Source organism: Gopherus flavomarginatus, chromosome 21, assembly GCF_025201925.1.
Source record: "Gopherus flavomarginatus isolate rGopFla2 chromosome 21, rGopFla2.mat.asm, whole genome shotgun sequence".
Taxonomy (NCBI): domain Eukaryota; kingdom Metazoa; phylum Chordata; order Testudines; family Testudinidae; genus Gopherus; species Gopherus flavomarginatus.
The window spans coordinates 21,239,659-21,310,446 of record NC_066637.1 but is presented as its reverse complement, the minus strand read 5'-3'; the positions used below and the strand labels follow the sequence as shown (position 1 = coordinate 21,310,446).

The window sequence follows — 70,788 nt, the reverse complement described above, 5'->3', positions numbered from 1 at the left end:
AAGGCACTGTTGCTAGGCAGACTTCAGGAGGCAACAGAGAACCTGCAGTTCAGAAGATAAACACCGGAGGGGAGTATATGTAAAGGTGTATGTGTTGTATTAATCTGTTTATTTTCAAGTTCTAGAAGGAAAGCGCCGCCAGTGAGCTTCCCCACTGTCTGCAATTTGGGGGGCGTGTCATAAACAGATAGCTAAGGGTTAATGTCTCTTTCACCTGAAGCACCTGACCAGAGGACCAATCAGGAAACCGGATTTTTTCAACTTTGGGTGGAGGGAATTGAGTGTCTTTGTCTTTGTTTTCTGGCTGCCTGCTTTCTCTGAGCTTTGGAGAAGTAGTTTTTTTTTTTCTAGTCTTCTGTTTCCAAGTGTAAGGACAAAGAGATCAGATAGTAAGTTATATGGTTTCTTTTCTTTGGTATTTGCATGAATATAAGTGCTGGAGTGCTTTGATTTGTATTCTTTTTGAATAAGGCTGTTTATTCAATATTCTTTTAAGCAATTGACCCTGTGTTGTATCATCTTAATACAGAGAGAACATTTGTACTTATTTTTCTTTCTTTTTATATAAAGCTTTCTTTTAAGACCTGTTGGAGTTTTTCTTTACTTCAGGGAAATTGAGTCTGTACTCACCAGGGAATTGGTGGGAGGAAGAAATCAAGGGGAGATTTGTGTGTTGGATCGCTAGCCTGATTTTGCATTCCCTCTGGGGGAATAGGAAAGTACTTTTGTTTCCAGGATTGGGAACGGAGAGGGGGAGTCCCTCTGTGTAGTTTCACAGAGCTTGTGTCTGTGTATCTCTCCAGGAGCACCTGGAGGGGGGAAGGGAAAAAGGATTATTTCCCTTGGTTGTGAGACTCAAGGGATTTGGGTCTTGGGGTCCCCAGGGAAGGTTTTTCAGAGGGACCAGAGTGCCCCAAAACACTCTAATTTTTTGGGTGGTGGCAGCAGGTACCAGGTCCAAGCTGGTAACTAAGCTTGGAGGTTTTCATGCTAACCCCCATATTTTGGACGCTAAGGTCCAAATCTGGGACTAAGGTTATGACAGCCCCCCCCCCACAGCATGAACCCCTCATCCTCAGCCCCAACCCTCATCCCCCTGCACCCTAATCCTCTGCCCCAGCCCTGACCCTGCCCACCTGCCGCAGGAACCCCTCAAATCCAGCCACACCCTCATCCCTTCACACCCTGATCCTCTGCCCCAGCTCTGAGCCCCCCCCCGCAGCATGAACCCCTCATCCTCAGCCCCAACCCTCATCCCCCTGCACCCTAATCCTCTGCCCCAGCCCCCCTGCCGCAGGAACCCCTCAAACCCAGCCACACCCTCATCCCTTCACACCCTGATCCTCTGCCCCAGCTCTGAGCCCCCCCCAGCATGAACCCCTCATCCTCAGCCCCAACCCTCATCCCCCTGCACCCTAATCCTCTGCCCCAGCCCCCCTGCCGCAGGAACCCCTCAAACCCAGCCACACCCTCATCCCTTCACACTCTGATCCTCTGCCCCAGCTCTGAGCCCCCCCCCGCAGCATGAACCCCTCATCCTCAGCCCCAACCCTCATCCCTCTGCACCCTGATCCTCTGCCCCAGCTGTGAGCCCCCCTGCAGCATGAACCCCTCAAACCCAGCCACAGCCCTCATCCCTCTGCACCCTGATCCTCTGACCCAGCTGTGAGCCCCCCTGCAGCATGAACCCCTCAAACCCAGCCACAGCCCTCATCCCTCCACACCCTAATCCTCTGCCCCAGCCCTGAGCCCCTCCGCATCATGAACCCCTCATCCTCAGCCCCAACCCTCATTCCCCTGCACCCTGATCCTCTGCCCCAGCTCTGAGCCCCCCTCCGCAGCATGAATCCCTCATCCTCAACCCCACAGCCCAACCCTCTTCCCTAGCCCTGAGCCCCCCACATCATGAAACCCTCATCCTCAGCCCCACAACCTTCACCCCTGCACTCCCTCCTATCCCCAAACTCCCTCCAGAGCATGCACCACCTCCCCCTTCCTACACCCCCACCCCCAGCCCAGAGCCTGCACCCAAACTCTGTCCCAAAGCCTGCACCTCTCACCCCCTCCTGCACACCCACCCCCTGCCCCAGCCCGGAGCCTGCACCCAGCACCCAAACTCCATCCCAAAGCCTGCACCCCTCCTGCACCTTAATCCCCAGCCCAGGACCTGCACCCCAGACCTCCTCCCCAAAACCCCGCCCAGAGCCTGAGGCAAGGGGGGGCGGAGTTGAGGGCTGGTTCTCAGCACCACCAAAATTTCTACAAACTTGCCACCCATGCCTGCAGAGATCGCTTGGGGCTCAGGCAGCTTCTCCACTCTCTTGCCGTAGCTCATGGCACACAGGGCAGGTAATATGCTTATAGCCACCGGGCAAGTGCATTGCCATGCTGCCTGGGAACCGACCTCAAGTGGGGTTGTGACCTGGACTACCAGTGACCATCAGACTCACTGAACTTCGCGTAGATCAGGGACTGAATGCAGCTCTCCAGGGATGGGAAGCTCTTGCCCAAACCCACTTGCCTTTGTCCCTCTGCCCCCAGATTCTGTGTCTCTGGAATTTACTGAGCCAGTGTAGAACAGGCCTGGCCTGGGAGGGCCCCGATGGGAGCTGTAGTTACTACGGTGATACATGCAATACACAGACCACGTGGGTCTTGACTTGTCTGCTCTCCATGTCTCATCTCTAAGAATCTCTGTTCTCCCTGCCTTATAATTATGGTGCCAGATTTAGCCCTGGAACAATTTGACTGACTTAACAGAATTACACCAGCTATGAATTTGGCGCAGTAACTCTATTTTTTAGGTGTAAACCTGGAAAAAACCCCAACTTGTGTAAATAAATTCCCACGTGGCAGACACCAGCCTTCTGGGGCACTTTGCCTGTCTGCTTGAGTGCCCTGGCTGTGTGATCTAACAATAACCCAGCAGACAAACTCACTGTCTCACCGTATGGACTCCCCATCAAGCTACGCCTGTCTCCCTCGTGCACCTGGGACTTTCTGCTGGGCTCCCTCCAGGAGGTGAGAGCTGCTGCTAAAGTCTGCTCAGGTGTGTCTCTTTCAGCACTGATCTACATCCTCAGTTACCTGAATTTCTTGGGGGCAGGACCTGAATTTCACCCATAGCTCTTGGCTCCAAAGGGTTATTATTATTTCTGTGGTGTATGGTTGTGCACAGGCACCCAGCCATAGACCCATTGCACTTGTGCTGTGCAGACACAGAACAAAAAGATGGCCCCTCCCCCAGCGAGCTGACCAACCCTCCGCTGGGGAAATGTGGCCAGAGGGTTTGATCTGGGAAGCCAGAACTCCCAAACTCTTCCCAGCTAGTGCCCTAAGGGCCGGCTTCACACACAACCGTAGGCATGGCAGCACGCAGCCTTTCCGGTGCCTAGAAAATTGCTGGGACTTACATAGCCGGAGTTAAGTGCCCAGGCGCCCTGTGCTGTGAATTGGGAGAGACTGATGCCTCTGAGTGGGACTCACAAGGACCAGCATGGTAGGCAGGGCCTGACCTAAGCAGGAAGTGGCAAGCTGAGGGGGTCTGTGCTAACTGCTAAGCCCTGTTCCCTTCCTGGAGCCATGCACCTTAAAGTCCAGGCTGCAGGAAGTCACCAACTGCCTCAGCTGAACCCTCTCTCGGCGTTAGGCAGGGGGACAGGGAGCTCCTCTGCCCATAGCTATTAGCCCCATGGTTAGGGCACACACCTGGGGCACAGGAAGCCCCTGTTCAAGATCCCCCAGCCAAGGAGGGGAGAAGATTTGAACAGGGAGCTGCCAGCTGTCAGGAGGGTGCTCCAACCACTGGGCTGCAGGTATTCTGCTGGGGCGCTCCCTCAGTCCCTCCTGGTAAGCTGGTCCCTGTGGAGAAATAATGGAAAAGGAACTGGAGCAGAGGATTGGATCCAGGGCCTCCCAGCAGAGTGCTCCAGCCACCTGGCTGCAGAGCCATTCTCATGCTTGTGTGCGTGTGCTCTCGCTTGCTCTGAAATGGTTCTGTCATTATTTATCCACAGGGGAACGGCTTCAGCAGGAGGGACTGGGGGAGCCCCACAGCCGAATATCTCTTAGCTCCATGCCTGAGGTGGCAGATCCCTGTTCAGATTGCATCTCCCCCACAGGTGGCAGGGGTTGGAGCCAGGATCTGCCACGTCCCTGAGGAATACCCTAACCGTTGGGGTAAACATCATGTAGGAGGCCCTCCTCAGCCATTGGTGAACTCACCTATAGGAGCCCAATCCAGTAGGTGCCGTCTGAGCGCGCTTACCCTGCAGGCGAGGTAGGTGGAGGAACGTCCATCTTCATCGGGTTCATGCATTGCTCTGGGGCTCAGCTGTCTGTGGGACTGGGGCACGTGTCCAAAGGCAGAAACACAGGTGCCTAGAGAGCTCCTATTGCAAGATTTAGGCTCTGAGTGATTTTTAGGCACCTACAGGATTCAGGTGAAGCTGGGCAGGGGTCGTGTGAATCCCCAGGGGGCCTGATTCTGGAATTTAGGGAACATCTACACTGCGATAAAATCCCTGCAGCGCTCAGTCTCAGAGCTGGCTCAGGCTGCAGGGCTATAATATTGCAGTGTAGACATTCGGGCTGGGACTGAAGCCTGGGCTCTGAGACCCTCCCTCCTCGTGGGGCCTCAGAACCTGGGTTCCAGCCAGAGCCTGAACGTCTACATGGCAATTTTATAGGGAGCCTGAGTCAGCTGAACAGGCCAGCCGCAGCCATGCTGCGGGTCTTGGATTGCAGTGTAGACGTACTCTTAGGCGCCGTAGTCCTTTTGTGAGTCTAGCCTGAGGGCCACATCTGGGTATGGAAATCGTATGGTGGGCCATGAATGCTCACGAAACCGGGCATTGTGGTGTGGGCTCTGGGGTGGGGCTGGGGATGCGGGGTTGGGGGTGCAGGAGGGTGCTCCGGGCTGGGACTGAGGGGTTTGGAGGGTGGGAGGGGGATCAGGGCTGAGGCAGGGGGTTGGGGCATGGGAGGGGTTCGGGGTGCAGGCTCTGGGTGGTGCTTACCTCAAGCAGCTCCCAGAAGCAGCGGCATGTCCCCCTTTTGGCTCCTGCATGGAGGCTCACAGCCAGGCGGCTCTGCATGCTCCCCTGTCTGCAGGCGCTTGGGGTGGTGGCAGCATGCGAAGCCCCCTGGCTGCCCCTACACGTAGGAGCTGGAGAGAGGGCATGCTGCTGCTTCCAGGAGCCACGGGGAGATGGGCAAACCCCTGCCCCTGCTCCCTGGTGGGAGCTCGAGGGCTGGATTAAAATATCTTGAGGGCTGGACGCAGCCCCAGGGCCATAGTTTGCCCACCCCTGATCCAGCTTGAAGTTCAGGGAGGAGGGCTAGCTCAGTGATTTGAGCATTGGCCTGCTAAACCTAGGGTTGTGAGTTCAGTCCTTGTGGAGGCCACCTAGGGAACTGGGGTAAAAATCTGTCTGGGGATTGGCCCTGCTTTGAGCAGGGGGTTGGACTAGATACCTCCTGAGGCCCCTTCCCACCCTGATATTCTATGATTCTTTTCCTAAGAGTTAATGCATAGGATGGTTTTGAACCAAACTGATCTTTTGTATCGGACACCTACCAATGAAGCAATTCTTCTTAAGTGTGCACTGAAATGATTAACCTTGAACAAATTTGCAATAAAAGAGGCCTCAGGTTCCTCTTGAGAAACAGCAAGGCAACATAACAATTTCCTGACGAACGAAGCATGTGTTTTATTGAGCTTTCTTCCAAAAAGAAAATGGTTTCAACAAGGACTGTAAGTACAACCGGTGAGAAATGATTTATCTCAAAGAAGGCTGGGTTGCAACCTGAAATGAACTGGGGTTGATTTTATTGATAAACAGATTATTGAATGTATATCTCCTGTGAGTTTGGAGAAATTACTCTGAATCCGTTTACAATGGAATGATTTATTTTCATGGAGCTTACAATGAAATGAGCTTAGTGGGAATAAATGTCAAACTAAATATTGCCGAACGACTGTGGCAAATCCAGACCAACAACATATTTGTTTTTTTCAGAAAGACTGCAGTACTCTGTGCCTTTGGGCTGCCAGCATGATTTATGTCACCTGGCTGAGAGAACAGAGCGGCAGGTGTACAATTGTCCTTGCTTCTCACAGACAAAGTAAAAACACAGTTTGACCTTGAAACTTTGGGTGTCATCACTACTTACCTAGCAAATGAATCTGTTTGTTCACCAGGAGCAATGTGCTTGTAGTGATGTTGTCATGATCATAGTATTTAAAAAAACAATTCCTAGACTAAATCTTTGTTAGCTTCCACGTTGTATTGCGAAGTTATTTCCTACCTTGCCCTGCCCCCAAAACTTTTAATAGCAAATGGGCTTTATGAACAGAAAAGGCAAAAGCCCCATGCAAGTCAGGTAAAGCAGCCACTTCGCCCTCTCGTATAGTACAGCTTTTCCCCTGCTTCTATTGAGCTCCTTAGTTACACCCAGGCTTCTTTTGGGATGTTCTGCTCCTACCAAAACCAGCCAAAACTAAACCCAGACTGCAGGGAGGGCTAGCTAAGCTGAGCCATAGAGCCTGGGGAGGAATGTCACCTGGGGAGCACAAGACTTCATCAAATGGTCAAGAACTGTGAGACGTCTCATCAGAAAGCAATGGCAACAGACCGGGCCCCACTCTGGCACCGGGCGGAGGAGAGACAATATTGTGTTATGCAGCAGCCTCCCTGCCATGGATGGGTGGGGCTCATTACAGGAATAAGTGGGTTAGTTCCCTGGCCTGTGTTAAGCAGATGGTCAGATTAGATGAGTTAATGGTCCCTTCTGGCCTTAAGTGCTTGGACTCAGGAATGGATCTTAGTGACAAATGGGCCCAGGGGAGGGATGAACCCCCAAGTCCCCGGCAGCCCTCTCCCTGGCAGATCTTACCTGCCTTGGGGAGCGAGTACTGATGGGTCTGACTCTGTTTGTTATACCTTGCCCAGACTTGTGCAGCTTGTCATGCCAATTAGGTCTGGTTGAGTTGAACAAGGTGTGACGATGCGGTTCTGGCGGGACCCAACTGAGAGTGCCAATTGCTTGAACAGGGCAGTTACATCCCTAGGCAAGCCAAACCAGCCAGACAAAGAGGACTTTGGTTTCACCCAAGTGGCTAACCACAAGTCACACAAGCAATTCTCTTAGACACTCTAGTTTTCCAGTATCACCACCAGTGCCACTCGTCATGGGGATGAATGGGGATGAAAACCAACACTCCAATAAAAGAAAATGGTTCTCTCGATCCCAAAGAATCAAGCCCCAGACCCAGGTCAATATACACATCAGATCTTACCCACAAATCATGCCGTTGCCAGTCTTTTAGAATCTAAAATCTAAAGGTTTATTCATAAAAGGAAAAAGATATAGATGAGAGCTAGAATTGCTTAAATTTAATCAATTACATACAGTAATGGCAAAGTTCTTAGTTCAGGCTTGTAGCAGTGATGGAGTAAACTGCAGGTTCAAATCAAGTCTCTGGAGTACATCCCCTGCTGGGATGGGTCATTCAGTCCTTTGTTCAGAGCTTCAGTTTGTAGCAAAGTCCCTCCAGAGGTAAAAGCAGAATTGAAGACCAGATGGAGATGAGGCATCAGCCTTTTATTGACTTTTCCAGGTGTAAGAACCTCTCTGATCTTACTATGGAAAATTACAGCAAAATGGAGCCTGGAGTCACATAGGCAAGTCCCTGCATACTTTGCTGAGTTACAGGGCGTATCTGTCTTCTCTCCATGGGTCAATTGTGTAGCTGATGGTCCTTAATGGGCTATCAAGCAGGTTAGGCAGAGCTAACACCAACTTGTCTGGGATGTCTCCCAGAAGCACAGCACAAATTTGAAATACAGACAGAATAGAGCCAATACTCATAACTTCAACTACAAAATGATCCATACATATAGAAGGCATAATTATAACCAGCAACCCATAACCTGGTCTTAGACACCTTATATGACCCCCTTTACATAAGATTTGGACCTTGGTTGCAAACCATGTTCTATATGGTTCCAGACTGTATCCATAACATCACACAAGGAAACCCCCAAGGTTTTGCTGACATGTCTGTTGAGAAGGTTCCTTGGGTACGGGATGGGATTTCTGGTCAAAATGAGAGAGAGAGAGTGCCAGGTTCAAGTCCCTTCTCTACCTGCTTCAAAACTGGGACCTGAACCTCAGTTTCCCACAGGTGCCCTAACTTCTGTGGGATTGGCTGGTTTGGGCAGGGACTCTTTCTCCCAGGTGTTTTAAAGGTCTCACTTTTTTTCTGGTGAGGAACAAAAATAAAGTTTGGAACCTCAACATTGTTTGCAAACTGGAAACTTGTTTTCCAGTCAGTATGGCAGAGTGACACATTGTCTTTCTGTGGGACCCCGAGAGCCATTTTACTAGAACCGAAGCATTGATGTCCCCAGTTAATGCCGCTCATGAATACAGATCTCCATTAGCGTAGTCAGTTTTCAGTGTCATTGATGATCTGTGCTGTGTGAACGCCGAGGAACAGGTCATGGCCCCGGGTCCCGTTAGCCAGGTGCTGCAGACACTGAAGTGAAGGCGGTCCCTGCCCCAGGGAACTGATCATCCACGTGTAAGAGAAGAATGGGAGGGGGGCAACAAAGTGGCGTGTGTGCTCTTCCTGTTCATCTGCCTGGAGCTCTCTGAAGGGAAGGCAGCACGGATGGGGAGAGTACAGGATGCAAGGGAGACTAGGCTTGTCTCTGGAATGGGATGGTGAATGGAATCGGCACCATCTGGCTTCCAGCCAATGGGAGAGTTGAGGAGGCAGCTGGAGCTCCCCAGCTCATGGCAAGATGGTGGGTTGAAGGGAGTGTCTGGAGCACATGGTGTGATCTCAGGTCGCTAATGACAGAGTTTCTGGGGAGCGGGTTGAGTTTCTGGCTCTATGCGGGTTTGGTGGGCACTGGCCAGTTGGCATCAGATGGTGGTGACCTTGTGGCCTGAGAAATGAAGATGAGGTGGAGGAGGGCATTGATCTGAAGATGAGTGGGAAACAGAGTAAAGGAGGGTGAGCTCTGGGGAACAAGGTAGCCCCTTTCAGCTCCCCTTCTAGCACTGTGCATGGGAGGATATTGCTGGGTTACCTGCACTAGCAGGGGCCTTGGTTCGAAGAGCTGGGGGGGTCCCCTCCAGCCCTACATCTTTGCTGCCTTCCCAGGGCTGATGTCCTCTGAAGGAAGCATGTGATTTTTGTGTCTTGTTTATCACTGGGCATGGCATTGACAGGCCTCCGCCCTTTATCTCCTCGCCAGTGATGTGTCCATCTGGCCCCTGGTTCCGCAGGGGGAAACCACCCAGGGGGCCAGACCAAGCTGTGCTGAATAGGAGACACTGACCCATACCCATGCACGAGAGCATGTTGGGAAGCCAGGAAAGCCCAGCCCCCTTCCCCTCACCCCCCCACAGACCCTGCTGAGCTTTGGCTAGTGAGTCAGGTGCAATAAAGACCCACCTGGGGGTGAGGGGGAGGAGCTGCATCAGTTGAACTTTCGGTGTGACTTTAAGTGGGTTTAACTGCACTGGTGCAACCCCCCATGTGGACGTACTGAATTTGGTTTCAAGCGAGGCTTATTTTGGTTTAGTTTACGTCAATGTAGGAGCAGTGTTAAGCTAAAGGGCGATAAGCTGCTCTCAACTAGAGAGGGTTGGAAAACTTCCCACACCAGGTTCCCTCACGGTCGTCTCAAGTTCCCATTCCTGTCCAGGGGTGCCAGGCTTGTCTTAGCGTTACCCCACTCAGATGCAGAGAAGAGAGTGTTCTGGCCTGTTCAAAAGACACCAGTCAGCCCAGCCCTTGGATTAGGCAGGACACTGTGCTCTATTATGCAAGTGAAGCTGGCAAATTCTGAGCCATATTTCAAGTCTGAGTCACCTTTATATACCTCTGTCATATCCCCCCTTAGTCTTCTCTTTTCCAAGCTGAAAAGTCCTAGCCTCTTTAATTTCTCCTCAGATGGGACCCGTTCCAAACCCCTAATCATTTTAGTTGCCCTTTTCTGAACCTTTTCTAATGCCAGTATATCTTTTTTGAGATGAGGAGACCACATCTGTACACAGTATTTGAGATGTGGGTGTACCATGGATTTATACAAGGGTAATAAGACATTCTCCATCTTATTCTCTATCCCGTTTTTAATGATTCCTAACATCCTGTTTGCTTTTTTGACTGCACACTGCACGGACATCTTCAGAGAACTATCCATGTTGACTCCAAGATCTTTTTCCTGATTAGTTGTAGCTAAATTAGCCCCCATCATATTGTATGTATAGTTGGGGTCATTTTTTCCAGTGTGAATTACTTTACATTTATCCACATTAAATTTCATTTTCCATTTTGTTGCCCAATCACTTAGTTTTGTGAGATCTTTTTGAAGTTCTTCACAGTCTGCTTTGGTCTTAACTATCTTGAGTAGTTTAGTATCATCTGTGAACTTTGCACCTCACTGTTTACCCCTTTCTCCAGATCTTTTATGAATAAGTTGAATAGGATTGGTCCTAGGACTGACCCTTGGGGAACACCACTAGTTACCCCTCTCCATTCTGAAAATTTAGCATTTATTCCTACCCTTTGTTCCCTGTCTTGTAACCAGTTCCAACTTAATTTACGTAAGAGCCTTTGGTGAGGGACCTTGTCAAAGACTTTCTGGAAATCTAAATACACTATGTCCACTGGATCCCCCTTGTCCACATGTTGGTTTACCCCTTCAAAGAACTCTAATAGGTCAGTAAGGCACAATTTCCCTTTATAGAAACCATGTTGACTTTTGCCCAACAATTTATGTTCTTCTATGTGGCTGACAATTTTATTTTTTACAATTGTTTCAACCAATTTGCCCGGTACCGACGTTAGACTTACCGGTCTGTAATTGCCAGGATCATCTCTAGCGCCCTTTTAAAATATTGGTGTTACATTAGCTAACTTCCAGTCATTGGGTGCAGAAGCAGATTTAAAGGACAGGTTTCAAACCATAGTTCTGTAATTTCACATTTGAGTTCTTTCAGAACTCTTGGGTGAATGCCAGGTCTGGTCCTGGTGACTTGTTACTGTTAAGTTTATCAAGTAATTCCAAAACCTCCTCTAGTGAACCTCCAACCTGTGATGATTCCTCAGCCAGGAAGACTGAAGCAAGGAATTCATTTAGTTTCTCTGCAATGACTTTATCATCTTTAAGCGCTCCTTTTGTATTTCGATCGTCAAAGGGCTCCACTGGTTGTTTAACAGGCTTCCTGCTTCTGATGTACTTAAAAAACATTTTGTTATTACTTTTGGAGTTTTTGGCTAGCTGTTCTTCAAACTCCTTTTTGGCTTTTCTTATTACATTTTTACACTTAATTTGGCAGTGTTTATGCTCCTTTCTATTTATGTCACTAGGATTTGACTTTCACTTTTTAAAAGTTGCCTTTTTATCTCTCACTGCTTCTTTTACATGGTTATTAAGCCACGGTGGCTACTTTTTAACTCTTTTACTGTGTTTTTTTTAAATTTGGGATATACATTTCAGTTGGGCGTCTAGTATTACTTTAACCAATAGAATTGAGGCATGCAAATTAACTGATGAGGCATGGTGATTATTGGTTGAATTATCTCTGTCAGAAGAATGTTATTTAAGAATGTCTGATTATAGAATGGGCCAGGTAGCCTTTCGTGAAAGACAAAGGAATGGACCGTGCACGGTTCCGCTATAGTCCCCAAATTTGACATTCCTGCATGTACCCCAGAATTTTACAGTACTGCAGCCAGCCTTCAACAAAGCAACACTCTGGCACCCCATATTTACCGTGGTGATATGATTATGATTTGTTTTGTACAAAGTATACCTTGTGAGGTATTATTTTAAAAGTCTTGATCTGTTGGATTGTATATGCTGTCATTTTATGGGAAGTTACAATGTTTTGCTATGTGTGTGATACTGAAATATGTTGTAAGGTTGGGAACACCCACAACCAGCTTTTCAGGTACAACAATGGGGCAGGCAAACACTGATGATGGCCCATTAAGGGGACTACACACTCACAAGGACTATCCCGGAAACTGGATACAATGGAGACCTCTCAGAGACAGCACATAGACAATGGAGACTGCTTGACTCATGTCATAGCAAAGGATCTTTCCAGCGAGCTGGAAGAAGCTATAAAAGGGGCAAGTGACATCGTTGCTTGTCCTCGCTCCCCTCACAACTCAACACCTGAAAACATGTCTGGAGAACAAAGACTTTGAATGGGGGAGATGGTCCCAGGCTGAAAAGAGGAATCCCAGCCTGTGCTTGAAGGAGCTACACCATCAGGGTGAGACACTGCTTGATTCAAATCCTGGCTAGTTATAGAACTCAGATTGAGATTTTACTTTTATTTCTTAGGTAACCAACTTTGATCTGTGTGATTATTACTTATAATCACTTAAAATCTCTCTGGCTGTAGTTAATAAATCTGTTTTATATTTTCCCTTAAACCGTGTGTTTTGCTTGAAGTGATTGGGGAATCTGCTCAGGAACAAAAGCTGGTGCATTGTCCTCTGCACATTGAGGGAAGGGCAGACTAGGTAATAAATTTACAGTTGTCAGGCTTTTGACCAGGGCAAGACGATACAGTTCTGGGGTCCTAGGCTGGGGAGCTGGGGGAATTGGCTGGAGCCTCTCTACTGTTGTTTCATGAGAAGCATTCATGTAACTCAGGTATGTGTGTCCCTGCCTGTGGATGTCTGTACAAGTGCAGTACCTGGAAAGGTTTGTAGTTTGTCACAGCATCACAGTGTGAGAGGGAGCCCAAGATGGTGAGCCAAAGGGCTCAGCAGTACCCCAGTTCCAGGTTGCACCCTGGGGAACCCCTCACAGTATGTTCAACCACTGCCAGATGAAACCCAAACATTGCATGGCTAGAACTAGTTTTAGGCCCCTGAGAGGCAAGGCCATGCAGCTGCACGTTTGCAGCACTGCCCATCAGACTGGGAGGTTGGGACAGGGAGTTATGGTTCCGTGAAAACAGAAGGAATGTTTGGACAGCTGGCCTTGGTTTTAGGTGCCTCTGACATGTAAGGTTTAGTGCTGTTATGATTAGAAATGTTTTGTTGCTAAGGAGAAAAGACGGTTACTCACCTTTGTAACTGTTGTTCTTCGAGATGTGTTGCTCACATCCATTCCAGTTAGGTGTGCGCGCCGCGCGTGCACGTTCGTCGGAAACTTTTTTACCCTAGCAACTCCAGTGGGCCGGCAGGTCGCCCCCTGGAGTGGCGCCGCCATGGCGCCCAATATATATCCCTGCCGGCCCACCCGCTCCTCAGTTCCTTCTTGCCGGCGACTCCGACAGTGGGGAAGGAGGGCGGGTGTGGAATGGATGTGAGCAACACATCTCGAAGAACAACAGTTACAAAGGTGAGTAACCGTCTTTTCTTCTTCGAGTGATTGCTCACATCCATTCCAGTTAGGTGAATCCCAAGCCATACCTAGGCGGTGGGGTCGGAGTGAGAAGTCGCGGCATGGAGCACAGCAGATCCGAAGGCCGCATCCTCTCTAGACTGCTGGACCAGGGCGTAGTGGGACGCGAAGGTGTGGACCGATGACCAGGTCGCTGCCCGACAGATTTCCTGGATGGGCACACGGGCGAGGAAAGCCAGCGACGACGCCTGCGCCCTGGTAGAATGCGCAGTCACACGGCCCGTAGGGACGTGGGCCAAGTCATAGCAGGTCCTGATGCAGGACGTTACCCAAGAGGATAACCTCTGGGAGGAGATAGGAAGCCCTTTCATGCGGTCCGCTACTGCCACGAAAAGCTGGGGGGATTTGCGGAAGGGCTTGGTCCTCTCCACGTAGAACGCGAGAGCCCTACGGACATCAAGCGAGTGGAGCTGCTGCTCCCTGCCTGAGGAGTGAGGTTTCGGGAAAAAAACCGGGAGGAATATCTCTTGGTTGACGTGGAAGGCTGAGACCACCTTGGGGAGAAAAGCAGGGTGTGGTCTCAGCTGCACCTTGTCCTTGTGGAAGACCGTGTATGGGGGGTCTACCACAAGAGCCCGGAGTTCCGACACCCGTCTAGCTGAGGTGATAGCTACTAGAAAGGCCGTCTTCCAAGAGAGATAAAGCAGGGAGCAAGTAGCTAACGGCTCAAAGGGGGCCCCCATGAGTCGGGACAACACCAGGTTAAGATCCCAGGTTGGAGCAGGGGGACGGACGTTAGGGTATAAACGTTCCAGCCCCTTAAGGAATCTAGACACCGTCGGGTGGGAAAAAACAGAGTGACCATCCGCACCCGGGTGAAAGGTGGAGATAGCCGCTAGGTGGACTCGTAACGACGATATGGCCAGACCTTGCCCTTTGAGGGACCAAATGTAGTCTAAGATGTTGGCTACTGAAACTTCCATAGGGCGGAGATTTCTCTCCACGCACCAATAGGAGAATCGCTTCCATTTGGCCAAATATGTCGCCCTTGTGGACGGCTTTCTGCTGCCCAAGAGCACCTCCCTCACCGGCGTGGAACAGCGCAGCTCAGAGCCAGTCAGCCACGCAGGAGCCACGCCGCTAGGTGCAGCGACTGCAGGTCCGGGTGACAGAGGGTCCCGTGCTCCTGGGTGATCAGGTCCGGATGAAGGGGCAGGGGAACTGGGTCGGCTATGGCCAGGTCCAGCAGCATGGGGTACCAGTGCTGTCTGGGCCACGCCGGGGCTACCATGATCACATGAGCCCTGTCCCTGCGCACCTTCAGAAGGACCCTGTGGACCAACGGGAATGGGGGAAATGCATAGTACAGGTGGGTCGACCACTGGATGAGGAAGGCATCCGCTATCGACCCGGGTTCCCTGCCCTGAAAGGAGCAGAACGCTTGGCACTTCCTGTTCCCCTTGGCCGCGAAGAGGTCCACCCGGGGATAACCCCACCTCCGGAAGATGGAGAGGGCGACGTCCGGGCGAAGGGACCACTCGTGTGACAGGAAGGATCTGCTCAATCGATCCGCCAGCGTGTTCCGTACTCCGGGGAGGAAGGAAGCCATGAGGTGAATGGAGTGGGCTACACAAAAGTCCCAGAGTCGTATCGCCTCGTGGCACAGGGAGGAGGATCTGGTGCCGCCCTGCTTGTTGATATAATACATGGTCGTCGTGTTGTCGGTGAACACCGCGACACAACGACCCTGGAGCTGATGACAGAACGTTTGACAAGCAAGACGGACCGCTCTCAACTCCCGCATGTTGATGTGTAGCCCCACCTCCTCCTGGGACCACAGGCCCTGCGTCCTCAGGGTCCCTGCGTGGGCCCCCCAGCCGAGATCTGAGGCATCTGTTGTTAGGGACACCGAGGGCTGAGATGGGTGGAAGGGGAGACCCGCACACAACACTGACTGGTCCAGCCACCAGCCGAGAGAATCTAAGACCCTCTGGGGGATCGTGATTAACATATCTAGTGGCTGTCTTGTCGGCCTGTAATGACTGATGAGCCACAACTGGAGTGGCCTCATGCGGAGCCGAGCGTAATTGGTCACGAAAGTACAGGCCGCCATGTGGCCTAACAGGGTTAGACACGTCCTCACTGACGTCAGGGGGGCTGTCTGTAGTCGTTGCACGATTGCCGACAAGGCCTGGAACCGCTGCAATGGCAGCAAGGCCCTGCCCACAGTGGCGTCCAGGACGGCCCCGATGAATTCCACCCTTTGTGTGGGGGCCAGGGTGGACTTGTCTGTGTTCACCAAGAGGCCCAGAGTGGCGAACATGTCGGTGATCACACGGACATGGTTGCAGACTTGTTGTTCCGACGTGCCCCGAATCAACCAATCGTCTAGATACGGGAACACGTGGATACGACTGCGCCGAAGCTGCGCCACAACAACTGCCATGCATTTTGTAAACACTCTGGGGGCCGTGGACAACCCAAATGGGAGGACTGCAAATTGGTAATGCAGAGACCCCACAAGGAAGCGAAGGAAACGTCTGTGGGGTGGCCAGATAGCAATGTGGAAATACGCGTCCTGCATGTCGAGGGCGGCGTACCAGTCTCCCGGATCCAGGGATGGGATAATGGTCCCCAAGGAAACCATGCGGAACTTCAATTTCACCAGGTACTTGTTGAGCTCTCGCAGGTCGAGGATGGGCCTGAGGCCTCCCTTGGCCTTGGGGATCAGAAAGTAGCGGGAATAAAACCCCTTGCCTTTCTCGTTCTCTGGCACCGCCTCTATAGCCCCTTTGCGGAGGAGCGTCTGCACCTCCTGCCGAAGGAATTGCTCGTGAGAGGGGTCCCTGAAGAGGGACGAGGAAGGGGGGCGGGGAGGAGGAAATGAAACAAACTGCAGGCGGTATCCCGACTGCACCGTGCGTAAAACCCAGCGGTCTGATGTTATTAGGGACCACGCTGGGAGGAAAAAAGAAAGGCGGTTGGAAAACGGGGGGAAAGGATCCAATGGGGAAACTGTTACTGCGCCCTCGGGCGCACCTTCAAAATGAAGGCTTGGGACCAGGCGGGGGCTTAGAGGAGCCTTGGTTTTGGCCCCCTTGGTTCCCCGAATGCCTGCGCCTTCCGTTCCTGCCGCGGCGCCTGTTAAGGTCCTGCCGCTGGCGGAACTGGAGATACGGCCTGCGCTGTTGTTGCTGTTGCTGCGGCCGGAAGGGTCTGCGCTGCGTCACTGGAGTGTGCATCCCCAGTGACCTCATGATGACGCGGTTGTCTTTTAGATTCTTTAGTCTAGGGTCTGTCTTATCCGAAAACAGCCCTTGGCCTTCAAAAGGAAGGTCCTGTATTGTGTGCTGGAGCTCCGGCGGAAGGCCGGAAACCTGCAGCCAGGAGAGGCGACGCATTGTTACACCCGACGCGAGGGTACGGGCAGCCGAATCCGCAGCGTCCAGAGAGGCTTGCAAGGACGTGCGTGCGACCCTCTTGCCTTCCTCTAAGATGGCCGCAAACTCCTGACGAGCGTCTTGTGGCAACAGCTCCTTGAATTTGTCTGCTGCCACCCAGGAGTTAAAGGCGTATCTACTTAACAGGGCCTGTTGGTTGGAGACCCTGAGTTGCAGCGCCCCCGCCGAGTACACCTTACGGCCGAGGAGGTCCATCCGCCTAGCCTCCCTGGATTTGGGGGCTGGAGCCTCCTGGCCATGACGCTCCTTATCATTGACAGATTGGACCACCAGGGAACACGGAGTCGGGTGTACGTGGAGGTACTCGTAGCCCTTAGAAGGAGCCATGTACTTCCTCTCGACGCCCTTCGCAGTGGGAGGAATGGAGGCCGGGGACTGCCAGATGGTGGTGGCGTTGGCCTGGATGGTCCGTATGAACGGCAGGGCGACCCTGGTGGGAGCGTCTGCGGAGAGGATGGTGACAATAGGGTCCTCTACCTCCGAGACCTCCTCGGCTTGTAGACTCAGGTTTTGGGCTACTCGCCGGAGGAGGTCCTGGTGCGCCCTGAGGTCCAGCGGGGGGGGGCTGTTGGAGGAGGTCCCAGCCACCGCTTCATCAGGGGAAGAAGATGAGGAGACCCCCGGCAAGAGGGTGTCTAAAGGGGGGTCTCCCTCGGCCCTCGCCTCTGCCTCAGGAGCCAAAGTGGAGTCCTGCTGCTTGGATCCTTCCTCCCCATCCGGGGAGGGAGGGGGGCGAGACAACGAGGCCTCAGGTGCCCTGCGCTCTGCAGTCGGCGGCCTAGCAGGGAGCTGTTGGGGGCCCTGGGCCTGATGATACGCCCAGGGTGTCCAGAAACCCCATTGTTGTGGGGCTGCGTCCTGCTGTGGAGGCTCGCTGAACAGCGCCGCCTGCCGGTCGGTGCCCAGCGCGTAGCCACTGTCCGCCAGCGAAGACACGGACGGCTGCCTCGAGGGCCATGGCGGAGCGGACCCTGGATGGTAATGGTCCGCGCGGGCCGGCACGGGCGATCGTCTCGGTGCCGGGGACCGGTGCCGGGAGTCGTAACGGTGCCGGGAGCGGGACCGAGTTCTGCCACGGTGCCGGGATCTGGATCGGTACCGGGCGCCGCTTCGGTGCCGGGATCGGGACCTGCCACCGGTTCGGTACCGGGAGGTCGACCGGGACCGGGACCTGCCACCAGCTCGGCGCCGGGAGGTCGACCGGTGCGGCGAACGTCTGGATCGGCTCCTGGACTCGCGGTGCCGGTAACGGCGGCTGGAGTCCGACCGCGATCGTCTCGGTGTCGACCGGCGCCGCGAGTGCGACCGGTACCGCTGAGGGGAGCGGTGCCGGGACTGCGAGCGGCGGCGGGATCTGGAGCGACCTTGACGTCGGGACCTGGAGCGAGAACGAGAGTCCCGGGACGGTGCCGACATCATAGGCTTGCCTCTGGACACAACCCGCACCGGAGGTACCGGGGGTGGTAGCTGCGTGGGCTCGGTCAGGGCTATGAGGTCCCGTGCCGAGGCGAAGGCCTCTGGTGTAGATGGCACCACTATCTCAACCCCAGATGTCATGGGGGAGCTTGGCGGCACCGGACTCGACAGACCCGCCGGGCCCGGAGTCGACGGTGCCGGCGGCGCCGCGGCCGATACTGAGGCCGGGCGCTCCACTCGGGTGTGCCTGGCCGGAGTAGTGGACTTCGACGGCCTAGGCTCTGTCCCCGGTGCCGGAGAAGGTCGGTGCCGGGGAGTCTTCTCGGTGCCGGTGCGATCCGGTGCCGGCGCCGACATCACGGCCTGCGAAGCCGCCGGGTCAAGTGCCGCCTCCAGGAGGAGAGTCCGGAGCCTTTGATCCCTCTCCTTCTTAGTCCTTGGCTTAAAAGCCTTGCAGATGCGGCACTTGTCGGATCTATGCGATTCCCCCAGGCACTTCAGGCACGCGTCGTGGGGGTCGCTCGTGGGCATAGGCTTCTTGCAGGCCGCACACTGCTTGAAGCCCGGCGAACCAGGCATGAGCCCGGTGCCGGGTGCCGGGAAGGGCTAAGCCCCCGGCGAAAAACTATTTACAACTACTTAACACTTAACTACTACTATCTAACTAACAGTCTAATTAACAACTACAATAGAGATAACGATAGAAAAACAAGGAGAGCTAGGGACGTGGAGGACAGCTATGCCGCGCTCCACAGTTCCAACGACCGACACGGCGGTAAGAAGGAACTGAGGAGCGGGTGGGCCGGCAGGGATATATATTGGGCGCCATGGCGGCGCCACTCCAGGGGGCGACCTGCCGGCCCACTGGAGTTGCTAGGGTAAAAAAGTTTCCGACGAACGTGCACGCGCGGCGCGCACACCTAACTGGAATGGATGTGAGCAATCACTCGAAGAAGAATAATGAATTGTTATGGGCTGTTGCAAGGGAAATTGTTAGCCTATTATGAGTTATGTGCTTTGTTCAGAGAAGATGTACAAACAGTTTAGTTTGAACGTGTGCTTTTGAGCAGGCCGAAGGAGCTATTCATTGGGCAAGGATCTAAGTTCCCCAGCGGCTAGACGGCAGGCGGGCCCCCCCAGAAGCCTGGCTGCTGATTCCTCAAAACCATCTTAAATTTGGTAAATATAAAGATTTAAGATACATGTGGGTGCAGTTTTAGGTGAAAGCACTTTGGTTTCTATCCATCATTTATCAGAGGAGCTGTTCCCCCATAGATTTATTCCTGACACCAGCTGGAGAGAAACAGCTAGTTACCACTGCTTTGGGTTCTGCAAACCCCGGGTAACATGCCACCAGAAGGCACCCACGGCACCACAGGAGCTTGATACAAACTAGGGCCTTTTGAAAATGGTGGTTTTATTGCAAGAAATTTTTGAAAACCCTTTTTTTCCCCCTCTAAATTTTTAATCAAAAGTTCAGGTTTTGAAAATTGAGAAAAAAATCTCTTTTCTTCCTCCTTCCCGTTATCCAGGGCAGGATTTTCACTTGCTCAGTGCTAAGGGTGCTGAGCGACACTATAAAACCCTGAGAGAGAGATGGCACCTCTCACTGTGTCTCATCTAGCATTTGACAGGTCTTCCTCTTCCTCAGACACTCGTGTTACTTGGGGCTGGTCTACACTGGGGGGCGGGTGTCGATCTAAGATACGCAACTTCAGCTACATGTAGCTGAAATCGAAGTATCTTAGATCGATTTACCTCAGGTCTTCACGGCGCGGGATCGACGTCCGCGGCTCCCTCTGTCAACTCCGCTACCACCACTCATTCCGGTGGAGTTCCGGAGTCGACAGGACCGTTTGTGGATCGATATAGCACGTCTAGATGAGACGCGCTATATCGATCCCCGATAAATCGATCGCTACCTGCCAATAGGGCAGGTAGTCTGGACGTACCGCTAGTCAATCCAAGCCAGATGATGGGACTTCAGACCATCTCCAGTCCCCACCCCAGGCCCAGCCCTTCATTCTTCAGTTCATAGCCAGCCTGGCTCCCACCCTTTCCTGGCTGTCCATCAGATGTAGTGCCTTGACCCTGGATTCATTGTCCCTTGAGCAGCTGCATCAACCTTTGTTAGAGCAGCAGTCAGGATCCCCTGGGGACTTGGGGAACATTCGTCAATTCCCTCCACGCGTGAGAACATGCAGCTCACACTTCCCTTGCTGGCCTGTGGGTGGCAGCATTTCACCACCTAGGTCAGGGGTAGGCAACCTATGGCACGTGTGCCGAAGGCGGCACGGGACCTGATTTTCAGTAGCACCCACACTGCCTGGCCACCAGTCTGGGGGGCTCTGCATTTTAATTTAATTTTAAATGAAGCTTCTTAAACATTTAAAAAATCTTATTTACTTTGCATGCAACAATAGTTTAGTTATATATTACAGACTTATAGAAAGAGACCGTCTAAAAATGTTACAATGTATGACTGGCACATGAAACCTTAAATTAGCGTGAATAAATGAAGACTTGGCACAGCACTTCTGAAAGGTTACCGACCCTTGACCTAGGTGATACTAGAGAGCTTGGCTAGTAACTGGCTATTAACTCCAGCCCCTTTTACTGTGGGTCTGGCAAGGGGGCTGGTGAATGATGCTACGTGCCTGCAGTGCCACTGGGAAAGCCAGGCCCCAGGCTTAGGGTGACCGTATTTCCAAATGGGAAAATGCCCACTTTTGCCAAAAAAAGTTGGGACAGCTGGGACTGGGCTTAAAAAAGGGACTGTCCTGGCCAAAATGGGACACATGGGCCCCCTACCCAGGCTGCTACGAGAGCTGAAACGTTGTACCCTCAAAAGTGGCCTAAAAATGCTCTGGCAGGACCCCTGTTTAGTCCCCATCGCAGGCCCGGCTCCAGCAGGCTCCATTCCCAAGCCATTGGGGGATTTTTCTAGTTGTCTAGCACAATCGGCTGCCCTGGGCTCTACAATCCCTTCTGGGCCCTCCTCTTCCTCCTCCTCAGAGACAGCAACGCCGGGGCTAGGGCTGGTGCCGGGGCCGGTACCTTACCTGGCTGCCCTGGTGATGCTGCAGGAGGCAGAACACCCACCAGCCAGCTCCCCCAGGCTGAGCGAGTCCCTGTAGGGCTGGCAGCAGTCATCATGTTTCTGGGGCGATCCAGCTGACTGAGTAAAAAGAGGCCTGTGAGACTGTGCTCAGCACATGAGCCATCCCAGCAGGAAGCGACTGGCCGCCCTCGCTGAGCAGCTGCTGCAACAAACCCCACCCAGTGGCCTCAGCGCCTCTGAGCACCAAGACAGCCAGACGGAGGGTTCCTCTAGCTGTGGCCATATTCTACTCCATTGCCTCAGGGAGAGTCTGCCCTCTGCACCCCAGAGCTCAGCTGGGGTAATGGAGTTGGGGAGATGGCTGGCAGCTGCAGGCCTGATGAGGAAGGGTTGTATGGACTGGGACAGAGCAGAATCCAGCTGGGCCACTGGAGGCTGACTCATGGCGAGGCACTTGAAGAAAATGGTTCTATGTCCCGAGGGCCAGGTGCCAGCCCTTACCTGCGCATGACACTTTGGGGCAGGGAATACCATCCGCACTGGGCAGACTCCTGGCAGAGCCAGGTGCTGGGCCCCACCTGACATCTTGGCATTAGCCGAGGAGACTGAAAGCAGAGCAGATTGGAGGGCAGGCAGTAGGGAAGGATGCTCAGTGGTTTGAGCATTGGCCTGCTAAGCCCAGGGTTGTGAGTTCAATCCTTGAGGGGGGCATTTAGGGATCTGGGGCAAAAACGTGTCTGGGGATTGGTCCTGGTTTAGGCTGGATATTAGGAAAAGCTTTTTCACTCAGAGAGTGGTGAAACACTGGAATGGGTTCCCTAGGGAGGTGGTGGGATCTCCTTCCTTAGAGGTTTTTAAGGTCAGGCTTGACGAAGCCCTGGCTGGGATGGTTTAGTTGGGAATTGGTCCTGCTTTGAGCAGGGGGTTGGACTAGATGACCTCCTGAGGTCCCTTCCAACCCTGATATTCTATGATTCAGGTTAAGGCCGGGCAGAGCAAGCTTTCCACTGCTACCCATGCCACCGTGCTTCAAAGCTGAGCTGGAGGAAGTGGAACCATTCCTGGAGGAGCTGGAATTCAGCCTCCATGCTGGCAATGCCAACCCTTGCCCACCAGGAACTGCACCCCACCACCCCACATCCCAAAGCTCAGTTCAAAGCCATGGCAGGACCCCCCAAAGTCCTCCTCACTGTGGTGATGCCTCCCATGGCAAATTGCTGCTAAGAATTGCTGGATTTGCCCTGGGTTTTGCTACACCCACCATTTATCCAAGCACCATTTAACAGACTCTTTTATTGGAATCATTGTTATTATGGTCCCTGCACCTGGGACATCCATGCCGGGCTCCCCCAACTACCCACATGGGTTGGTGTCCTCAGAGCTGTTTGCAAACCTGTGCGTGGGTCCACAGTTGGGGCCCTGGCTGCACTGTTCCCTGCTGCAGGTGTGATCTGTGCTTTAGGCCATGTCCTAGAGGATGGGGTTTGGGGAAGCCTGGCTCAGGTTCTGTGACTCCCCCTTGATGGCATGAGCAACCTGCTCTGCAAGCTGCCTTCCCTGGACACACGGGGCACAGTCTGACTCTCTCCACACACTCCTGTGACACTTTTTACCTTGGGGGAGCATCCTGGAACCCCCATATTCCTCATTTTTATATAATCGTGATCTTACCTTACCAGGCATGCTTTATATGTATCAAGGGAAAGGTTATGATCTGCTGAAAGTCATTTCTCTATCCATATATGTATATCATTAATGCATATGAAGTTATGAGAATTGGGTTACATAGAATCATAGAGTCTAAGGTCAGAAGGGACCATTATGATCATCTAGTCTGACCTCCTGCACAATGCAGGCCACAGAATCTCAACCACTCACTCCTGTATCAAACCTGTGTCTGAGCCACTGAAGTCCTCTAATCGTGGTTTAAAGACTTCAAGATGCAGAAAATCTTCTAGCAAATGACCTGTGTCCCATGCTGCAGAGGAAGGTGAAAACCCCCCAGGGCTTCTGCCAATCTGCCCTGGAGGAAAATTCCTTCCCAACCCCAAATATGGCAATCAGCTAACCCCTGAGCATGAGGGCAAGACTCACCAGCCAGACACCCAGGAAAGAATTCTCTGTAGTAACTTAGATCCCACCCCATCTAACATCCCATCACAGGCCATTGGGCATATTTACTGCTAATAGTCAATTAATTGCCAAAATTAGGCTGTCCCATTATACCATCCCCTCCATAAACTTATCAAGCTTAGTCTTGAAGCCAGATATGTCTTTTGCCCCCACTGCTCCCCTTGGAAGGCTGTTCCAGAACTTCACTCCTCTAATGGTTAGAAACCTTCGTCTAATTTCAAGTCTAAACTTCCTGATGGTTTGTCACTGAAACATGCTGTAAGATATTAGCTCCCCGGAGACAACAGCGAGGAAAGTAACCAGTGCCTGGGCAGAGTGTCAAACAACCCATCACCAGCCATTGTCCAGCAAGAGAGCTACAATGCAATGACTCACCTGCGTGAGGCCCCACCAGGGGAATTGTGCAACCTGCATCGGAGACACAGCAATGCCCCCAAACATGCCTGGACTTGTGTTTTCCAAGCACCTGGACTGAGGGTATAAAACAGACACAGTGGCCACATGCTGGGCCTTTCTCCTGCCCCCACCTATGCTGCAAGCAACAAAGACACTCAGAAGAAGACTGAAGGCTCTGAGGGGCCTAGCCAGGTTTTAGAGTGAAATCTGTGTACTATGAACTGCAATATCCAGTGGGGTGAGAAAAACTACTTAGTCTCGATGTTGCCCAGTTTAATAGGGTTGAGAGGTTAGACTGTGTGCTTACATTTTATTTCTTTTGGTGACTAACTCTGACTTTTTGCCTATTACTTAATATCACTTAAAATCTATCTTTTATAGTCAATACATTTATTTACCTGTGAGTTCGTATGAAGTGTGTGGTAAATCTGCTCAGGTTTACAAAGGCTGATGTATGTCCACTTTCCATTGCTGAAGTGGAGAACCAATTAATGAATTTGTTCTGCCCATCTTGAGCAGCGCAGGACAGTATATGCCTGAGGTAGAGTGCTGGGGGCTGGGGCTGGGGCCTTTCTGTGTGTGATTCATGAGTGGCTCTAGGAACATTCATTCAATGGAGCTGGGTGTGAGGTCTTCACATCCTATTGTGCTGCGTGATCACAGCGCCTGGAGGGGTCTGTTGGTGGTCACGAGCAAGGCCTGGTGAGAGAGAGCCTGGACTGGAGAGACTTTGGGGCAGAGCAGTCTCATGGTCCAGGAAACTTGGTTTTTTCTCTTCTCTGCAGGCTGCCTCAGCCCCCATTGCCACCATAATATCTGAGCTGCTGGAAGCCAGAGGCGCCTGGGGGGGGGCAAGTGAGGCAATTTGCCCCAGACCCCGCAGGGGCCCCCACGAGAGTTTTCCGGGGCAGAAGGACCCCCAGCCGGCAAATTACCGCCAAAGTGGGACCCACCGCCAAAGTGCTGGGTCTTCAGCGGTAATTCAGCAGCGAGGGGCCCCTGCCGCGGGTCTTCAGGGCACTTCGGCGGCAGGTCCCAGAGTGGAAGGACTCCCCGCCACCAAATTCATGCCAAAGCGGGGGCCTCCCACCACCGAAGACCCCAGGCCCCCTGTATCCTCTGGGTGGCCCTGGATCATGCTCTCTTTTCTCCTCCCCCCAGGGAGAGAATTGTGGGTGCAGCCCTCTTCCTCGAAGCACTACCAGGCAGGTGCCCAGCCTTCCTCAATGTGGGTGGAGTTGGCAGTGGGGATAAACCATCAGCCCAGCGCCTGACCCCACCCTGATACCATAAGCCTGACAGGCACAGAAGCACTGACCACAGGGACCTGCTTGAGGGTGAGAGCAGGGAATGAGGGGGGAGAGCCATCCCTGGAAACATGCCTGATTTACACCCAGTGAGACTAGAATCAGGCCCATACTTGTGCATTAGCATTGCTGCAAAGCGTTTGGGCTTTGGGTTCTCGGGACTGACAGCTCTGCTCTGTCCAGCACTGGCAGCAGCCACAAGGCACCGCCAACACCGACTCCCTGTAAGGCCAGAAGGGCGGCCAAGTGGTCTCTCTTCAAGGTGACTAATTAGAGGAGTAGCAAAGAATCCTGTGGCACCTTATAGACTAACAGACGTTTTGGAGCATGAGCTTTCGTGGGTGAATACCCACTTTGTCGGATGCAGACAAAGTGAGTATTCACCCACAAAAGCTCATGCTCCTATACGTCTGTTAGTCTATAAGGTGCCACAGGACTCTTTGCTGCTTTTACAGATCCAGACTAACACGGCTACCCCTCTGATACTTTAATTTTCATGTGCCAAAACTTAATGAAACAAACCCCCACTCCCCAAAAAAGAGGTTTTTTCAGTAAAAAAAAATTGGGTTTTAGTTTTCCAAAAATGTTGGCTTTTGTAAAGCAACAAATGTACATTTTTAAAATGAAATGAAAACTTTAGCTGAAACTGTTTACTGTGGAGTCCCGTTGGCTTTGCACCAGTTGGTAACTGAGGGCAGGATCTGTATTTGTGGCTCCACTTCGTCTGTGAAAATCCTTTGTTCCTTATTTTCCCAGGATCTATTTTTTCCCTTGCTTGTTTGCAAGTGCACAAGGAGGGTCTGCTCCCTCACGAGCTGACTTGAGAGTCAGCACTGACAGCAGCTTTGCAATTCAATTGGTGCCTCTGAATGCAGACCCAGGGCGTGGCAGCGCTGAGCTGACAAATGACTTTGTTAAATGCAGATGGCACTGCCAAGGCTCCGTCTGAAGAAAGTCCTGGTGCATGGTACAGAGCTGGCTTGCTGCAGCTCGCCCATTAGGAAGAGGAGTTGGTAAGAGCTCATTTTGTCAGCAGAGATGGTGGGGGGGGCGCTTAGCTACTCCTGCATTGTCTGTAATCCTGGAGCGCTGGAGGAGCCAGGCCAATGATGCAGAAAACCCAGGAGACTCCATCCAGCTCCTCTCTCCACCCTTGTCTAACAGGGATGGAATTGTCTTAGTGAAACAGCAGCAGAGGGAATTGGGGCCCCTGTCACTGATTAGCTCTGAGACCCTGGGCAAGTCACTGTCTTGGCACAAATATGGCTATCACTGCCTCAGTTTACCTATGCAGCTTGGGTTGTCTGCCTGTCCCTAAGGGCTGGCTGGCTCTTCATTGTTGTGATGGGGTGTACAAACCCCACACTGGGAAATAAGGGGTTAAGGGATTATTTTGGGCTCAGCCACCCCAGCCCCACCACATCTGCAGCAAATGCTCCATCTGCTGGAGGAATTAAAAGACAAGGAATTAGCTCATTTGGGCGGCAGAGCTGGAGGTGAGCAGATCTGCAGCCTGCAGCTCCAGCAGAGCAGAGCACAGGAAAGCATAACAGCTCTGACATCACTGCCCAGAGGGGCCTTCCCTGAGTGAAGGGAGGACCCACCCCAGAGAGGGGCGTATCCAGTGGATATGGGTGACCTCCTCTGACTCATTTTGGTTTGGATTTCCCCAACAGAGGAAAGCCTTGGCCTAAGCTGACCCCAGGGTGGTGGATGAGAAGAAGAGACCCAGGGTGGCCAGACTGCCTGTAGCCCAAAGGGCCCTAGGTTAGAGCTCAGTGGAGTGGGAGGGCCTGGGCTCCCCTCCCACGGTCCCCTTGACTGTCAGGAGTTGCAGCCATGACCACTAGGCCATGCTCCCCAAGAGAGGACCATTACAGTTGCCAACAGTAATATTTTGTAACTGAGAGGAGGGTCAGGACCCATGGCCACAATGGTGTAAAATCCAGTGTGTGTGACTCCACTGAGTCAGGCTTGTGGTGCTGAGATCTCGTGGTAGGGCCTCATTCCTGGGGCACACAGATTAAGGACCTGATCTGCTCTCATATATAGTTCTCCATGAGCGGTCACTTGACTCAGGTCAGTAGAATTGCACCAGCGAGAACAGAATCGGGCCCAAGAACGGTGTATAATGCCTCCTACCTCGTGGGGGCGCTGTAGGAAAGTTATGAACCAATGGGAGATCCCTGAATGGAAAGCAGAACAATACCGTGCAAAGGGAAGCCTGCCTGCAGATCTGGTGCCAGCTGCAGTGTTGTCCTCCTGCTGTCTGTGTCTGCATGCAATCCGCCAGGGTGTCTGCATGCAGACAGGGGGCGGGAGAAGGCAGGAGCCCTGGAGGCGGCTGTATTGCAGAAAGAGGTTTCCATTCCTTTTTTTTTTAAATTGCCTTTATTGCAGCAGTCAGAGACCACATGCCAAAGAACTAGGAATAAATACAGAATCCACCAGCTTCTGAAAAAGGAAAAACCACAGCGCTGGCAGAGCACGAAGGCAGAAAGTGGAAGTGAGCTTGCCTTGCAGGATCGTAGCCTGTGGGTGCGCTACCCTGCGACACTCCATCCTGCCAGGCTACAGAAGGACGCTGTCCCCCAACACACCAGCTCTCTCCCTGCAGCTCCTGTCCATACCACGGGATTTCTCAGTGATGTTAGCAGCAGCTTCCTTGCCACAGGGCTGAACCTGCTCAGATGAGTCACCTTATGGGGATAAACCCCTTAGGGCTCCCTACACACAGAAGGTGCTTTCAGGATTCGGCCCCAAAGTGGGATGCGGCTGAGTTTCAGCGACTCCCTCCAAAGAGTTTCCTCAGCCTGGTCTTCTTGCTGGGAAAACGGGTCCAGCTTGAACTGGGCCAGGATGGGGCAGACACTGCGTGTCACCAGTGACATTGGGTTTTGCTCCCCTTCCTCCACCAGGCTGTGTGTGCAGTGTACTCAGAGGGGGGAGTAGCTCTCCGGGAAATGGAGGAGTCCATAGCCAGGATGGCCAGCTGGTGCCTTGGAGTTGGGCTTTCTGCTCTCCTGGTAGGATGAAGTGTTGCTCATCAGCTACCTCCAGGGGAAGCTGTGAAATGGGGGAGCATCATTTTCCTGTCTGTCACCTGGTGAACATTGGCCACTCGCTGAAAAAGTCTCCAGGGAGCCTGGTGGCTGTCACGACATGGCCCCAGAAGGGGCAAGAAGCAAACGACACTGCATGTGATCCAGCTCACAGGGTGCGAAGGCAGCAGGGCCTGAGTCCAGTCACAACAGCTAATGTCCTCTGGCTCTTGAATCCTTATGTGGGGTGGCTTCTGTGTCCTATTTGGATCCTAGGAAGAGGAGGATGGGTTCTTCATACAACCACAGCAATCCTTGTCCACACCCTTCTCCCCTCAGTGCAGGGCCGCCCAGAGGATTCAGGGGGGCTGGGGCAAAGCAATTTCAGGGGCCCCTTCCATAAAAAAAAAGTTGCAATATTATAGAATACTATATTCTCGCGGGGGCCCCTGCGGGGCCTGGGGCAAATCACCCCACTTGCTCCCCCTCTGGGCGGCCCTGCCTCAATGCACAGAGCAGATGTGCCCAAGACAGCGAGGTACCGGGCTGCTGCCCATTTTACAGAGAGTGAGCACAGCTGGCCGCTCCACCTTGCTCAGACCAGAGCCCCTGACATGTCCCAAGTTCATTCGTTTACAAAGCAACATGATCAGCCTGGAGTCCCCAGAACCAAGAAACACCAGTGAGGAGCACCCCGTTTGTCTCTCCAAACGCCTGCAGACAACAGCTCCTTGGTGCTCACAAAAACTGCACTTTGCAGGTCTGTTGTCCCGTGAAATTCACCACACCAGCTGCCTTGGGCTGGAGCCGCACATGTGTGGGGCTGCCACTCTACCCGTCATGTTTCCACATTGTGTCTGCACCCATTGCCATGGGTCTCCTGGTTACCAATCAGACACTACCGTGGCGCTATTGCCCACAGAGGCGCCACATCAAGTCCAAGGCCCCTGTGCTGGTGCACAGGGAGGGTTGATGACATCCACTGTCAGCTATGGACTTCTCCCTTGGGGCACCGAGCCCAGCTCAGCCTGGGGCTGGGGTAGGTGGAAGGCCCAGAACCAGGAATCGGCTGTTGGTATCAGTCCCAGAGCTGCCTGAGACCCTGGCCAAGTGCCTTCCCCTCTCTGTGCCTGAGCTTCCCCAGCTGTAACTGCCGAATGTGATGCTCTTGCTCTGTTGTCAGGTGCTTTGAGATCAGTGACTAGAGTGGAAAGTCTCATCAGCCTCCTGCCCTTCTCAAAGCCCTGGAGTGCAGGACCCCACCTGCCTCCTTGGGCCTATTTCACTGCCTCAGGGTTGTCCCAAGGGCCTGTCACAAACACACTCCTGCTAAAGGCACAGAGTCTTTGACCTGAGTCAGGAGTAAGGGTGCCAGGCCAGCACCAGATGGGCCCCAGGCAGCCTCAAGAGAATTACCTCAATGTTCAGCTTTGTACCTGCTCCCCACCATTGTGCGGAACTCCCTAATGCCCTGCGAGGATCTCCACAAACAGGGCCAGGCTTTGACTTCTGTCCAGATCTCTGTCCTTCAACTTCTTGCCACAGCCCCAAGGCAAACGTGCAGGCTCCATGCCTCCCTGCTGCTCTGGCTCCTGGGCCAGCTACGGGCTTAGCGCCAGCTGTACTAGGTGCTACCACTGAATGCAATGTGAGGACTACCTTTTCAGTCCTGGCAACTGCTTTTGGGTGCCTGCTGTGAGCCCCTTTTGGCCTGTTCTTTGAGGCTCTAGCTAGTGTTGGTGGGCACTAGTGGTGTTGGCTCAGTGCCTGTAGATATCAGGCCCAAGGGGCCCCCCAAACCAGAAGCCCCTGTTAGGAAAGTCTGGGCCTCAACCTTTTGTTAGCTGACTCAACCCAGCCAAGGTCCCCACTACATGCATTGGAGTGTTTCCAGTCCCACTCGGCTGCCGGACCATGCAGGAGCTGATCGCGCTGACTAGTCGCTGTTTCTGTTGGCCATCTGGGTCACATGTTCCAGCTTCTGCCCCCCCGCTTGGGTGCCCAGCTCATTAACGAGGAGCCCAGCCCGTCATGCTTCCTGTTACGGGCCGTTGGAAGACACAGTGTTTGGGGCTGAAGCCTGTGAAAGTGCTAGAACTGACGGCAGCTCCACGCAGAGACCCTGTCGAGCTGAATGCTCCTCAGGCGATCCCAGACCCAACCACGGCAGGGGTACCTGCCAAGGCTGCCGCCTTCTGGCTGCCTCTGTACTGCTAGTAGAGCCTGGCAAAACACCATTGCCCAGGGTAGTGTGTGAGCACATCGCTCACAGTACCTGTATGACAGCCACCCTGAGCTGAGCACGGGCCCAGCACCTTCTGCCCCACACTGCAACATTAGACCATTATTCCTTGTTCTGTCATCAGGTAGTTGAAGGCTGCTATCAAATCCCCCCTCATTCTTCTCTTCTGCAGACTAAACAATCCCCGTTCCCTCAGCCTCTCCTCATAAGTCATGTGCTCCAGCCTCCTAATCATTTTTGTTGCCCTCTGCTGGACTCTTTCCAATTTTCCCACATCCTTCTTGTAGTGTGGGGCCCAAACCTGGACACAGATGAGGCCTCACCAATGTCGAATAGAGGGGAATGATCACGTCCCTCAATCTGCTGGTAATGCCCCTACTTATAAAGCCCAAAATGCTGTTAGCCTTCTTGGCAACAAGGGCACACTGTCAACTCATATCCAGCTTCTCGTCCACTGTAACCGCCTAGGTCCTTTTCTGCAGAACTGCTGCCTAGCCATTCAGTCCCTAGTCTGTAACAGTGAATGGGATTCTTCCGTCCTAAGTGCAGGACTCTGCACTTGTCCTTGTTGGAACTTCATCAGGTTTCTTTTGGCCCAATCCTCTAATTTGTCTAGGTCCCTCTGTATCCTATCCCTACCCTCCAGCGTATCTACCACTCCTCCAAGTTTAGTGTCATCTGCAAACTTGCTGAGGGTGCAGTCCACGCCATCCTCCAGATCATTAATGACCCTTGGGCCCCTGAATGCCAATGTAACCCATACTAAGAGCAGATGCTGCCAGGGCACTAGCCCTGTGGAGGATAGTTCATGCTCTGTCCTCAGGAGCAAACCCAGCTGGGAGCTCAGAGGTGAGCTGAGATCCCACACAGCAGTTCAGCAACAGCTCTGCAAGGTGCCCTGCTCTCTGCTCCATGCCAGCAGGAAGCTCCAACAGCACAGGGTCCAGTCTGCATCCATCCTGGCAGAGTGGCCATGGCGATGCTGGGATCATGCCAGGGATAGCCAGCTGTATGTCCACACTCAGCCTGGATCCTTGGGTTAGTCTGGAAACTGACGCCGACTGGGAGGCAGAAATGCTGCATCCTCGCACACTGAAATACCAACAGTTCCACGGCCTCCCTCCATCCCCACAACCCCCCTGCCCCAGCCCTGCACCTTCCCACACGCGGATACTGTCAGGAGGTCAGAGCTAGGAACGGCACAGCCCCGGAGCTTGACAGTCTCCTTATGCCCCGCAGGAAGGGGTAGGTGGGAACTGTCTCAGCAGGGACTCTCGACTAGCCTGCCGGCCAGGAGGAGGTTGTACGGCTCCAGGCTCCCTTCCCTGCTCCCTCCTAGATCCGGACGGTGTTTATGCGGAGTGGCTGCACGTTCTTGCCATTGGCATGGCTCTGGCCAGGACTAAAGTACGAGCAAAGCTTGCCAGGGAACTTCTCCCTGAAGGTGTACAACCACGACATGTCATCAGCGTTGTAGAAGATCAGGAGCCCTTTGTCATAGTCCAAGAAGACACCTACTTTCTCCAGCTTGCTCTTAACGTTGAGCCGGGTCCAGGGCTCGGTGCAGGCGCTGTACTGGTTGCCGTCGTGCATGACGATGCAGTAAAAGCCGCGGCTGGGCTGGATCTGAATGCTCCCCTTGCGGGTGACAGCCTCATGCGCCAGCCCGATCATCCACTGGGTCTTCTCCGAGACGATGACCTCCCAGTAGTGCACGCCACTGCCGAAGGCCTCTGAGCCCAGCACGGACACCTCCACGTCAAAGCGCTTGGGTGAATCCTGCAGCGGCTGCGGGTGCAAGTTGCCATAAGCCACGATGGTGCAGTCATCCGAGAGTATGAGGCGCTGGTGAGCTGTGACAGGGTCCAGCGTGAGGGCTGCTGGCACTGGGAAAGCAAAGGAGGGACAAGAAGGGGCTCAGAACCTAGCCACACCTCCACATGGTGAGTCAATTACAGGCAAAGCACCTGATTATGCAAAGAGAATGTAAATGCCCCCCAAATAGGGGCCTGCAAGCACCTTACACAGACAGCACTGAGCAATGATCCACAGGGACACCAGAGGGCGCTGTGCTGAGGCACATGTGATGGGGTCAGTCAGGTGGCTGGGCAGCCTGGGTGAGCTGATCTGGGGTGGGATAACAAACACACCACCCAGATGTGTCGCAGTTGGGCTGCCAGCGCGAGATGTCCCCAGGCTAGCTCTGACTGAGTGAGCACACTAAAAATAGACAGGTAGCCATGGCGGCACCAGGGGCCAGCTGCCCCATGTACAACCTCCCTGAGACCCTAGGTGCAGAAGCAGGGTGGCTAACCCTCCCCCGCCTGTGCAGCTGTGGCTGCAGCGTTCTTTGCAGCGTGCTAGCTCGATCAAAGCTAGTGTGGGTACGTCTGGAAATTACATCCCAGCACCAGTGCAGATGTAGCCTCAATGTGCGATGCCCCAGCACAAGCAGCAGCTTCCTTGGTGTCTGTAGTGGGATCCCCCCAGCGAGCTACAGAGGGTGACAGCACCTGCCTGCACCCGGCCTCAAGGAATCTTTGATGAGGGTGGGTCTATGGATACAGGGGAAATAGCGGAGAGTGGAGCCAGGAGGCCCGAGGGGGCAGGAATCTTGCTGCAAGGGGGAGTAGGGCACTGGAGAGCAGCTCAGAGGTGCTGCAGGAGAAGGTGGGGTGGCTGGAGGGAAGCACCAGAGGTCCCTGCCGGCTCCATCTAACAGACCTCCTGGGGTTTGGCAGAGGAGTCCCACGCTGCTTGGAACCACGGGGCAGGGGTCCAAGGCCAGCTCCAGGCTGGCTGGGGCAGCACATGCATGGGGCGCCTTCCTGGGGCACCAGGATCCATAGAGACTCTGGCTCCCTGACAAGCTTTGGACAAGCAGTTCTCTTTTCCCACCATTGCCCAGGCCCCCCCCAGTGAGGGGGTTCCTGTGGGGAAAGGCCCACAGCCTCCGCCATGGAAGCTCAGGTCCCCAGTGCTCACTGATGCCCCATGCTGGGCTCGGCAGAGCTGATGCTGACTAGAGATATCAATTAACACCATCGGTAATTTCACATTCATTAGCGAAAGGCTGGTGCCAGGCACTCGAGCCCAGCGAGAGGAGCCGGGCAGGGTGATTTCACCCATCTCCTCTCTCTTGGTTTTGCTGCAGAGTGGTAAATTCCACCCCCTCCCACGTGCTTTTGGAACGGTGTGGGATGCTTCAGTCGGAATTCAGGAAGCCTATGGTCAAGACAAAGTTGACTGTGACCCCGGGTCTGACCTACCAATTCTGAGGCCAATCTGACTTATTTTGTGGAGGGGGGAGGGGGAGGGGCAGGGGAGAAACTTGGTCTAAAAGGGAAACCCACAGTTAGAATGGGTGGGCACCACTTGGAACCTGGCTCTTTGCCACCCACCAAAGGAGCTAGTCCCCACGGAGGCAGCTGGTGAGCAGTGTGCAGAGAACAATGGCAGAGCTGGCACAGAGCAGGTTTAGCCACATCCAGCCAAGTGCAATTGCACTCGACAGACCTTATGCCCAGGAGGGACAGAGAGTGAGGCCTGAATGAGCTAGAGCAGAAAGGCCAGCAGGCCTGGAGCAAGCTCTCGTGCAGGTCCGTGTCTCAGCAGAACAGCTCCACGTCCCAGGGGTCAGATCGGCTAATGAATAAACACCGGAGCTCAGTGGCAAGAAACCCAGCTAGAAATGGAATTAACCCCCACCTCCCTGGATTAATCCCCCCTCCCAGCCTGCCCCCAGGGCCCTGCCTCCCCCCGCTGGTCTCCAGGCCAGCTCCAGCTGCGGCCGTATCCTTGCACTGCAGGCCCCCATGCTCCTGTTACCGAAGCCCTGCAAGGAGGGCCTTGCTCAGCCTCTGATGAGTTCTCCCTTCTCCCAGGAACAGGAGCTGGTGTCTGGGCTGCCCACTAGGACCCGCATGGCCCTGGCTGGGGAAGCAGCAGCAGCAGGGGGGAGGGAGGGAGGGAGGAAAGAGCAAAGGGGAACAGACTGAAAGGGGCAGGGGGAGAACGGGAGTGGAGCAGGAGACCTCCCCGATGTTGCACAGCCACAGCAAGGGACCCCATGTCATCACACCTACAGCTGCTGCTTTCCTTTAATGAGGCCATGTGCCTGGCAGGAAGGTCCCACGTGGGGGAGGCTGTTCCCCTGTTTGACCAAGCGATGGACCCCTTGCTGTGAGCTAAGCCCTGGTGCAGCAGATTCCGAGCTGGGCCTGGAGGAGCCGAGGTCCCACGACCCCCAGGGGAGTGGGTGTGAGTGGAGAGCTCTCAGGGGCTCCCCTAGGAGCTGGGGCTCTATATGGCCAGCAACGATTCCCCACGAATGCCTTTGAACCTGGCCGGTAGAGGGAGTGAGAGGGGAAGTCAGTCCCGTGGCTCACTCAGGGCTTGGCTGCTTTGCAAGGGGCGGACTGCATCACCAGAGACTGGTGCGTAGGCTGTGGTCCCCGTCGCCGCAGGATCTCAGGGCCCCCAGACACAGGGTGTTCTCCCCAAGGCACTCTCACCCTCACTGCCGTCAATGGGTGCTTTGCTGCCTTGGCACTCAGCCTTCTGCCCATTCGGATTTTGTATGGGTTACGGAGCAGCCACATGCAACTACTGGCCAGGGAGGTTTGAACCAGTGACCTGGAGGCAAAGAGTTCTGTCCCCTCACAGGTCTGCCCCTTGCAGGTCTCTAAAGGGGAAGCCCCCAGCACCCCTGCAGAGCCCAAGAACAGGAGAAACATCAAACCACGCAACCGGGGCCCCTTTGACAGAGGCGCATCACAGACATGCCAGGCGCTGGATCCCAGGCACTGGTGCACATACACCCTGCTGCTGCTCGCCCCCGGCATGTGTGCCGAGTCCTGCAGCCCTGCGACTCCCAGTTCAGAATCTGACCCTACATGCAGAGTATTCCTGCCGGCATCAGACCACAATGCCCTGAGGAGGCCGCCGGAGCCGTCTGTGCTGGGAGGGATTAAACTGCAGACAAAGGCAGGGCCCAACAGGCTGTATCTACCTAGCTAAGGCGACTCTCCACGCACGGCAGGATTTGCAGGGATGCTGAGCGTCGCCGCCCTCAGGCCAGTAGACTTGTGGGTGCTCAGCACTTCTGATAATCACGCCAGAGGCCCCGGCTGCCACATTATGCCGGGGAAGACCTGTAATATGTTAGAGGGCGCAGGCCGCTCTGCTGGGCTGGGGAACCTTACCTGGATGGATGTCCTGGAAGAGCGATTTCCAGATCGTGTACTGCAGGGGGCCCATGTATTTGGAGGTAGGAAAGTCTTCATAGGTGAGGTTCGTTTCATGGATCTTTCCCTTGAGCCTGGTTGGAGAGTCAAGCTGGTTAGCACAGAGCCCCTGCAGTTTCCCTACCGCAATGTGGGCTTTGCTGGAGAGGAAAGGGAGAGGTTACGAGGGTACAGGGTCAATTGAGTGAAGGCCTGGGCTAGAGGCAGGACCTCTGCCCATGCCTCTCCTGCTGGGCAGCAGGGCTCAGGGAGTAGGGCACTGCCTCTCAGGTCACAGCCACGTGGGCCCTGGAGTGCACGCACCATGGGAGCGCTGAGCCCGGCCCCGTTGGTGCCAGGGTGGCTAGGGGGAGATGCTCTGAACTAGGAAGGTCCTGTCCTCACCTGCTAAACCCTTCCATGGGCGTGGGGCTAAGCAGGCCTTCAGGATGGACAGGGACTAGGAGTGGATGGGAGGGAGCAAGAACAGGAAGGGTTTTGCCCTGCACTGGGCTGGGCCAGGCCAGGCTGGGTGGCTGAAGAGGGAAGAGCCATTGTCCAGGAAGATGGACTGAGGCAGTGCTGGGCTGCAAAGACCAAATGCACCGCTCCGAGAGCCAGTCAACCCCCTCCAAACCCCTCCGAGAGCCAGGCGATGCCCCCTCCATGCCCCTGGGAGAACCAGGTGACACGCCCCCCTGCTGTACCCCTCTGAGAGCCAGGCGACGCCCCCCCGTACCCTTCTGATAGCCAGGAGACGTGCCCCCCTGCGGTACCCCTCCATGAGCCAGGCGACACCCCCCCTCGTACCCCTCTGACAGCCAAGTAATGTCCCTCCCGTACCTCTCTGAGAGCCAGGCAACCCCCCCCATATCCCTCCGAGAGCCAAGTAATGCCCCCTCATACCTCTCCGAGAGCCAGGCGACACTCCTCATATCCCTCCGAAAACCAAGTAATGCCCCCCCATACCCCTCCGAGAGCCAGGCAACCCCCCTATACCCGTCCTAGAGCCAAGTAATGCCCCCCTGTACCCCTCCAAGAGCTAGGTGATGCCCCACCCCGCTGTACCACTTCGATAGCCAGGTAATGCCCCCCCGTACCCCTCCAAGAGCCAGGTAACGCCCTGCCCCCGCTGTACCCCTCTGAGCGCCAGGTAATGCCCCTCCGTACCCCTCCGATAGCCAGGCAACGCGCCCCCTCCCCCCGTACCTCTCTGAGAGCGAGGCGATGCCTGCCAGGAAGGCGTGCCTGTCCACCTCAGCCAGCCGCTCCTGCAGGATCTGGCTGCCCTCCTGCACTTTGCGCAGCTGCTGGCTGTAGCGCTGGATCTTCTGCTCAATGTCAGTTAGAGTCCTGGCAGTGTCAGCCTCCAGCTCCTCCAGCATGGCCTTCTGGCGCTCGCGCAGGAGCCGGTGCAGCCGCTCAAAGGCCTCCCCGATGGTGGCCCGCAGGCTCTTGGCAGAGGACTGCACAGGACAGACAAGCAGAGGAGTCACACACGACCCTCCTTACTTCCCTGACAGCTCCACCCGTACACTGGTTAGCGGCAGGATTCCCAGCAAGGCTAGCTTCCCCCTCGGCTCTGCCAGTGCCCCGGCTCGACCCACAACCCAGCTCCCCACACCCAACTCCACCGGTGCCCCCATTCCTCACCCGCAGCCCGCCCGGCCCTGAGCTCCCCACACCCAGCTCTGCCAGTGCGCCCCATTCCTCACCCACAGCCCGCCCAGCCCTGAGCTCCCCACACCCAGCTCTGCCGGTGCCCCCCATTCCTCACCCGCAGCCCGCCCGGCCCTGAGCTCCCCACACCCAGCTCTGCCCGTGCCCCCCATTCCTCACCCGCAGACCGCCCGGCCCTGAGCTCCCCACACCCAGCTCTGCCAGTGCGCCCCATTCCTCACCCACAGCCCGCCCGGCCCTGAGCTCCCCACACCCAGCTCTGCCCGTGCCCCCCATTCCTCACCCGCAGACCGCCCGGCCCTGAGCTCCGCACACCCAGCTCTGCCAGTGCCCCTCATTCCTCACCCACAGCCAGCCAGGCCCTGAGATCCCCACACCCAGCTCTGCCCATGCCCCCCATTCCTCACCCACAGCCCGTCCAGCCCTGAGCTCCCCACACTCAGCTCTGCCGGTGCCCCCCATTCCTTACCCACAGCCCGCCCGGCCCTGAGCTCCCCACACCCAGCTCTGCCCGTGCTCCCCATTCCTCACCCACAGCCCGCCCGGCCCTGAGCTCCGCACACCCAGCTCTGCCGGTGCCCCCCATTCCTCATCCACAGCCCGCCTGGCCCTGAGCTCCCCACACCCAGCTCTGCCAGTGCCCCCATTCCTCACCAGCAGCCCGCCCGGCCCTGAGATCCTCACACCCAGCTCTGCCTGTGCCCCCCATTCCTCACCCACAGCCCGCCTGGCCCTGAGCTCCCCACACCCAGCTCTGCCAGTGCCCCCCATTCCTCACTCACAGCCCGCCTGGCCCTGAGCTCCCCACACCCAGCTCTGCCAGTGCCCCCATTCCTCACCAGCAGCCCGCCCGGCCCTGAGATCCTCACACCCAGCTCTGCCTGTGCCCCCCATTCCTCACCCACAGCCCGCCCGGCCCTGAGCTCCCCACACCCAGCTCTGCCTGTGCCCCCCATTCCTCACCCACAGCCCGCCCGGCCCTGAGCTCCACATACCCAGCTCCGCCGGTGCCCCCCATTCCTCACCCACAGCCCGCCCGGCCCTGAGCTCTGCACACCCAGCTCTGCCAGTGCCCCCCATTCCTCACCCACAGCCCACCCAGCCCTGAGATCCCCACACCCAGCTCTGCCAGTGCCCCCCATTCCTCACCCGCAGCCCGCCCAGCCCTGAGATCCCCACACCCAGCTCTGCTGGTGCCCCCCATTCCTCACCCACAGCCCGCCCGGCCCTGGGCTCCCCACACCCAGCTCAGCTGGTGCCCCCCATTCCTCACCCACACCCAGCTCTGCCGGTGCCCCCCATTCCTCACCCACAGCCCGCTCGGCCCTGGGCTCCCCACACCCAGCTCAGCCAGTGCCCCCCATTCTTCACCCACACCCAGCTCTGCTGGTGCCCCCCATTCCTCACCCACAGCCCGTCTGGCCCTGAGCTCCCCACACCCAGCTCCACCGGTGCCCCCCATTCCTCACCCACAGCCCGCCTGGCCCTGACCTCCCCACACTCAGCTCTGCCGGTGCCCCCCATTCCTCACCCACAGCCCGCCCGGCCCTGAGCTCCCCACACCCAGCTCCACCGGTGCCCCCCATTCCTCACCCACAGCCCGCCTGGCCCTGACCTCCCCACACTCAGCTCTGCCAGTGCCCCCCATTCCTCAGCCACAGCCCGCCCGGCCCTGAGCTCCCCACACCCAGCTCCACCAGTGCCCACCATTCTTCACCCACACCCAGCTCTGCTGGTGCCCCCCATTCCTGACCCACAGCCCGCCTGGTCCTGAGCTCTCCACACCCAGCTCTGCCGGTGCCCCCCATTCCTCACCCACAGCCCGCCCGGCCCTGAGATCCCCACACCCAGCTCTGCCGGTGCCCCTATTCCTCACCCACAGCCCGCCCGGCCCTGAGATCCCTACACCCAGCTCTGCCAGTGCCCCTTCTCCACAGATGCAGCCCTTCCACTCTACTTTCAGGGCTCATCTCTATCATTCTGAATTAGAGAAGTGCACTGCAGACTGGCTGGTTTCTCAAAGCTCTGCTCCAGGAACTGCCCAGGAGCTTAGACTCGACTCTCACATTGATCCCCTGGCTGTGGAATCTATGAATCATCTCTACAGGTTTGCTGAGACCCCTTCTCCAGCCCTGGGCTCTGCACACACCTCCCTGCTCTGGCCATTACTCCCTCCCTATAGCTGCCAGCCCTGCTCTCTGGCTGTGCCAGGCACTGCCACTGCACCCTGCGAGGCCGGTCAGTATTACAGCCGGGGAGCTGGTCAACTGGGATCAGTGACAGAGCCAGGACTGCAGCCCCTGGCACCTCACCTTGCCCCACAGTTGACTCAGTCTCTCCTCCCTGCAGCACCCAGCACCGCTGACCTTCCCCTTCCCCCTCAGTTGCTTGCCTGTGGAAAGAACGGTAAGAATATTTAACGGCACCTTCGCTGCCATTAAATCTCAGCTTACTTCCCTTCACCACACTCCTGAGAGCAGCCTCGGCCTGCCTCCCGTCCCTCATGTGCAGTCCCAAGCATGTGCTTGGTTTGCTGGTGCCTAGAGCTGGCCCTGCCCCTTCTGCAGTCCCCTACCCGCCCCCGCTTGTAGCTCAGGGGAAGGGGTGGAGCAGGAGCAGGGGCTTTGGAGAAGGGGTGGAACAGGGTGGCCTGGGGATCGGGCTGGCTGCTGGAGCAGCACACAGCTGTGTAGTTTGCGTATGGGTAAGGACAGCCCTGCTCACAGTCCAAGTCTGACACAAGAGACAACAGATGGATAAGACAATACTGGCCAGCACACTGGGCTGTGGTCCTAGCTGCCTAACCCCTGCCAAGCTCTTGGAAGCATCTCAGCAAAGGAGAGTTTTGAGACGGGATGGGCTGAACGTGTGACTTGTCAGCACAGTGGGCACAATATTTTCAGGAAGAGCATGTTTTTTAAGTTGAGACTGTCCCTGTTAATTCAGGCCCAACATTTCAATGTAATAGAAAAGGGCTTTTAGGAAACATAGTTCTGACTAGGAATAAGGTTTTGTTTTATTCCTAATTTCGATGAAAACGAATGGCTTTTTCAGCATGGCCAACTCTTGTAATTTTATTGCAAGTCCAGTGATATGTGCAGGTTTTCTTAAAGCCCCTGCTCCTGGAATCATGTGACTGAGACTCTCAGCTTTCATTTACAGGAAGTAAGGAAGGCTGAATCTGCTGCTTAGGCTCCCTATACAGTGAACGGGGAGAGCCAGGTGCCCTAGAATGTGATCCACAAACTGGGGCAAGATAGTCATTCCTCTGTCTAACTCCCAGGCAGGGCTCAATCTGGCAGGCATGTTCAGGGGCTGCCCAGCTCACCCAAAACAGATGGAGGAGGAGAAAAAAAACAGAGGCCCACCCTACAGGCTTTAGCCCAGTGGTTCAGGTACTCACTCAGGCTGTGGGAAATGCTTGGGTCATGTCCCCCCTCAGGGAGAAGGGATCTGAACAGGGAACTGCCACCTTTTAATGAGGGCTAGCGGCTAGTCTCCCTCAATTTCTCCTGCTGAAGTTGTTCTAGTTTAATTTAATAATTTAATATTATTTGAGCCAGAAAAAGCGTGAGAATCATAGAAATGTCTGGCTGGAAGGGACCTTGAGAAGTCATCTAGTCCAGCAACCTATGCTGAGGCGGGACCAAGTAAACCCAGACCATCCCTGACATGGGTTTATCCAACCTGCTCTTAAAAACCTCCAGTGACGGGGATTCCACAACCCCCCTTGGAAGCCTGTTTCAGCATTTAACTACCATTATACTAAGAAAGTTTCTCCTAATATCCAACCTGAACCTCCCTTGCTGCAGATTAAGATCATCACTTTTTGTCCTACTGGGGGTGGACATTGAACCCCGTCCTCTTTAGAACAGCCCTTAACAGATTTGGTGACTTATCAGGCCCCCCCTCCGTCGTCTTTCCTCAAGACTCAATGACCCCAGTTCTTTTTTTAACTTTTCCTCCCAGGTCAGGTTTTCTAAACCATTTCTCATTTTCGTTGCTCTCCTCTGGACTCCCTCCAATTTCTCCATGTCTTTCCTGAAGTGCAGTGCCCAGACCTGGACACCGTTCTCCAGCTGATGCCTCACCAGTGCTGAGTGGAGTGGAACAATTACTTCCCATGTCTTACATGCGACACTCCTGTAAATACACCCCACAATGATATCACCCTTTTCACAACAGCATCACACTGTTGACTCACATTCAATTTGTGATCCACTCCAACCCCCAAATCCTTTCCAGCAGTCAACCACCTTGCCAATTATTCCCCGTTTTGTAATTGTACATTTGATTTTTCTTTCCCACGTGCAGTACTTTGCACTTATCTTTATTAAATTTCATCTTGTTGATTTCAGACCAACTCACCACTTTGTCAAGGTCATTTTGAATTCTAATCCTGTCCTCCAAAGTGCTTGCAACTTGGGACCAACAAGGCTACAACAAGACAGCATACAAATATTGTATGGGCAGGTTCCCCATTTCTGGCCAGTGGGAGCTGTGGGGGGCGGTGCCTGCAGGTGAGGGCAGCGTGGTGCCCTCTGCCGCCCCCGCCCACCCCCCAGGGACATGGTGCCAGCTGCTTCCAGGATGGTGCGGGGCCAGGCTCAACAGCTTGGTGTCATCTGCAAATTTTATAAGCACACTCTCTGCTCCATTATCCAATTCATTAATGAAAATGTTGCATAACACCAGACTAACGACTGACCCTTGCAGGAGCCCACTATCTGTGCCCCTCCCCCTAGTTTAATAGCAAACCCTTGATAACTACTCTGAGTATCAGAGGGGTAGCCGTGTTAGTCTGGATCTGTAAAAGCAGCAAAGAATCCTGTGGCACCTTATAGACTAACAGACGTTTTGGAGCATGAGCTTTCATGGGTGAATACCCACTTCGTCAGATGCATCTTTGAGTATGTTCTTTCAACCAGCTGCGCATCCACCTTATAGTAATCTCATCCAGGCCACAATTTCCTAGTTTACTTAAGAGAGTGTCCTGTGGGACTCTGTCATAAAATCACTTTAAGAACAGAACGGCCAGACTGGGTCAGATCAAAGGTCCATCTAGCCTAGTATCCTGTCTTCCAACAGTGGCCAATACCAGGTGCCACAGAGGGAATGAAGAGAACAGGGAATCATCAAAAGATCCATCCCACTGCCCGTTCTCAGCTTCTAGCAAACAGAGGCTAAGGACACCATCCCTGCTCATCCTGACTAATAGCCTCTGATGAACTAGATAAGTTCATGGAGGACAGGTCATTTTTTGAACCCTGTTATAGGCTTGGCCACCACAACATCCTCTGGCAAGGAGTTCCACAGGTTGATTGTGCATTGTGTGAAAAAATACTTCCTTTTGTTTGTTTTAAACCTGCTGCCTATTAATTTCATTTGGTGACCCCTAGTTCTTGCGTTATGAGGAGTAATAACACTTCCTTATTTACTTTCTCCACCCAACTCATGATTTTATAGACCTCTATCATATCCCCCCTTAGTCATCTCTTTTCCAAGATGAAAAGTCCCAGTCTTATTAATTTCTCTTCATATAGAAGTCAGTCCATACCTCTAATAATTTTTGTTGCCCCTTTCTGAACCTTTTCCAATTGCAATATTTCTTTTTTGAGAAGGGACGACCACATCTGCACACAGTATTCAAGATGTGGGTGTACCGTGGATTTATATAGAGGCAATATGATATTTTCTGTCTTATTATCTATTCCTCCTTACAGAATCCTAACATTCTGTTCACTTTTTTGACTGCAGCTGCACACTGAGTGGATGTTTTTAGAGAACTATCACAATGACTAAGATCTCTTTCTTGAGCGGTAACTTAGACCCCATCATTTTATATGTATAGATGTGATTATGTTTTCCAATGTGCATTACTTTGCATTTATCAACACTGAATTTCATCTGCCATTTTGCTGCCCACTTACTCAGTTTTGAGAGATCCTTTTGCAGCTCTTCGCAGTCTGCCTGGGACTTAACTATCTTGAGAAGTTTTGTATCATCTGCAAATTTTGCCACCTCACTGTGTACCCTTTTTTCTAGATCATTTATGAATATGTTGAATAGACTGGGCCCAGTACAGATCCTGGGGGGCACTATTTACCTCTCTCCATTCTTTGTTTCCTATCTTTAAACCAGTTACCAATCCATGAGAGGACCTTTCCTCTTATCCCATGACATTTCCTTCGCCTAGGAGTCTTTGGTGAGGGACCCTGTCAAAGGCTTTCTGAAAATCTAAGTACACTATATCCACTAGATCCCTCTTGACAACATGCTTGTTGACCCCCTCAAAGAAGTCTAGTAGATTGGTGAGGCATGATTTCCCTTTCAAAAAACATGTCTTCCCCAACAAATTACATTCACCTATGTGTGTGACAATTTTGTTCTTTACTATAGTTTCAACCAGTTTGCCTAGTACTGAAGTCAGATTATCAACCTGTTATTGCCGGGATCACCTCTAGAGCCCTTTTTAAAAATTAGCATCACATTAGCTATCCTCCACTCATGTAGTACAGAAGCTGACTTAAATGATAGGTTACAGACGATAGTTAGCAGTTCTGCAATTTCATATTTGAGTTCCTTCAGAACTCTTGGGTGAATCCCATCTGGTCCTAGTGACTTATTACTGTTAATTTATCAATTTGTTCCAAAACTGCCTCTAATGACACCTCAATCTGGGACAGTTCCTCAGATTTGTGACCTAAAAAGAATGGCTCAGGTTTGGAAATCTCCCTCACATCCTCAGCTGTGAAGACCAATGCAAAGGATTCAATTAGTTTCTCCGAAATGGCCTTATCATCTTTGAGTGCTCCTTTAGCATCTCGATCATCCAGTGCAAGGAATTGCTATCTATAGAGATCCTATGGCACAGTTTGGTTCATTTAAGATTTTTACTTCATTTGATTCTATGCTTTCTTTCACACATAGTGCCACTCCCCCATCAGCACAACCTGTTCTATCCTTCCCATATATTTTGTGCCCTGGTATTACTGTGTCATAGTGATTATCCTCATTCCACCAAGTTTCTGTGGTGCCTATTATATCAACATCCTCATTTAATACGAGGCACTCTAGTTCACTCACCTTATTATTTAGACTTCTAGCACTGGTATAAAACACTTAAAAAATTGAAACTTTTCAGCTGTCTGCCATTACATGATGTAATTGAATGAGACTCTCCTTCATTTGACTGTTTCTCATCAGATCCTACCTGTATTTTACCTTCTATCCTCTCCTCCTTACTAGGAGATAGAAAATTCCCATCCCCTAAGGGATGTTTCTGTCTGAATCATGTGTTCTTCTGCACCTGTTAGCTTTCCCCCAGCCCTTAGTTTAAAAACTGCTCTACGACCTTTTTAATGTTAAGTGCCAGCAATCTGGTTCCATTCTGGTTTAGGTAGAGCCCATCCTTCCTATACAGGTTCCCCCTTCTTTCCCCACCTTTCCCAAAAGTTTTCCCAGTTCCTAATAAATCTAAACCCCTCCTCCCTATACCATCATCTCATCCACGCATTGGGACCATGCAGTTCTGCCTAACTGGCCCTGTGCATGGATCTGGGAGCATCTCAGAGAATGCAACCATGGAGGTCCTGAACTTCAATCTCTTCCCTAGCAGCCTAAATTTGGCCTCCAGGATCTCTCTCCTACCCTTCCCCACGTCATTGGTACCTACACGTACCACGCTCACCGGTTCCTTCCCAGCATTACACACAAGCCTATCTAGATGTCTTGAGACATCCGCAACCTTCACAGCAGGCAGGCAAGTTACCATGCGGTTCTCCCGGCCATCGCAAACCCAGCTCTCTATGTTTCTAATGATCGAATCCCCCATAACTATTACCTGTCTCCTCCTAACTGTACCTATCTCTCACTTTATAGTCTGCACATGCACTTGAAAGGGATCAGATCTCTGTTCAAATCCATTCTCCTCTTTAGACATAGGGGAGACTTGAACTGGGTGTCTCCCACATCCCAGGTGACTGCCTTAGCCGCTGGGTTAAAGGGACATCTTCCACCACCTTTCAGGAGTTAGGCGGCCTCTGAACATGCCTACCAGAGCATGCCCCTCAGATGAGTTAGGTGGCCGAATGGCTATCTTCCCCCATGCGTCTGATGAAATGGGTATTCACCCACGAAAGCCTATGCTCCAATACGTCTGTTAGTCTACAATGTGCCACAGGACACTCTGTCGCTTTTTACAGATCCAGACTAACATGGCTACTTCTCTGATATTATCTTCCTCCAGTTCATGAAGCTCTCTGGAGCTTGGATGGAAGATCAGTCCCCAGATGCCGGCAGCAATGTCCCTGGTCAGAGGCAGAAACATGAGCACCTAAGGAACTTTTGCTGCAGAAATGTAGGTGAGTTTAGGCATCTACAGAGTTAGGTGGTAGCCAGTGGGAGTTCTGTGATCCCAAAGGGGCATCTAGAAACTGGACTTAGGTGGCTAAGTACCTTTGTGGATCAAGCCCTAAGTTACTAGTCCTTCTGGTTTATTAGAAAAGCTTAAAAAGGGGACCCCTAAAGGTTCAGAAAGCGAAAAAGTACCTCAGAGTTATTTATTATTGCTTACAATTTTATAATAAATATTTATTAATAGTTTATTTAATTTCATGAATTGTAAGTCTATCATGCATTTTTAGGGCCTGGCTCATGATTTTAAGGACACAGGGGTGTGGCAATACCAAACTGTCCTGGAACATAGCGAAGGAAACAAGATCAGAAACAGGAAATGAAACTGACTAGAAACAAAGTGAAATTGACAGGTCTCCTTGCAGTACAAAATGTGAAGGATAGATTGTACGAGCAGTGAAAAGGTAAATCCAAGGTTTACAGACCTTTCCGCTTCCACAATCTGAGGCATTTCAGGACAGCCCTGCAAAAATCATGTTTTTAAATATGATTTTTTTATCTTGACAGGCTAATTTTAAGTAAAGGAATCTGAATATCTGAAATAGAATATTTTATGGCCTAATATTCTGAATGATCTGACTTAAAATCACACATTCCCTTTTAATTTCCTCTTTGGTGCAGGCCTTTGTATAAAGAAAACGTCATGGCACATTAAGCTGTCCTGTCTCAGCAACAATTCCAGTTCTTGGGGCCTCCCATCATTTAAAGGTAATTAACAGTCATTACATTTTATCTGTTTTAAAAGACAAATGTCCTGGGAAGTTAACATGGCACCTTGCTCCAGGCGAGTTACAAGGAGCCTGCCTGATGGAACATAGTTCCGAGAGTTTAGGGAGCACTTTATCCCAATGCACCAGGACTGCAACCATGGAGAGGTGGGTTCAGTCCTTTTAAGTTCATGTGTGAGGAGAGTTTTGGGGACTCACCTTAGGCTCTAGGGAATCCACATCCCCAAAGCCCCCCACAATTCATGCCAGTCCCTGGAGAGAAGAGGTCCAGAACTAGAACAAGGGGAGCAGAAGCGAGGGGCATCAGCAGAGCTGTGTGAGCAGAGACCCCAGGGCTGGAATAGCAGGGGGTTGTAGGTAAGGACTGAGGAGTTGTGGAAAAGCAGTGGAGCCCCAGGACTGGAACTGCAGGGCAGAGTGGGGTGTGGGTCTGAAGGAAATTATACCGGCAGAGCTGTGTGTGAGAGGCCCAATACTGAAATAGGCAGCAGGATGTGCAGGTCAGGATCAAGGTGCCCTGGCAGAGCCAGGTGTGGGCAGGGGCACAGGATGCCTGGGTTCAGCTGCCAATCAGCTGCCCATTACAGACAGTTGAAAAGAAGGTGTGAGGAACAGTAAGGAGAAATTAGTATTGGGGAATTAAGTTTAGGTTTTGTAGTGACCCAACCACTCCCAGTCTTTATTCAGGCTTAATCTGATGGTATCCAGTTTGCAATATTAGACCTAAAAGTGGCAATTCCTCAACCAAAAAAACCCTTCAAAAACCGACTCCAGTGTGAAGCTGCAGAACTGGAATTAATCCTCTCTACTGTTACTCACACCTTCCTGTCAACTGCCTGTAATGGGCCACTCTCTTACCACTTCAGAAGTTATTTTGCCTCCCTTGGTATCCTGCTGTTAATTGATTTATCTCGTTGGACTGACCTCACACTTGGTAAAGCAACCCCCATCCTTTCATGTATTTATACCTGCTCCTGTATTTTCCACTCCATGCATCTGATGAAGTGGGTTCTAGCCCACGAAAGCTTGTGCCCAAATAAATGTGTTAGTCTCTAAGGTGCCACAAGGACTCCTCGTTGCTTTTGCTGATACAGACTAACCCAGCTGCCACTGAAACCTGTCACCATTAAAAATAAAGTAAGTTTCCAGTCCCAGTGGTTGTGGGAAAAACGCATGAAAACGTGACCTAAACGCTTCCTAGAAGCTCAGAAACCACCACATAAATAAAGTGAAACCAACATTACTTTTGTTTAATCTCATGATTCTTTGTGGCAACACCAGTCCCTCTTTGAGTAATAATTGAGCACAGAATCATAGACTCTCAGGGGTGGAAGGAACCTCAGGAGGTGTCTAGTCCAACCCCCTGCTCAACGCAGGACCAATCCCCAGACAGATTTTTTCTCTGCTAGTTAGTGGGGTCAGCAGCAGTGGGATGGGACACACTGGAAAATAGGTGCAGTGCCTGGGCTAATGGCACCGTGCCTTCCAGCAGTGTTCCAGCCAAACTGGTCAGGCAGGCGCAGTGCTGGAGGGACCTCACCCTGCAGTGGGTCTGGGAAGGGCTGACTCTCACTGAGATCAGACTCAAACTTGCAGGCAAGTCTAGAGAGCCCTTTTCAGAGAAGGACAAACCACTTCAAAGCAGCCACTCCCCTGAACGGAAACACTTGCTTTAAACCCACCAGCGCCTGTTCCACAAAAATTCCCCTGAGGTGCATCTACCTTAAATAAAAGCTCTCCGCTGAAATAAAATGGCCCCTCACTCTGCCCCCTTAAAAACCATCCACTTTGCCTCTATCACCAGCTGCCTGAGAGAGAAAATTAAGCTGCCACTGAAAGAAATGGCAGCCTCTCCAGGAATAAAAGTCACCTTTCCAATAACCACTAAAGAAAGCAGGACGAATAAGGAGCCAAATAAAAACAGATCATTAAAAAAAGGCAGAGTGATGGATAAGCCATTGCAGCGGAGAGAAACGGACCTGGCTGTCATCTGAAATATGACTTCATAAAAGCACTAGGGGGGGAAAATGGCAGGTGTTTCTCACATAAACAGCTCCCGCAAGAAAGCAAGGGAAGCCCAGCAGCTGCCAGGGAGGAGTTCCAAGGTTGGTCTCTCCCACCCCGTGGAAGAGTGATCCTGAGGCTCAGTGCTGGACTGGGACCCAGGAGGTGTGGGCTGAATTCCTGGCTGTGCCACAGGCTCCTGACGTGACCTTGGGCAAGTCACAAGTACAAAGCCTCCAGCAGCTGATGTTGAGACAAATGCAGCCTCCTCCCCGCTGCAGAGAACAAGATGAGCTGCTGGGTGGGGGCACATGATCCTCTGCCATTAATCTCTCTGGGCCTTGACTCCCCATCTGTACATGAGGTCATAGCACCTCCCTTCTCCCGCTTGCCTCACCTGCTTGCACTGCAAGTCAGAGCCACAGTGGCATTTAGGCTCCTCACTGCCACCGATTTCAGGTAATAGTAGGGCCTGAACTGGCTTTGTGGCGCTGGCCTGAGGTTTTTGGGGCCGCCCCTAGCCCCAGGGGGCCTTGATCTCAGCCAGGGCCTCTAGGCTCTCCTGTAATACACAAGAGGCGCTCAAAGGGGGGGCACTTTCCTCTGGACTGCGAGGCACAGACATCACCAGGAGTCCAAGGGCCGCAGGCCAGTGAAGAGTAAACATCTGCTGTCTCCACACATGATGCAAGGCCTCTGGCTGCACTCCTGAGCCACCCCAGGGCCTGGCACACATCTGGGCCCGGCAGCCTGGGGCAGTGACGCCCAACCACAGTAGGTGGCTTTCTAGATTTGTCAGGGCCAGTTGGGCTGTGGCGTCACCGGCCCAAGGGAAGGTTCTACCGCTAGGACACTGGGAACAAAGCAGGCGCAGCATGAGAAAATGGTCCGATAGGCACAGCCCTGTGTTGGCCAGCAGATGGGACCTAACAGGTCTGCTCTGTCTCTAGGGACCAGGTAAAGGTATTTAGGCACCAACCTCCAATTGACTTCAGTAGGCGTTTGGCATCTGAATACCTTTGATGATCTGGCCTAGATCCTCTAGTCTGCAGTTCCTGGGAGTACGCCCCAGAGCCTCCAGGTCTGGTGGCCGACGGGGACTGGAGATGGTGGGGGCTGGGGGAGAATGAGGCTGTGAAAGGTCTGTCGCCCCATCCACAGACAGCAGCTCCTCCCAGTCTGAGACACCCAAGCTCACTGGGACTTTCATCTCCACAGGCCACAGCTGGGCAGTCATGAGCCACCCTCCACCCGGTGCAGGCTCTGCACTGGAGTCACAGTTACCTTGGTCTCGGCTAGCTGGCGTCTGAGCAGGTGCAGCGCCTCAGCATGGCCGCGCTCGCTGTCCTGCAGCGCCTGGAGCTGCTCCTTCAGTTCTCTCTGAAACACAAGGCAGGAGACAGACAGAGCAGTCAGGCAAGGCCAGAGCCATCCAGTCTCATTGATCCAGGCGGGGCAGGTTCTCTGAGCTACAAGGCAGCAACTAAACAGAGGACCCAGAGCCACTCAGGAGAGAGGCGACCTCATGTGCCATTGCCCAGAGCACCTTTCAAGGCAGTAAGGAATACAGAGACTCTTCAGGTGCTGATCTGGATCCAGAGCATTCTAATAAATCAGAGGGACTTTTGCCCAGCCAGATCTCAGCACAGGCTTGCCAGCCTTCTGCCCCACCACCCCTGGGGCGGAGTAGGGATCATGAGCCCCATCTTACAGAGAGGAAGCAATTTGCCCAAGGCCACATCAGAGCCATGGCTAGAACCCACGCGCCCTGGGCAGCCAGCCCAGGGCTCATAGTGCCGTACTGTGCTCACAGCTGTCTTCTCTCCTAGCCCATCCTCTCACTCCCCACAAGCTCAGACTTCCAGGCTCACAGGTGACCAACCTGTCGTGATGGACACCCACTCCATCTGAGTGACTCAGTGTCTGGGCAGAGGTTTATAGATGGGGGGATCTGTCAACGAGGGAGCAAGGAAAAGCCTCCATTGCTGGGGTGTGTGATACTGGCACCCACAATCCAGTCTGTCCCCCCCACCACTGTGCACACTCGGCTCACCAGTGCTGGACAGGCTGTGATGTTCAGAGCAGCCCGTGGGCCCTGGGAATGGTGTGTCCAGATCCCCACGGCAGCGATGAAAATCTCAGCCAGAGCGTGATGGGGGAGCAGCCACCCATCCTGCACCCTGGGAGAAGCAGCCACGACAAGCGTCCCTCTCTGGCTGCCACATAGCCAACAGCCTCACCAGGCATCAGTGCAGGACATGGCATGCCAAGCCCAGATGCCAGAGCATGTCCCGCTGCTCCCTGGCAGGCAGCACCATGCACAGGAGAGACCACCCCTGGGGACAGTGAGGATGGAAGGGAACCCCCCAGGCTGGATCTGACCCATTTCAGCCACTGTAGCTTTTGATTTCGGAGGAGCCAACGGATGTGCTCAGTGCCAAAGGGCTAGCACTGATATTGAGGCATTAGCCCGTCTCCTCACAGCACAATCAGAGCCAGGAGAGGGCTGCTCCACCCTGGGAGGGCCTCGCCTGCTGCAGCGTGCTGCTCAGGTGCTTGTCGCAGAAGGGGCCTGGGACAGGCCTCCAGCCTGGCAGTCAGTGCTGGGATGCCTGTGGTCCCCGTTCAGTGCAGGAGGGAATTCAGCTGTGGGCTCTCTGCCACATTCACTCATGCCCACTCTGCAGCATCTAACGGGGGGTCTGGCCAGAGCCGGGGGAAACGGAGCATGATGGCACAGTAGGGGCCATGTTCAGAACAGAGACAAGTGCAGGTGCCAGGAGCAGCCACCCCAATACCCTCTGTATCCTCCCACACAGACCCCCCATAAACACACCCCTTAACACACACACTTCCCCACCCCCACAAATACACAACCTGTCAACATCCCTCCACACACACCCAGCACACATGCTCTCATCAGAACACTTACAGTTAGTAAAAACAACTCTATGCCCTGGAAAAGAAGGCTGCTAAATACTTTCCAGGTTATCCACCCCTGATGCTCAGACCGCCCCAGAACTGAAGTGTCTGGCCATGGCAGACCATGGCAAGGTGCTGCCAGCCAGCACAGCATGGGACATTGCGCCCGCGGAGCCCAACACCCTCCTAATGCTGGCAGGTCTGCAGAGCCAGGCAGCAATCCCTAGAATCAGGCCCGCTCTACCGAACGTACCGGCCTCCGATTTCCCAGCGTTTGCGCATCTCCCTGGTGCTGCATGGGGAAACAAAGGTTGTAGCAAAGATCTCACAACACTTCGTCCTTTCCCAATGCCCTTCCTCTGAGGAGCTCAAAGTGCTGCACAAGCATCGATGGATTTTGCCTCCCTGCTCCGAGACGTGGGGCAGTATCACCTGGGTATACACAGACCTGGCCTCAACCTCTCAGACTTCCCATGGCCAGGTCAGAGGACACTTTGGGGCTCCAGGACAGCAGCCAAAGGGCAGCTGGGCCGTTAGCAAAACTCCCACAGGAAAGGGGATCCTCACGGCCCCAGCGGGCAGCCAGGGTGGGTTGGGAAAATCCCATGTCAGGCTGTGAACGGACCTGCCGCTGAGCGGAACGTGTGCCGGGACAGCCGAGGATGAGACTTGGGCTGAAGCACACACAGTGAGGGTTTGAGGCTGCAGGAATCCATACGCCTGCCTTGCAAGCACCAGCCTGCCTTAACCCCTACAGCTCACACTCTCTGGCATAGCATGGTTGTGATACCGAGGTGTGGCAGTGCAGGCAGGGAGATAAACTCCAGAGCCAGGAACAGGGTTTCCAGAAGCTCAACCTTGTGGATTCGGGCGTCTCGGGAGCAAAGCTGAAAGGAAATCATAACGTTTCATTCCATGGCCCTACGTGCAGGAACCTCAGTCTCTGGTGAGCTCTTCACACCGCATCATCATCTGCCTGGGCAATAATGCACCACCCTGGCTTACCTGTTAGAGCATGTCTCCCGCTTGGGCTGCTCTCTGTGACTGACAGCCTGCTACTTGCAGCTGCCAGAGTTGCTTCTTAGCTCCAGGGGAAGGGGCTTGAGGTCACCGGTTTGATCCCTGCCAAGGACTGTAGCACCTGTATGTGCACAGCCACGGTTTGTGAAAACAACAGGAGAAGAGGGAAGCATTATCCTCACGTAAAGAGACACCAGAGGGGGAGGGTGCAGTGAAGGGAAGGGAGGAAGACTTCAAACCAAGATGTGCAGCAGGAGGAGAGAACTAAACTAACAGAGAAAGGAGGAGATGATGAAAGTTAATTATTTAAACAATACAGCTACAATGCAACAGAACTATTTAGAAGCAGTGAGGCCTAATGGCCAGGGCACTGATCTGACACCCATAAGAGCTGGATTCTACTCCCAGCTCTGCCACTGGCCTTCTGGGTGACCTTGGGCAAGTCACTTTGCTGCGGTGTGCCTCAGTTTCTCCATCCATAATGATCCTCACCTCCTCTGTACAGTGCTCTGAGAGCTAGAGTGAAAAGTGCAATTACTAGAACATTGCCCTTGAATTAAACTGTACATTATACTTGTACAGCTACTACTTAGCAACAGGCTCAGCGCAATTCTGTAGGACTCATGTTACAGGAAGAGACAAAAGCTCTCTGCCTCCCTATAGGGCCACCCCATCACTGCCCGGGACTAGCCAGAGATACTGCGACAGGCTCAGAGCCATTCCTGGGCACCTCTGCCCTGGTACACTGCAAAGAAGATCCTCCTTTATCCTGGCAAGAGATTTGCCAGCCCCGGAACAGCCCCTAAAACACAAGGGAGCCAAGAAGGAACTGCAAACAGAGGCAGGAGGCCATGTCCAGGCAGCGACCAGAGAAGACGATTTCAGCCAGAAGGAAAAGCAATGTAGATGGCTTGTAGCCATGCTGCCTCAGCCTGTGCACTAGCTCCATAAGCTAGATACGGTCACAGCCTTCATCAGTGCTCCAGTGGGAGACCTGCAGAACAAACCCGAGGTGCTGCCTTTGTTACCCGGGGTTCTTGCAACCCAAAGCTCTTGGTAACCTTTACTGTGTGTGAGGTGGTGTCAGGAAACAAATCAGGAGAGACACAGCCGTTCGACCGATAGATGGCTGCACAAACAGGACAACACAAGAGTGCTTTCACTTAAAGCTAAACTTTACTAGTCTCAAGCACTTACACATGTCCACAACAGGTTAGTAACACCCCCCAACCCTCGATAATTACCGCAGCTGAGTGCGGCTCTCGAGCGGCACAGTGGCAGCCCATCTGCCGTTGGGAACACAAGGTGCATCCAGAGGGAGAGACCAATCCCGAAGAGTCCCCAAACGAGTCCCATTATCTCAAGCTTTTCCCCCTTATTTATACATTAGTAATAGAATGACAAGTCCCTTAAAGAAACCTTGTCAAGCGAGCTGTTCCAATGGGCAAGCAAGAGGCTCCTTCTGATTACTGATTAACCAGGTGTGGGTTTGTCCAGAGTTTGCAGCCTTGAGACCCCAACAGACATTCCTGGGGCACACCCTGCTCTTCTAAAACGTATCAGCAACTTCAACACAATTCTTATCAGGAAGGACGCGGGGTCAAGACGTGGCACCCAAAACTTCCTCCCCTCCTGCCTTGGTCAAGCTGAGATTGCTGAATGGCCAATTTACAGCTTGCTGACTAGGCCACCTTTAACAATAAGCCATTGCGGTTTCAAGCACTTTACTGGTTTGCCAAAGTCTCCCCGTGCACCCTCAGTAGCTATCGCTCTCTTCTGGGTTGACGGTGAGCTAATGCGACGACAGGTAGGGAAATGCAGGCTTTAGGGTAGGACACAAAACAGGCTCCGAGTATCTGTCCTCAGTACAGATCCTACGGCACTTCCCGCCTGGCAACAGCTGGCCCAATAACCCAGCATTAGTACTTGCCTCCCTGACATCCCCTGGTGCCCCCAGCTAGAGCCAGTATTTGCCAGTCTGGACCTGCTGGACAGTGCTGCTGGGTACGGCTGCAGTGCTTCACCACAGAAGTAGTTGCTGTTAGGCAGCACGTGAGGCGATTCCTCTCTGGAGGGTTTCTACAGGAATTCAGGGTGCAAGAAACAAGGGACGCATGAAGTGTTCTGCTTGGCCTGGCTTCTGGAAAAGGCAGGGGACTGAGGGCTGCAACGGAAAAGCCAGGAGCTGGGATCACTGTTCCTGGCCAATGAGGGAGGCCTCTCCTCTCTCTCACTGCCTGGCCGCCGTAGCTCTGCCCGCCTGCTCCGGGGAGCCAGTGCTGTGGCAGGCTCTCCATCACTGTACATGGCAAGGTGGCCATGACCAAAGCTGGAGGGCTTTAAACTAGGTTCATCAGGGGAAGGAGACCAAAGCCCTGAGGTAAGTGGGGAAATGGGATACTGGGAGGAAGAACAAGCAGGAGAGTGCAAGAGGGGCAGGGCTGGCGCTTCCATTTAGGCAGCCTAGGCAATCACCTAGGGCGCCAGGATTATTGGGGGGCGGCAGGCGGCTCCGGTGGACCTGCCGCAGTCATGCCTGCGGAGGGTCCCCTGGCTCCAGTGGAGCTGCCGCAGGTATTCCTGCGGACGGTCCGCTGCTCCCACGGCTCCGGGGGACCTCCAGCAGGCATGGCTGTGGTAGCTCCACCGGAGCCGCGGACCAGCGGACCCTCCGCAGGCACGACTGCAGCAGGTCCACCGGAGCCGCGGACCAGCGGACCCTCCCCAGGCACGACTGCAGCAGGTCCACCGGAGCCGCGGACCAGCGGACCCTCCCCGCAGGTACGACTGCAGCAGGTCCACCGGAGCCGCGGACCAGCGGACCCTCCCCGCAGGTACGACTGCAGCAGGTCCACCCGAGCCGCGGACCAGCGGACCCTCCGCAGGCATGACTGCAGCGGGTCCACCGGAGCTGCGGGACCAGCGCGCGGGGCGACGAAATGGCTGTGCGCCTAGGGCGCTAAAAACACTAGCGCCGGTCCTGAAGAGGGGAGGATTCCTGTCTCAGACCGAGAAAGTGGGACAATCAGCAAGTTATCTTAAGTGCCTATGCACAAATGCAAGAAGCCTGGGAAACAAGCAGGGAGAACTGGAAGTCCTGGCACAGTCAAGGAACTATGATGTGACTGGAACAACAGAGACTTGGTGGGATAACTCACATGACTGGAGTACTGTCATGGATGGATATAAACTGTTCAGGAAGGACAGGCAGGGCAAAAAAGGTGCGGGAGTTGCACTGTATGTAAGAGAGCAGTATGACTGCTCAGAGCTCTGGTATGAAACTGCAGAAAAACCTGAGAGTCTCTGGATTAAGTTCAGAAGTGTGAGCAACAAGGGTGATGTCGTGGTGGGAGTCTGCTATAGACCACCAGACCAGGGGGATACGGTGGACGAGGCTTTCTTCTGGCAGCTAGCAGAAGTTACAAGATCACAGGCCCTGGTTCTCATGGGAGACTTTAATCACCCTGAAATCTGCTGGAAGAGCAATACAGCAGTGCACAGACAATCCAGGAAGTTTTTGGAAAGTTTAAGGGACAATTTCCTGGTCCAAGTCCTGAAGGAACCAACCAGGGGCAGAGCTCTTCTAGACTTGCTGCTCACAAACAGGGAAGAATTAGTAGGGGAAGCAAAAGTGGATGGGAACCTGGGAGGCAGTGACCATGAGATGGTCAAGTTCAGGATCCTGACACAAGGAAGAAAGGAGAGCAGCAGAATACGGACCCTGGACTTCAGAAAAGCAGACTTTGACTCCCTCAGAGAACTGATGGGCAGGATGCCCTAAGAGAATAACATGAGGGGGAAAGGAGTCCAGGAGAGCTGGCTGTATTTTAAAGAATCCTTATTGAGTTGCAGGAACAAACCATCCCAATGTGTAGAAAGAACAGTAAATATGGCAGGTGACCAGCTTGGCTTAACAGTGAAATCCTTGCTGATCTTAAACACAAAAAAGAAGCTTACAAGAAGTGGAAGATTGGACAAATGATCAGGGAGGATATAAAACTATTGCTCAGGCATGCAGGAGTGAAATCAGGAAGGCCAAATCACACTTGGAATTGCAGCTAGCAAGAGATGTTAAGAGTAACAAGAAGGGTTTCTTCAGGTATGTTAGTAACAAGAAGGTGGTCAAGAAAAGTGTGGGCCCCTTACTGAATGAGGGAGGCAACCTAGTGACAGGATGTGGAGGAAACTAATGTACCCAGTGCTTTTTTTGCCTCTGTATTCACAAACAAGGTCATCTCCCAGACTACTGCACTGGGCAGCACAGTATGGGGAGAAGGTGACCAGACCTCTGTGGAGAAAGAAGTGGTTCAGGACTATTTAGAAAAACTGAATGAGCACAAGCCCATGGGGCCGGATGCGCTGCATCCGAGGGTGCTAAAGGAGTTGGCGGATGTGATTGCAGAGCCATTGGCCATTATCTTTGAAAACTTATGGTGATCGAGGAGGTCCCAGATGACTGGAAAAAGGCTACTGTTGTGCCCATCTTTAAAAAAGGGAAGAAGGAGGTGTCACGGAGTTATTGGACAATGCTCTGGAACTGCTCCCCACAAAGCCAGTTAGGACTTTGGGGAGCCTGCTCTCCCTTGGAGCAGACTTGTTCAGGGCAAGAAGCTCACACGTCTTCACCTCCTGGGTCTCTCCTTGGAGCATTCAGGATCCTTTGCCCCTCCGTGCACTTCCCACAGCGAGCCTGCCCCAGCGGGGTACTGGGGAAGCCACAGGGTCCTGCACCCCTACTTTGCAGTCAGATGTGACTCTCAGACAGCCAGTAAAACAGAGGTTTATTTGATGACAGGAACAGGGTCTAAAACAGAGCTTGTAGGTACCGCGAGCCGGACCCCTCAGCTGGGTCCATTCTGGGGAGCAGTGAGCCAGACCCCCAGGTCTGCATTTCACTTCTCGTCCCCAGCCAGCTCCAGACTAACAACCCCCTCCAGCCCCTCCTCTCTGCTCAGCCCCTTTCCCGGGCCAGGAGGTCACCTGATCCCTTTGTCTCCAACACCTTCAGTTGGCATCTTTGAAGAGGAGGGGCCCAGGTCATCAGTTGCTAGGAGACAGAGGGTCAAGGATTTAGGTCTTTGCTCTGCCACTTAAGAACTGCCTAGGAGACACTGAGGCACCAACACAGTATACAGAGCAAACATTAGGAACATTCCCAGTTCGTCACAGGAGGATCCGGGGAACTACAGGCCAGTCAACCTCACCTCAGTCCTTGGAAAAATCATGGAGCAGGTCCTCAAGGAATCAACTCTGAAGCACTTAGAGGAGAGGAGAGTGATCAGGAACAGTCAGCATGGATTCACCAAGGGCAAGTCATGCCTGACTAACCTAATTGCCTTTGATGAGGAGATAACTGGCTCTGTGGATGAGGGGAAAGCAGTGGATGTGTTATTCCTTGACTTTAGCAAAGCTTTTGATACGGTCTTCCACAGTATTCTTGCCAGCAAGTTAAAGTATGGGCTGGATGAATGGACTATAAGGTGGATAGAAAGCTGGATAGATAGGCGGGCTCAACGGGTAGCGATCAACGGCTCCATGTCTAGTTGGCAGCTGGTATTAAGTGGAGTGCCCCAAGGGTCAGTCCTGGGGCCGGTTTTGTTCAATATCTTCATTAATGATCTGGAGGATGGCGTGGACTGCACCTTCAGCAAGTTTGCAGATGACACTAAACTGGGAGGAGTGGTAGATACGCTGGAGGGTAGGGACAGGATACAGAGGGACCTAGACAAATTAGAGGATTGGGCCAAAAGAAACCTGATGAGGTTCAACAAGGACAAGTGCAGAGTCCTGCACTTAGGATGGAAGAATCCCATGCACTGCTACAGACTAGGGACCAAGTGGCTAGGCAGCAGTTCTGAAGAAAAGGACCTAGAGGTTACAGTAGCTGAGAAGCTAGATATGAGTTGACAGTGTGCCCTTGCTGCCAAGAAGGTTAACAACATTTTGGGCCGTATAAGTAGGGGCATTGGCAGCAGATCGAGGGACATGATCATTCCCCTCTATTCAACATTAGTGAGGCCTCATCTGGAGCACTGTGTCTAGTTTTGGGCCCCACACTACAAGAAGGATGTGGAAAAATTGGAAAGAGTCCAGTGGAGGGCAACAAAAATGATTAGGGGGCCGGAGCACAAGACTTATGGGGAGAGGCTGAGGGAACTGGGATGATTTAGTCTGCAGAAGAGAAGAATGAGGGGAGATTTGATAGCTGCTTTCAACTACCTGAAAGGGGGGTTCCAAAGAGGATGGAGCTCGGCTGTTCTCAGTGGTGGCAGATGACAGAACAAGGAGTAATGGTCTCAAGTTGCAGTGGGGGAGGTTTAGGTTGGATATTAGGAAAAACTTTTCCACTAGGAGGGCGGTGAAGCACTGGAATGGGTTCCCTAGGGAGGTGGTGGAATCTCCTTCCTTAGAGGTTTTTAAGGTCAGGCTTGACAAAGCCCTGGCTGGAATGATTTAATTGAGGATTGGTCCTGTTTGAGCAGTGGGTTGGATTAGGTACCTCCTGAGGTCCCTTCCAACCCTGAGATTCTATGATTCTATGGTGCTGGCAACAGTGAGGTCACTTGCCACAGGGCTGAATCTCGCTGAGCAAGTGACAGGCTCCTGGCACCACCTCCCCCGTGCATGTTCGCGCCGCTTGCTGTCGTGTTCCCATCAAGGCGTGCAGGAGCAACAAGGCCTTTTGTTCCAGCGCCACACTCCATCTCCCTGCCTCGAACACTGCCGACACATGCCAGCGTCCCCGTTAACACCAGCTGCGGAGCGAGGCCAATCGACGTCTGATCCTCCTGGCAGCTCAGCGAGGGCTGTGCAGAGAGTGCTCTGCCTCCACAGCAGATCAGTGAGAGGCAGCTGATTAGCGAGCCCCACCACCCCTCCATGGGGCAAAGGGGAGGAGGCCGAATCTGGCCCAGCTGAGGGGGGTTTGCTGGGGTGGGCAATCAGGACCCCCCAGCCATCTGCTAATGACACATTATCCTGTCTCCCTGGAGGTACCATGTCAGCTGAGAGCCATCAAGCAGACAGCTTGTTGCTGTGCCAGCAGCACTGCTCTCGCACAAAGCCACCGTACCTGAAGGATGCTCATTCCCCCCAGCAGCACCCAGGGGATCAGTGGCGGTGGGATGGGGCGCTGCAGAGGAGGGATCGCTCCTGCTGCTGTGAGACAAGGGTCTCTATGGAGGAAGCGGCAGGCCCCAGCTGCTGCAGGGACACTTCTCACTGGCCACTTTCAAGACTCCCACTCATCCTGGTTAATTCACTCGGGCCAGAGCCTCACCCACCATGAGTCTCTGCATTTGAGTGAAGACTGTAAGCCCAAGAGTTCCTGAGGGCTGGTCTCTGCGACTCCATCAGTGACTGCCCACTGCTGGGCACTCACACAGTGCTAAGTTTGCTAGGCCTCTGGCTCAGCTCCCCTTCACGGGGATTAAACTCTCCAGGCAAAGTGCTTTCACGCCTCATGCTCCCTGCCAGCCTGCAGCCCAGAGCCAAGCTAACCACAGGCCTGGCCTGCACTGAATGCGGTTTCACCATGCTGGTCTCCAAGGCCAGCCAGCACTGCAGAGACAAGCGAGGTTTAAAGAGCACCAGGCGGGGATCTGCTTCCCAGGAAGGCAATGGCAGCACGCTCCTGGGTTTCGGTGGGACCAGAGTGGGGCTCACTGCCAGTCGAGGTTCAGTGCTGCACCTCCTAGAGGGTTAGGGAGAGGGGACTAAAGGGGGGGGGGACTGTGGTGTACATCAGAGCAGCCCCAAGCCTTGCTCTAATTCAAAGCAGCTTCCACGGCCCCCAGCGGGCTGTTCCGTAACGCAGAGCAGCCAGCAGGACTCCGGAGAGCAGCTGCATGATGGGGGTTGCGGAAGAGCCAGGTATGCCAGCTCAACGCCTCCCCTGGGCTGGGGCTATTCCCTGGAAGCGGGTTAAGCCGGCTCTGTGGCCCCCTGACAACAGCTGAGTGGCTAAAAAGGAACCACAGCAGAGCCAGGAATGGGGAGGCTCAGTTTTCAAGCCAGGGCAGAGGAGGACCCACCCGGCTTGTTCTCCATAACACAGGAGTCCTTGCTATGCTCCGGCCCTGGGGTGTCTGTCACCCAGGGCTAGGACAGCCCCCAGGAGGGCACTATTAGGCTGATTCTGCACTGTGCCAGGCTAAAACACAGACCCCCCTCAAGGGACAGGGAGCTATTCCCAGCGCACTGACACTCCCCTTTCCCCCAAACAAAGGACGCACGCCTCCGTTAACGTGCCCCATTGGTAGCAGAGCACAGGCCGGGCTGGTAGCCACCTCCCTTTAGCACTGGCCTCTGCGGGATTCTGCTAATTGTCAGGCAGATTATTACCCGACAGCAAGGCTGGGGAGCTGGCCGCTGGCGCTCAGCAGAGACACTAAGCCATCCCTAATGTCGAGAGAGAGAGAGAAATTCCCCGCCTGTGTTCCAACAGCCAGTGCTAACCCCACTCTGGCTCCTCCCCACCCCCAGGCGCGGCCTGGCAGGCTGGGCAACCTGCTCGCAGGGTCATGCTCTGCAGCTGGCGTTCCCCAACCCAGGCTCCTGATCACACTTTGCATGCAAATGCATTTCCCTCTGGGTTATCCTCTAGCACTCTGCTGCAATGGCTGAGATGCAAGTGCTGCAGGGGGTGAGTAAACCTGGGACCGAGGGCGGAGCTGCAGCTCCCCAAGAGGGGGCTTCAGGAAGACAGCTGGGCAGAAACAGAGGCACCTGCCTAATCCCATCAGATGGCTACATCTCCCAGGTCGCCTGCAGACAGGCTATGGCCAGCGCAGCTGGCAGGCCCGAAGTTCAGTGGGTGTGAGCATGCGACAATCCACCTTGACCCAAGCAGCCAAGCCACGCTGCAGGCTGGGAGGCCTCTGGGACTATACCACCATCACAAGGGAGACTGGCTGCAGTCGGTGGCACCACGCATGTCTCTGGGGAAGGCACCAGTGCAGCCCTAGGCTGGGCCCTCCTGACCTATAGCCAACCTTCTTATTCCAACAGCGTCAGCCCACTCCCAGCCCTCCACATACTGAGCCTACAGGCATGAGTCACAGGCTGAGATGCACCGGTCTGTACAGTCCTATGTAGACACAGGAAGGACCCTTATTGAAAAGGAACGAGAGCCTTTCAGCTCAAGCTCACAGCAATCAGAGGAGCAGCAGGCTGCAGAGCAGGGCGGCAGAGGAGCTGCTTCTGGGGCCAGGCGGAGGACATCCTCCCCCCTGGGTGATAGCGCCGCACTCTCTGCTGCACAAAGAGAGTGAAACGCTTTCCCCCGACTGTACCTGGACCACCTGGGTGAAACGAGGGGACAATTTCTGATGGAAAAATGATCATTTTCTCCTGCAAACACCATATAGATCCCTTAGCAGCCTCCTGCTTCCCAATTAAACCTCTCATTAGATCCCACTGTTAGAGCCCTGATCTCACTGTTGCCACCCTTCACTGTCTATATGGCACCAGCAAGCTCTTTGGGGTAGGGCCCTGGCATGACTGCGCTCACATCGTGCCATGCACAATTTCCATGCGATGCAAGTAACAAAGACTAACTCTGCTACCTGGCCTTGCAGCACGTACGCTAGATGTGAGCTACTGCACCAGGGGAGTCACTAGCCAATGGCAGTGCTGCATCTCGCACTGGGTGGGCAGCACGGGTGTACGCACTGGGGGGCACTAGAGTGAGTCTGGAGGCAGATACACGCGAAGCAGAGAGGTGGGCAGCTCTGCTACCAGCTTTACTCCAAAGGCTCTTCTGCAACAGCTGCTGCTACAGACACATGCAGATTCCTCTTGGGACAGTCAGTGACCCCTGCTGGAACAGAACACAGCTGCACACCGTGGGCCAGTGTCTCCACTGGCTCCCAGTCGCTTTCAATGCCAATTTAACGCCTTGTTCCTAATTTTAAAGGCAATGTATAGCCCTACCCACAGCTACATCAACTACTGAATTCTGATCCATGAACTACTGTAACAGCTGCACTTTTCAGGGACAACGTGAAGCACTAAGCCCAGGACAAAGCACGCAGGACTGGGCAGGGGACAAAGCAATCTTCCACGCAGAGTGGGGGAAATCCTGAAGTGGGCCATCTTTAGGAAACGCTGCAAAACTTTCCTTTCTGAGAAGCCCTTTCCACCACAAGAATGACACACACAGCACAACATCCCTTCTATAAGCCCCTACCAGCCAAAAGAGAAAAACCTACCCCAGCCAGAGTTTGGGTCATGAAAATGGAGAAATGCCAGAGACCTCTACTAGGGACTTCACTATTGTTACTGATTTTGCACTGTAGGTGTCCAGATATTATCATGATGAGTGGCAGGATAAAATTCTAAGATATGATATGAGCTCTGAGCAGCCAAGCACCCCAGCCATTTCTCAGCTAATGTGACTAGTGCCAACGCACCACTATGGCAAGAGGAGACACGGCCGGAGCCCCACCTGGATTCTCCAAGCAGGAGTGGTCGCTGTTGCTAGCCATGCAAAGCAACCGCTCAATCTAGCATAGACAGTAGAGGAAACTGCTCAACCTGGCACAGCTACCATCATGTACTGGGATGGCACACAATTCCTGACCTAGCAAAGAGCAAGGCAACCACGTTCAGAGAGGATCAGCAAGACTGGCAAACCCCTCCCAGCTCCAATCAGCCCCCAATCAACCTCGGATTCCCACAGTCTCCCAGAGGACCCTCCGTTCCCAACCAAAAGCCCTAACTCCAGACCTGCTACCAAATACCAACAGCTTTCAAACGCAGCAAGATAGAGACTGAGGTCAGGTCACAGTCACCAGTCTTGGAGTTGTTGCCATGATGACCAGCTCGTTAGAGATTCACTGAGTGACAGAAGCTACTTATGTTTGCAAAATACACATCTTTTGAAATCAGGCCGATCAGCCTGTCACTGGCTGAGCAGAGTGCACAGTGCAAAGCAGCGTACACCAACGCCACAATGAACACCTTGTGATCCTCTCGCATTCAATTCCCTGGAAAGAGGAGCTCCAGTCACCTTTTCGAAGAACAGGGTGGCAGCTCATAAAACTGGATGGCAGAAGAACCTAAAACGGTTCCTAACAAATATTTCTCTACACGGCGCACTATTAACCTGTGGAACTCACTGCCACAAGATATCACATAGTTCAAGAACTTATTAGGAGACCTAAACAAAAAGGATGAGAGGTTTATATGGATGAGGGTTATAAATCCTCCTGCTCCATGCATCAGCCAACCACTGACTGACAGCGGTTAGGTAAAAACGTTCCTTGTGGGCAGATTATTCCATAACTGAAGTCTCTTAGCACCTACCTCTGAAGCAATTGGTGCTGGCCATGTCAGCAACTGGTGCTGGCCAGGACACCAGGCTAGGTAGGTCCCTGTTCTGATTTGGCCTGGCAATGTCAGTCTTCCTAAGAGACTTTTCAGTCTGGGGTCCCTCAGTGCAAAGCAGAACCAGCACTAGGGGAATTTTCAAATTTGATCTCTGAAATTATTTCAAAATCCATGGCAGTTGCTGGTTAGTTACATAAATCACCCAATCAGGAGGCAGGAACAATACCATGTGACTTCTACTGTTAACCAAACTCAGTGGGCAAACAACCCATAGGGCGAGAATAATTTGCACGAGGAATTTGGGAACAATTCTGAATCATGAATGAGCCCAGGAACTTCATGCTAGGGGTGCTCTGGCCACTCCCAAATAATCAGCAGTCCCCACTGGAGAACCCCCACTAGTTTCCCTCTTGAAACCTCCCTTATAGATACATCTCCCACCCCGCAGGCATCCTAGGACAATCCAAAACACACACAACTCTTTCAGGACCTGTGATTTTTTGGGCAATTCACAGGCTACCCCTTTTTTCTTCACCAGCACCCCACCATCCCTAGCCCCTTCCCCACCAGTAGTTCAGGGACCCAAAGATCCTAAAGCCAGCTCCAATCCCACTCTGGAGGGGGAGGGTAATAACTGTGCCCTATCACTGAGATCTCAGGCTGCATGCTGCCCTGATCCCAGCCAGATGGATCCTTAATAAGACAATAAGTGCTGCTATCAACTGGGAAGTGATGAATCAGTGGTCTCTGGCAGAGATCTTAGCCAGTTTCACTGCATAGCCATAAAAAAATCCCAGCACCCCTGGTTAAAGTCCAATTCATACAGAAGAGGACAGTTGCTTTAAAAATCCCAAAGGGTACTAAGCAGCAGGAGACTGAGGCCAGGCTCCCAGCCTGCCCCCCCCTTCTAGATTATTAATCCAAAGATTAAAACAAATATGTGCTCTCCAGCTTCCTGCCCAACACGACACCTCCAACGATACCTACAGTGTGCACGCTGTAAATCATCCACTGCACTGTGCCTGGCTACGTGACCTATTGGAAATGCAGAAGACAGGCTCACAGATGTCTCAAGTTTGGAAAGCTCATCTCATCTCTTGCCCTGGAGGCAAGCAAGCTTTGTCACTGAGAGCAGAGAGAGATGTAAACACAGACCACTCACATCTACCCAAATAAACCTCTGCAGCGAGGTGTCACACAGAGGAGGTCCATCATGTCCTGTATCCTGACACCTGAGGCTCCAAGAGGAAGGGGAAAGAAAAGTCCCATGATGTCCCAGGCCAACTGTGCACTGCTGAACAGGAGGGACACAGTTCCTTCCTGACCCCTGCAAAGTGATCATTGAATGCCCTGAAGCATGGCATTCAATCATCCCTATCTTAAATCTCAACCTCTGTTGCTCACCCCCAAGGCATGGTACACTGCAGATTGGAGAGAAAGCTGTTTACCTTGCTACCCCTTTCAGCAGCATTCAGGATAGAAGGAACGCCATATCACTCCCCAGCAGAGGGAAGTGGATTCATTCCACAGGGCTATCGGTCTTTCTGCACCATTTGGTCTTTGGCATCTTCCTAGTGGGTATCTGTAGCTCTGTGGACCACAGGATCCTGGGAGCTAGTATATGGCCAGTCCATTTCACTTACAATATCACTCAAGTCAAGTACCGTTTGAATCACTGGATGGTACCCAGGGGAGCTGAGATGCCGAGATACATGCTCAGACGGATGCACAGTGCAGCAAAGCAGGCAGGATGGGGGTGAGAAGAGAACTGCGGGTGGGGGACGGGGGTCAAGAGGAGGCCCAGTTTGCTAAGGGTTGTTTCAGGGCATCATCCCTGCTAAATAGCTCAGAAAGGGACTGGCTGCTCCTTTTGTTAAATGAGGGGTTCACTACTCCTCCTTGTGAAGCAGCTGGAGCACAGCAGGCCCTGCCTGGGGAACAGGTCCTCCCGGGGGCTGGCTCCAGTTAGAAACCCTGATAACAAGAATTGTGGTTAATGAAACAAGGGGAGGGTAGGATGAGACGAGGCAGCTCCCTCCGGGGAAGGGACAGAAGGGGGGCATGTGGCACCCTCTTGTGACCTCAGCGGAAGCTCTCTCCAGGAGCCCAGCATAGGGCTGGTCCTGCTACACAGCACTCCCTCCCCTGGCACCGGGCAGGGGCTCGGGGCTTTTGTCAGCTGCCCCAGGAGACAACCTGGTTGGCTCAGGCAGGAGCTAAGGGCTCTGGACGGGTCCAGAGCCAGGCTGGGGGCAGGCACCGCCCTGCACAGGGACTGGGAGCGCAGTTCAGCACAGGGCAGCCAGGCTGAGTCAGGGTTTTAGCTCTTGGGCACCTCTTTGGCAAAGCTCAGTGTGTAATGAAAGAGGTGCGGGGAGGGGGAGCCCTGCTCCTCGCTGTCCACACAAACAACCGGGAGTCCGCTGGCCCTTTAAAGACCAAATAAACCTGTTAGTCTTTAAAGTGCCGCCGGACTCCTCGTGGTCTCTAGCCCTGCCAGGGCCAGAAGGGTCGGGGCTCGGCCCCGCCAGGGAGCCCTGCTCCCCTGCACCCGCGCCCAGCGCCCACCTGCAGCTCCTCGAAGGCGTCGTCCACGTTGGTGACCTGGTGCTGCTCGTGCACGGCGGGCTCGTCGCAGAAGAAGCAGACCACGGCGCGGTCCGTCAGGCAGAAGAGCTTCACCTTCTCGTGGTCCTTGCAGGGCGCGGAGCTGCGCCGCGCGCTCAGGATGGCGTCCAGCGGGAAGGCCGCGTAGCGCTCCACGATGTTGGCGAGCTTGAGGCTCGGCGCCAGCGTGGGCTCGGCGAAGGTGCGGCGGCACTCGGGGCAGTCGCGGGCGCCCTGCTGCTCCTGCCGGACCCAGTGCTCCGTGATGCATTTCCGGCAGAAGTAGTGCTCGCAGCCGAAGCTCACCGGGTCCTGGTAGATGCTCAGGCAGATGGAGCAGAGCAGCTCGTCTTTCAGGCTGCAGGCCATGGCGGCGGGGGCAGCGCCCCAGGGCCGGGCCGGGCCGGGCCCCTCTCCAAGCGGGGCTGCCCCGCAGGGCCCTAAGGCCGGGAAGCCGCAGGGGGCGGCGCTGCCCCCGACACTGGCTCCTCGCGCCTCCCCCGGAGCTGCGCCCCCCGGGCAGGCTGGCCCCGGCTCGGGGAGAGGAGCCGCCCCCGCAGCGCGCACACGCTCAGCCTCTGTGTCCCGGCTTCCGCGGAGCCAGCCGGCCACCGGCACTTCGTGTCCACCCCCGGGGGCCGATCCGAGCTGGGGGCGCTGCCCGGGGGCTCGGGCCCGCCGTGGCACTGGGCGCAGCGGCCTCCGGACTTCCCAGCGGCTCCAGCTCGGGAAGCAGCTAGCACGGAACAAGCCGGGCCCGGCTCGCTGGGGAGGGGGGTGTCTCCTCTCGCCCCGCCCCGCCCAGCTGTCAGGACAAAGGGAAACCGCGGGGCTCCGCGCCGTGTCCCCCGCACCTGCTCTCCCCGCTCGGCGGCGGCCAGGGAATTACCTCCTGGCGCTGCGCACCGGCTGGGCGGGGGCTAAGGGCGCAGGGCTCCCGGGAGCTGGGGGCGCTCCTCCCGCTGACATGCTGCAGCCGAGCCCGATGCGGCGGGCGTGTGCGCGGATCGTCCGCTCCCGACAGCGGGACGCGGAGCCCGCGAGAGGCACTGGCTGCAGAACAACACGTGAAGCAGCCACCGCCCCCCCCCCCCTGCACGTGTGTGGCGCCTGGTGCCCCCTCCCCAGCCTGGGAAGCCTGCAGTGCCCAGCCCCCCGGGAGCTTGGAGTTACCCCCGGTCGGGGGGAGGGGTGCACGGGACCCGGCCGCAGCACACAGCTGGCTGGCTCGGGGGGAAGAGGGGACAGGCTGTGCCCAGCGCGGGTCCGTGTCCCCTACATGTGCCCCGCGGCCCCCAGTCTCGGCACAACGCACACGAGTCCGGACGCCCTCGAGAGCTGGGGGGTGGGATTCCAAGGGGAAAATGTTTGGTTGGAATTTGCTGATTTGGCGAAGTCTTGGGGCTGGTTCCGTTTCACCCAAACTCGCAGAAATCAGGCCGGTTCCCCGCCCGGCTCCTGGCAGCCCGCGGGGCAGGGTGCTGGGCAGGCGCCGTGTCCTGCCCTGGAGCCGGGGCTCTGCCCCGCTCCCCCCCCCCCGGAGAATTTAGAACTTCGGGGCTTGGGTCCAAATCGGACCCAAACCACAGGCTGACCTATGGACTCCCCCCTCCCCGCCCCGAAAGGGAAGGCCTGAGTCCAGCTCTAGTTTCCCATTTCAGGGGCTTCCCCGGCCTGAGACTCTGCCCCTGCCTGTGGTTTGGTGGGCGCATCCGCCCTGCTGCCAACCCTAAAAGTTCAGAAATCATGTCTCGGAGCCCCACGATCATCGGGTGGTTTTAATAAGATGATTCCGGTTTTTTCCACACTCCCCAACCCCCCCCCCCATTGCATAGGGTGGGGCACTTACAGCTCTGCCAGCCCCCCCGCCCCCAGTGCTGGGGCAGTTACAGCTCTGCCAGCCCCCCCACACACAGTGCTGGGGCACTTACAGCTCTACCAGCCCCCCCTCCCCCCCCACACACAGTGCTGGGGCACTTACAGCTCTACCAGCCCCCCCTCCCCCCACACACACAGTGCTGGGGCACTTACAGCTCTGCCAGCCCCCCCCGCCCCCAGTGCTGGGGCAGTTACAGCTCTGCCAGCCCCCCCCCCCACAGTGCTGGGGCACTTACAGCTCTACCAGCCCCCCCTCCCCCCCACACACAGTGCTGAGGCACTTACAGCTCTGCCAGCCCTGCCCCCACACACACACAGTGCTGGGGCACTTACAGCTCTACCAGGCCTGCCCACACACACACACACACACACACACACAGTGCTGGGGCAGTTACAGCTCTGCCAGCTCCCCCCCACACACACACACACACAGTGCTGGGGCACTTACAGGTCTGCCAGCCCCCCCACACACACACACAGACACAGTGCTGGGGCAGTTACAGCTCTGCCAGCCCCCCTACACACACACACAGACAGTGCTAGGGCAGTTACAGCTCTGCCAGCCCCCATTGGACATGAGGGCAGTCAGGTCTCAGTTACACCACACTCCCAGTCCCATTCCCAGCTCTGCCCCATCTTCAACTGTGGGGCCCTTGAGCCCTCCTCCAGGTCTAGGGCAGTAGCCACAGTGGGTTCCTCCTCTCCCCCCTTCCCACACCTGGGTGGGGGCAGCTCCAGGGCTCTTCACCCCCCTCTCTAGGGAAGGCAGGGCTACTCCTCTCCCTCCTCCCATACCCCAAACTCCTCCGGCCACTGAGGGGAGGGGGGAGAGTGCTGCATGCATCCTGCAGCAGCTGGGATGGGTTACTTTTCCAGGGAGGATGGAAAACAGAGGGGTTTCCCCCTGGCGGGGCTGGAAATCCCTTAAGGCTGAAGCTTCTGCTGTAATTGATTTGCTCCAGCAAAGGTCAACATCCCTGCAACTAGAGAGTAGGCATTTGTACCTGCTGTCCCTGCCTATCACTGGGCCTGAGGTCCCCATAAACAAGGAAAGCAGCAAACTGCCTTGGCTCAAACACAAGTGGGGTCCTGAAAGCAGAGGCAGCTCTAGGTATTTTGCCGTCCCAAGCACAGCAGGCAGGCTGCCTTTGGCAGCTTGCCTGTGGGAGGTCCCCAGTCCCGTGGATTTGGCGGCACGCGTGCGGGAGGTTCGCCGAAGCCGCAGGACCAGCGGACCCTCTGCAGGCATGCTGCCGAAGGCAACCTGCCTGCCCCCTTGTAGCGACTGGCAGAGCACCCCTCGTGGCTTGCTGCCCCAGGCACGCGCTTGGTGTGCTGATGCCTGGAGCCGCCCCTCCCTGAAAGCACTAAGGGCAGATCCGTAAAGGTATTTAGGCTCCTAATTCCCATTACAATCAACAGCGTATGTCCCACTGACAATGGGGTTTGTGCTCCTAAATCAATCAGTTGCTTTGGAAAAGACCACTCTCCTCTCTGGTAGTTTGTCACCTTATATGTTACTTGTAACAGCGAATACATTTTCAGACCAAGGAGTGATTTTTAAATTGTCCTTCTAAGCTTTAGTTCAAAGCCTTCCCCAGTCTCCCAAGATAACTGTCATTGTCCCAATTTCATCAGTGGGGCTACTCAGCTACTGAGATGACTTGCCCAATAGCAGTGGTGGAGCCAGGGCATGAACGTAGATCACAGTCCTTCCCACAACTGGGAGCAGAACCCAGGAGTCCTGACTTCTAGTTCCCCGCTTTAACAACTAGAGCCCAGTCTGTACACCACACAACGTGTGTGTCTGGTGATACTACAGAGCATGAGACCACAGCCTGAAGCTGGATTTAGAGCTGTAATGGAGGGACATTTCAGTGGGTAGGAGGGAGCAGTATTTAATGTTATACTTGATTAAAAAATACAGTGTTGTCCTTTGTTTTATCCCGATCCCGTGAAATCATTTCCCACATTGTATCTTTGCTTCTCTACCATATGCTTTATTTCAAGCCCCTCACATCTGTCTATCTGTCCCTGTACAGCCCACTATCTATCTAATCTGACTCAGGTATTTCAACCTCACCTCTGTCCTGATCTAGCTATTATATTGTATAGTATATGTGTAGTGCCGTTGCTGTGAATCTAATTATCTGTCTATTTATCTTCCTCCCTCACATCTGTCTGGCCCCTCTTCCAGCCCCCCTCACTTTTCCCCTCACTTGGCAGCTTGAAGTCTCACATCGATTTGCATTCTCAAAGAGACTGTTGTTCCTTACTTTACAGATGCCACATTCTTATTATGACAACAAACGCTGAGTAATTATAAGGCTGGAAATCCCAATCCAAACAGCGTGTTACCGATATCCAGGCCTAGTGACAGTGTAATCAGACCAGAATCAGCTAACAGGCACTGGATGCGTCTCGGACTCCAGATGAGGATGCTCAGCATGCAGCCTGCATGCGGACGATGGGAGATGAAGTCTGCAGCACATCCTAAGACATTGTTTCCCCACTGACGGCACTAGGGACACTC

The 70,788-nt window shown here is 54.0% G+C and overlaps 1 protein-coding gene across 1 annotated transcript; it reads right to left on the bottom strand.

Moving 5' to 3' along the window:
- Window positions 1-31,031: 31,031 nt before the first annotated feature.
- TRIM62 (tripartite motif containing 62) lies at window positions 31,032-66,746 on the bottom strand. Its single transcript, XM_050931230.1, has 5 exons — window positions 66,339-66,746; window positions 49,782-49,877; window positions 36,880-37,136; window positions 35,650-35,765; window positions 31,032-32,331 (listed from the first exon to the last, which is right to left on the bottom strand). Exons 1-5 carry the CDS (start codon window positions 66,744-66,746, stop codon window positions 31,781-31,783), a joined length of 1,428 nt encoding a protein of 475 aa, XP_050787187.1. The 3' UTR covers window positions 31,032-31,780.
- Window positions 66,747-70,788: the final 4,042 nt, after the last annotated feature.

Excerpts from the sequence above, each read along its gene's own strand:
- TRIM62 (XM_050931230.1), bottom strand. The coding sequence starts at position 66,746 with ATGGCCTGCAGCCTGAAAGACGAGCTGCTCTGCTCCATCTGCCTGAGC. Across the intron at positions 49,878-66,338 it reads ACGCCTTCGAGGAGCTGCAG|AGAGAACTGAAGGAGCAGCT; the intron begins GTGGGCGCTGGG and ends CTTGTGTTTCAG. Across the intron at positions 37,137-49,781 it reads GCCAGCTAGCCGAGACCAAG|TCCTCTGCCAAGAGCCTGCG; the intron begins GTAACTGTGACT and ends TGTCCTGTGCAG.